We start from the raw sequence: 70,301 nt of genomic DNA, 5'->3' as shown, positions 1-70,301 counted from the left end.
TTCCACCAGGCCTAGAGGATGGATCTGTGAGCTCTGAGTTACAGATACAAAATACGCTCACACCCAACATCCCTTTGTTTGTGAACAAGCCTAGATTCTACATTCGTTGCTCTGGCTCCTCTGGGCCGTTTGCTATTTCCATGATAGCAGACTGTTATGAAATTTCTATTAAAAGATCACTAATGTAGGCAAACCTGAGCCAGGAAGCTATTTGCAGGATTGAGTATATAGCATAAGAAGGATAACATGAACTCTGGGGGGAAATAAATACAGCTTAAGTCTTGTCAATGCTATTACTAACCATGTGAGTTATGACCTTGAATGTGTTACCAATCTCTCTAGGCCTCAGTTTCCTCTTCTGTACAATGGGAATTTTGTTTCATTTTGTTGTTTTTTGTTTTGTTTGTTTGTTTGTTTTGAGATAGGATTTCTCTGTGCAGCCTTAGCTGTCCAGGACTTGCTTTGTGGACGACTGGCCTTGAACTCACAGAGATCCACCTGCCTCTGCCTCTCCCTCCCCAAGTGCTGGGATTACAGGTGTGCGCCTGGCTTCAAAGGGGATTTTTTTTTTTTAAGATTTATTTATTATGTATACAATATGTGTTTGCATGAACACCTGCATGCAGAAGAGGGCACCAGATTTCATTTTAGATGGTTGTGAGCCACCATGCGGTTACTGGGAGTTGAACTCATGACCTCTGGAAGAGCAGCCAGTGCTCTTAACCTCTGAGCCATCTCTCCAGCACCTTCAATGGGGATTTTGATAGTGTTTCTCGTAAGATTGAGATGAGCACAAAATAAATTAGTGCGTATAAAGTGCTATGTTAACTTGTTTTATGTCATTTGAAAAGAATCCCTGGATAAGAGGAAACTCCAACAGAGGAAATGTCTCCATCAGAGTGACCTCTATGCAAGTCTGTGGGGGCATTTTCTTGATTGATGATTGATGTGGGAGGTCTCAGCTCACTGGAGGTAATGTCACCCTTGAAGAGCTGGTCCTGGATGCTATAAGGAAGCAGGCTGAAAAAGCCAGGAGGAGCAAGCCAGTAAGCAGTGTTCCTCCATGGTTTCTGCTTCAGTTCCTGCCTCTAGTTTCCTGCCTCGAATTCTTTGCCCTGCCCTTCCTCGGTGATGGACTGTGATGTGGGGCTGTAAGCGGAAACAAACTCTTTCTTCCCCAAGTTGCCTTTGGTTGTTGTCTTTATCACAGCAATAGAAGGAAACCTTAACTGAAACAAACGCTTAGCCAGGTGTCAGGCACAGAGCAAACACCTGACAAAGACCTGTTAGCATTCTCGCCTGTGTCTGCTCAGCAGTTAGTAATCATTGTGTATGGGTAAGTACAGAGAAATTTGAATTACTGCAACTTAAACACTGTCCTTTCCCCTTGAGGGACACCTGGCTGTGTCTGCCTGTGGGACACCTCAGCACACTGTTCACTGACTCCCTGGCTCTTTTGCAAGCCAGCCTCCATCTGTGGTCAGGCTAATCTTCCTAAAACCCTAAAACCCATTGCTAAAGCAGCACCGCCCCATCCTTCCTCCCACCTTATTCCCACTGCAGAGGTGTGCATGCAGGTGTGAGACCCAGTGCTGGCCTGTCTTCGTGCAATAGCCCAGCTGTGCTCTCTTCACCCCCAAAGCCGCTCCACCCTACCTCCTCCCATTCTCTTGCCCCAAGGGCTTTCTCTACCTCCCCCCGCCCCCATGAGTTAAGAGAAATATTATCTTGCACAAGAGAGAGAGAAATTGGAGATAGAAAACCAGGTAAGGAGGACGCTGCAGCAGCCTTGGGACAGAAGTGGGTGGGTGCAGAGCAAGGTGGGAGGAGCTGCTGTTGCAGACATGGGCCTGCCTGATCTGTGTGATAACCATTAACTGCTGAGCGTGTAGCGTCAGTCGTGGCACCGGATCCCAGCGCAGTGCTGGCTGTGTCCCAGGCCCTTGGCTAAGGGTTTTATAAACACTAATTCATGTTGTGTTCACAGCAGCCTTATGAGAGGGATGCTATCATTATCCCCATTGTATGGAAGAGGAAATGGAGGCTTAGAGAAAGTGGCAACATCATTAGTAATTGTTCAGATTTGTTTGTCTGAAGCTCGTGTTCATTTCCATTACTTTTCCTGCCACTTCTAAGGAGACGCGGCCAACAGACCCTCTTCAGCTCTCTCTGTCTTTAATTCTTGGCTCATCTTGAAGTTATGAAAAGAGTCTACCGCTAGAAAGATGTGGACTCAAATTCTGTGTCTCCCTCATATCACATATCATGTCATTAGACTGAATGTCCTCATCAACAAGCTTGGTTAACACATTTCCTTGGCATGGTATCTGTGGAAACAAAACAAGGCCAAGGAATCCAAGGCCCTTGCCGGATGCCGCGGCTGGCAGGGTGGTTAAACTTTGGTCCACAGTAATGAAAGTCAACCTGGCCCTGGTCTTGTAGCCAGAACTATGCTGCCAACATTGGGTGCTGGTGGGACTGAAGATTACTGGCTATTAATAGTTTATTAAGACTTCTCCCACACCAACTTCTTAACTCTTCCATCTTCCTGAGTCTCACTGGATAAATTGCCTGTAAGGTGAAGAAAATTGGACTCTACAGCTATAACTGGTACAAATGTGTCTCATTTTGCTTTGTTTAGGCATTTTTTGTTTTCTTTTGTTTTATTGGGCTTTTGGTTTATGTTTTGTGTGTGTGTGTGTGTGTGTGTGTGTGTGTGCACGTGTTCCATGTGTTTTGTTTATTTCTTTGTTTTTTAAAGAGAGCAAGGTCATGGAGTTGGGTGGGTAGGGAGGTGGGGAGAAAATTGGAGGAACTGGGGAGGGGAAAGCATGATCAAAATATATTATATGAAAAAAACTTTTCAATAAAAAAAAAACAAGCAAGATGGTGGCAGTGCATGCCTTTAGCTCCAGTACTTGGGAAGCAGAGGCAGGCTGATCTCTTGAGTTCAAGGCCAGCCTGGTGTACAAAGTGAGTTCCAGGACAGCAGGGCTACACAGAGAAACCCTGTTTCAAGCCCCACCCACCCTCAAAGCAAACAAATTTCTTTTCCTTCTTATTTTAGATTATAAAATGTTATTGGTGTGGGTGTTTTGTACTGTGTGTGTACAGTGCCTAGGGAGGCCAGAAGAGGAAGTTAGATTCTCAGAAACTGGAGCTACAGCTGGTTGTGAGTCACTATATGGGTGGTAGGAACCTGGTCCTCTGCCAGAGGAACAAATGTTCTTAACTGCTGAGCCATCTCTCCAGGCTTTAAAAAAAACATCATTTATTGAGATAGAATTTTTATATCACAAAATCACCCGTACAAAGAGTATCTAGTTTAATAACTTTATTGCAGTTACAGAGTTCTGTCACCCTCTCCATTCTAGTGCGTGTCTATGCTCACAGTAGACTGACTTGCTTACCTTTGTCAGATAGGCTGAGCTAGTCATTACCTCTGCCAAAGCTGAGCCCTGGCCCTCCTCCGCTCAGTGATACTGCTGAGCTAGCTGTCTGGATGACAGGCTGGCGGAGTGCTGTGTGGACAGGCATCTTAATTAGACCATTGACATTCATTTGATAAATGGCTGGGCACACGTGAGGGCAACCCCTGGGGAGATTCTCTAAAGGAAACCCAAGCTCTCTGCTGTCTGGGTGTGGCTCCTGCTGCACGATGGGACTGTTACCCCTTCTCCATCAGGACCCTGTCTTCAGAAGAGCCTCTATGGCAACAAAGCCTGCCTCCTGCTCCACCCAGTCCCTGTCCCCTGCATTCTGTCTCTCTAGAAGGGCCCTGAGAGGACATTGCTCATGCCATTTGTCCCCACTTCCCCACCCTTTCCTTCCTTTGGCTCCAGGGCTCTCTCTCAATTGCCAGTTGTATATCACCCATGACTTTAGGGTGTCCACACCTAATGACTTCTGTAGCCTCCTACCTGGTGGCGGAGCCTCTCTCTTCTCTGACTACCACCCTCTCTGGACTGTGTCCTGGAGCCCCCTTCACCATGTCTGACCCTTCTGTCTCTCACTTTGCTTTACTGCCTCTCCCCATGTCTAACCTTTCTGCTGCAGGTCTTCTCCTTGCCTCCTTGGTCTCTGGATGCTTGACGCCCCACCCCCCGAGGGTAAGCCCACTGTGACAGAGCACTATATAGCCTCCCAGGGGCACAGTCTGACAAACAGAAACTGATTTTCAGCGGAGCCACCTTAACACTGACCTTTGCAGTTTTGTTTGCATGAGCCTCCACTTTTGGCCGCCTCTGCTGTTGGCCTTGCAATTTAGGAAGAGCGGGTCTCAGCCAGAGCGTCCTCTGACCTTGAGTCTAGATGATATGATCTGAGGCAGAGCATAGTCCATTGGCTAAAGAATCCCAGCTCTTCTAAGAGGAGACCTTGATGGACGGTCACCTAGCCAGGCCTCTGCCCAATGACCTTAAGAAAGCCAGCATTCTGTGATCCCAGAATGCTTTTCCCATATAAAAACATGAGGTTTTCATTTTGGTTTGGGTTAGAGAGAGAGAGAGAGAGTGTTTGAATTTGGCCTATCATTCCCAGTTGGGGAGATAGCAGAGGCCCAGAACAGAGCTCCCAGAAGGAGAGATTTGGAGGTCAGAAGACTGACAAGGAGCCAAAGATGGGAATGGAGCCGGTCAAGGGCAAAGCCAGTGCTAGCTCAGCCGCAGGGGCCAGATAGCCTCAGACAAGAGGGCTTCAGGAATAAGCACTGAAGTGGAAGGTGAGCCGCCATCAGGGTGTGCATGACAGACAGCAGAGGGGTCTGGCTGAGGCACAGAGCTGCCAGCTCCCCTGGAACTGTCGCACGTACTATACAAATCTTCCAGGGAAAGGGCCCAGTCATGTCACTGAGCGGCCACAGCTCCAGCCGGGTAACATTTCTCACATGGCACTCTAGACTTTGTGCTGGGGATAGTCAAAGGAATGAGCGTGATAGTCATGCTGAGCTGGGAGCCACAAAGAGGGGGCTCTCGTGCACAGACAGGTAGGCTAGGGCCGTCGGCAGCTCCAGGCATGGGAAATGTCATCTAGGCTTAGTTCCGGACTCCGACTTTTACCCAGACACTGGCAGATACAAACGAAAGCGAGGTCCTTCTCAGCCGCTCCACTTCTCCAGTATAAATGAAAGCGGGTGGGGCCTTCTGCAGCGTACAGCCTTCCCAGCTGCATGGCTGGTCTTGCAAGTCCTTCAGCTAGTTGGTTTGGCTTCTTCGCAGTCAGGGAGACGATCCCTGGGATCTCAAAAATGGTAATGGCTTCCTGGGTGGACCCCTGACACACACCCCCTCCCCCCCAGGAATCAATTCCCCTGGGGCTGAGGGCAGGGCCATGCATTGAGAAGTGATATCTGTATGCTACCCTAGTGCATAGGAGGCCAAAGCCGACGAGCAGAATAGTCCCCTCAGTGTCTTCCCAGCGCCGCGCGAGATTGCCACCTGGGAGAGAGACTGTGGATTTGTAGGACACAGCGTGTGAATAATAGTAGACAGCCTGCAAGTTGGCATAATTTCCCGACTGGGTGGAGGAGCTGTCAGAGCCTGGATTCATTAGGAGCAAAAAGCAGATGCCATGCGTGGAAGGAAGTGGAGGCCAGGCCTGGAGCTCCTGACAAGGACACCGTTCTGGCTTGAGGCAGACCATGCTGGTTTACCCAGCCAGATGTGGCCACCAACATGCACAGAATAACATGTCACAGCTGTCTAGAAAGTGAGCACCTGCACAGGGTGGCAAGGGAGGACTCTTCTAGACAACTCTTAGGTGAAACTAATGCTCCTCGGGGCTTAGCTACTCTGACTGTCTGGCATAGGACTCGAAAGAGGTTGACGAGAAGGAATGGTGTTGGGCAGCGAGACCATTTCCCTTTACTGGTGGTCACAAATTATTGCAATGGTTAATTGAGGACTTTTTTTTTTTTTAAGTCTCTGGAGCCCTCAGAGATTTTGGATACTTGAAAAGGGTGCAGCTCTCTTAAGAGAGAGACGCCTGAGCTTATGTCAGGAAGAACAGGCTGGGGCTTGGACAATGAATCCAGAAAACAAACATGTGATTATACGTGTGCACTGCTGTGATTTTGTATGTTCTGTGAGAGTTCATATGTTAGAACCAGGGTCTCCGATGTGGGGGGAAATGAGAACTTCAAGAGATGGGGCCTAAAGAAGATCCTAAGACCATTGAGGTGCTGCCTAAGGAAGGAAGGGATGAAGGTACCTTTCTTGGGACCCCTGAAGTTTTTAAGAGTAAGTTATGGGTTAGGACTGTAGTTCAGTGATAAAATGCTTGCCTGATGTGCGTGATGCCCTAGGCTCAATCCCCAGTACTGGTAAGAAAAAAAAAAAAGAAAGTTGTCCAAGAGTCAGTTATAAGAGACACCCAACCCCTAATTCACTCAAGTGACGTGTCTCCCGCCACACTTCCTTGTCATGAAACCACCGCCAGAGGCTGGACCACTGAAGTGGCCGCCAGTCTTAGCCTTTCTCTCAGTCACTGCTCATTGCTGTGAAGGGACACCAAAGCCACAGCAACTCTTATAAAAAAAAAAGCTTTCAATCGGGGGGGGGGGGCTTTCTTACAGTTTCAGAGGCCTAGTCCATTATCATCATGGCACGGAGCATGGCGCCGGAGCAGTAGCTGAGAACTACATCCTGATCTGAAGGCAGAGAGAGGACAGGGGTGAGAGGAGGAGAGCTGGACCTGGCATGGACGTTTGAAACCTCAAAGCCCATCACCCCTAGGGACACACTTCTTCTAACAAGGCCACACCTCCTAATCCTTCTAATCCTTTCAAAAAGAAAGTTTCACTCCCTAATGACTAAGCATTCAAACATTTGGGCCTATGGGGTGGGTGGCAGCCGGGGGAGGGGAGGCATTCTTATACAAACCACTACAGCTTTTGATGTCAAAATAGTGAGTGCAACAAATCCTTATGCCTTCCAAAGTCAGCTTATCTCCTGTATTTTGTTAGAATAATCTAAAAGACACTAAGACATCTGTTGAATAGGCAGCGTAGGAGAACCTGGCACACATATACAAACACATTACCCATTACAACATATTGCAAAGCCTGTTAAACATCTCCACCTGGAGTCTTCTGGGAACCTTCAACTCTGCAGACTCAAAAGCACTCCCCCCCCCATCAGCGATGATCGATCCCAACTCCACCTTCCATTCCACCATTACTCGGGGTCTGTGCTGAGAACTGAGTACCTGGGACTGGTTCCACCTCACCACTACCACCAAATTCCTGTGTTGAAGCCTGAGGCCCCCAGCAAGATGGATTTGGAGGTGAGGGCCTTAGGTGGCAATTGTGACATATGCACGGTGTTAGCGCTCCTTTAAGAGTGCTCTGTGCCAGCTTTCTCTCTCTGATCCCCTCCTTTCCTCTTCTTCCTCTTCATCCTTATCCCCCATCATCACCCTCTCTCCCATTTGATAAAGAGAAGGCAGCCATCTGCAAGCCAGGAAGCAGGCAGCCCTGCTGGTTTCTTGGTCTTGAACTTCCTAGCCTCCAGGAGGAAATGTATAAGTCACCGCACGGTGATTTTGCTACAGCAGCTTGAACAGCGCCTCATAGGCTGGGATCATGCAAATCACGTTGTTCTGCCTTGCCCACAGGCCCCACATTAAATCTGTACACATTCTGAGGACAGACAGAGGCGAGAGAGCAAGAGAGCAAGAAAGCGAGAGAGAGGTGGGGGAGGGACTATTCAGCTGTCAGTTTGATGAGGGATGAGACACTTGCTCCTTCCTGTTCACTTCCTGCAGACTTCTTTGTGGTCTCCTCCTGCCTGAGAGCATCACCAGCATCTCCGGTGAAGCAGTAACTTCCTGGCAGCAGCCGGGTCCAGGCTTCTGATTCCCCAGGGCTTGTAGAACTGTCCCCAGCCTCAGGGATACCAGCACCAGGTACTTTGCTCCCTTCTCCAGGTCTGGCTGCTATGCCGCGTGGCCTTCTCCAGAGCCTGCTTTTAGCGTCTTCTGCCTCTTCCTGCACCTCACAGACCTCTGGACCAGAGGTTCTTCTCCATTGTTTTCTTTGTGACCTTTCAGCCACTGAGTTAACTGACAACTTCAACTCAGTGTACGTTTCTCTTCCTCTAATTATGTTAACATAGCCTATGATATGCCAATTTAATAATAAAAATAATATCTACTCCAGCTCTGGATTCCTGGAGGGCAGCCACTAGGTCACTGGGGCGAGTCTAATGTGCATTAGTAAGAGCTTAGTGCATTGTAGTGTATGTGTGTGTGTGTGTGTGTGTGAGAGAGAGAGAGAGAGAGAGAGAGAGAGAGACAAAGCAGATGCGTGTGCAGAATGCACAAAGCCATCACAAGCATTACCCTTCATGCTAGGCTTCAAAGGGGCCTTATTATTAAGTATTTGCTGGGTGAGTGGAATACACACCTATAGCTTCTTAGAGGGGACAAGGAATGAAAAGCCCAGGCTGTAGAGCCAACAAAACTTGGTCCTTCCATGTCTAAGACATGTCACTCCGCTTCCTTGGCTGGAAGGAAATCGGTTCCAGCAACAGCTCCATGCTGCTAGCTCTCGGAGTGACTGGGGAAAGGCGGTAGAGCGTAGTTTGGATGGCCGCCAGAGCACAACGTGTTAAAAGGGCATTACGTTGATATTCTCATCAGGCTCCAGAGGGGGAAAACAAGAGGTGTGAGGTGACCTAGGGACATCAAATTATCCGTGGAGATGAGAAAACTGGGAGTCCAGTTTTTTATGAAGTAGATAGAAATAAAGAGGGAGATGAGTCTGAAAGTCCCTCGGAGAATGTCCTTCACTTATGGGCACTCGGGGACCTTTTGAGATGGTCGGTAACCACAGAGAGCCAATCGGTGCATAAGCCCAGGCTCTGTGTGCCAGGCCCCATGCTGGGGGACAGAGCTGAAGAAGGGAAGACTTTTATTTTCAGATACTCAGTAAGAACATCTAGCTTGGATCTGCTGAGGGATGGTGGGGCGCTGTGCCTCAGGCTGGGCGACAAGGATGGATTGGTTACAGCGGGGCTTTCTTTGGGAGGCTGGGGAGATGGGTCAGTGGTCAAGAGCTCTTACAGCTCTTCTAGAAAATTCTGCTTCGATTCTCAGCATCCACCTGATGACGAGTCCAGTTCGGTGGGGTCTGATACTCTCTTTTAGCCTCTAAGGGCATAAACATATGTGCAGGAGAAACATCCATACACATTAAAAAAAAACAATAATAATTAAAGAAAAATAAAGCAGGATTTGATGGTAGCACTTTAGAAGTTAGTAGGGGCGAGTAACACCAATAGTCAGGGTCAGGGCTGGGAGGACAGCAGTTTTTCTCTGGTTTCCCTCCCTGTCCACCCACCCTGAAAACTCACCGCCACCCTGTTCATGACCTTAAATGTCAGCTCTGACCCCAGAATGAACTTAGCTGGTTCTTAGCTACCCCTGTGGCCTTGATTCTGACCTATCCAGACTTGAGCGCAGACTGAATCATCGTCTCCCTCCCCACAGAGTTGTGGTGAGAGGTGATTTGATTACGCTTGCACCATTTATCTCCTTTGATATCCGTTTAGTCACTTCATAAGCAGGAAACTCCGGGAGGGGTCATGCTGTTTTGAAGAGTGGTAGTCTCCATCTTTGGTTTCTGAGGAGTGGAACTCCAGTCTTGCTTCCTAGGGAAGTGGCTTGTTAAACCGGAGGAGTACATTAGAGAAAGCAGTTGGCTCCCCTCTGGTGTTTGGAAAGGGCTGTCTTTGGGTCTGTCTGACTTCAAGATCCCCATCACCACCCAAAATGCTTCTCACTGGCCCAAGCCTTCTCTCATGTCACACAGCTGCCCTCTTGCCCACAAAATAAAGCACCAGCTCACCCTGGCATTGGAGGTCTTCCTAATGTGGGGTCCTCCCTTTCAGGCCTTTGTTCTAATTCTCTCCACAGCACGCCCTTGTGGTGGGCCAGCCAAGGCTGGTATGCTCCATGGGTTCTTGCCTGCTTTGGAGCACACAGCCGTTTCCTCAGATTCTAGTTCTCCCAATGCCGACACAGCCTCCTGCATTTTGTTCCTTTCCACATCAGGGAAGCCCCAAAGCTGGAGCCCAGGGCTCAAGGGCAGTGTCACAGGCAAAAGCTAAGGAGGCCAGATCCTGTCTTCACAGCTACAGGCTGGCATCAGAAGCCTTGACTAGACAACAAGTGACAGCCAGAGGTCCAGGTGGGAGGGTATGGGTGGACAAACCTGCTGTGGGAGGGTAATGGCAGTGACTCCGAGTGGCTCCATTAGGCTCCCCATGACAGCACCAGGCCTGAACCTCAGTGTTAGTCACACTAGCCAGCCAGAGTTCAGCGGCAGCGGAGGTCTCTGGGGGCCTCCCAGTGGCCTTGTGGCTAACCTAGCCCTCTCAGCCTAGTTCTCCAGTCCTGCCAGCATGTAACCAAGTGCCCCCAAACCTCTAGTATTTGCCACCTCTGCTTCGGCACCTGTCAAAGTGAAGTACTTCAAGCAAACAAGCCTTCTTCCTATGTGCGCTGCCGGAGTGCTGAGGACGTAGACGCCTCAATGCTGGGTTCCTACCCTGTGACTCACAGTGCAGCAGGGTACATGTGAATAACATCACCTCCCACATATCCACTCACCTAGCCTTCCAGGGACTCAGCTCTGGGCTAGGTACCCTGCAAATGCAAGTCATGGTATAGCTGGAATCAAAAGGGAGCAAACAGGGAACCAATTTACCTTTTCCCTCCAGCCATGTCATCCAAGAGAAATCCTGTACAGTGAGACCAGCTTCTGCCCCTGTCCAGCTTCCAGCTAAGTCAGCCTCTCCCTCCTTCCTTGGGTCCTGGCCACTCTGTGATGCTGGACCCACATTGTGGTGAGGCCTGGTGAGGTCAGATGTTCTACGCACTTGTGGGACTCTGGGCAGGATGCTCAGTCTTGTCGACGTGACCAGCCCGTGAGCAGCGCCCTCCATTTTCACTGTCCCGCAAGATAAGACTGCCAGCTAATGTCAGAGATGAAGGGTATAGAGCCATGTAGAGGCAAAGGCAGACCGGAACCTAGATCACTCTGACCTTGGAACTCATACTGGAAACCATTTGGGCGAGGTGAGGATCCACCTCGCCTCATTGCTTGTTCTGAGCCTGACGTTCCCAGATGTTTGATGTGCCCCTCGAAGACACGGATCTTAGTTTATTGTCCCAGCCGTGCTCCCCACAGGCTGCGGGGCCGGCTCTCTCGGCCACAGAGTCACAGAAGTATCCACGGAGGGGACTTACAGTGGAAGGAGGAGGAACTCACGCTGTAGAAGAATTTGTTTAACAGCTAAATAGGCATCCACAGAGTGGGAGGGACTCTATGAGCGTTCTAAAGCTCTCAGAGTGCATGTTGTGACACAGTGACCACGGTGGCACTGGAGTGGAAGTGGCGATGAGAATTGTGGTGGCTGGCGTTAGCGGGGGTAACTGAGGTTGCGGTGGACAACTTGTGACAGTCGTGGGGGAAAGGTGGTGGCATTGATGGACGTGCTGCTGAAGGTTGGTGATGTTGACGGAGTGATGGCGAGAGGTGAGCAACACTGGCTGTCGTTACGACGGTGTTGGTGATGGTGGAGGAGGCGGTGGTGGTTACGGTAGTGACGGCTTGGAGTTGTCGGTGATCACGGCGCTGCTGCTTCAGGAAGCAGCAGTGGTGGTGATTATGATGGTGGCAGTGATGGTAGAGGAGGTGGTGATGGCTATGGTAATTACCATTACCACCATCGTGGTAGAGACAGGGGTGCCGGTTGTTAGCGGTTGGCAGTGTAAGTGACAACAGGGGTTACCATGTGAAGGAATTTGGTGAAGGTGGTGATGATAGTGACCATCATAAATGTGGCTATGAGAAAGGCATGAAAGTGGATGGAGCATGGTGTTAGGATAAAGCATCAAGGGGCTGTGGTACCTTGGGCAGGCTTATGCCAAGGTGTGTCACTGAGAAACTATGCCACACAACAGATCTGTGTAAGAGGTTTATTGGGAGAGGGTAGAGCAAAAGGCCATCTTGGAGTGGGGACATGAGGAGAGAGAGGCAGACAGGGAGACAGGAAGACAAGGAGACAGAAAGAGAGTGAGAGAGTAAAAAGAGAGGAGGGGAATGAGAAAAATGAAAGATGAGCGAGATCTAGGGATGTAAGCTGCTGCTAGGTCTCTGAGGGCAGGCCGGTGGGGACGCCTGTTTGTAACACACGGGGCTCTGGGCTCAGGTGGGCCTGAGTTCAAATCCCAACTCAACATCCATCTTAGTTCATTTTTTTGCAGCTGTAACAGAATGCCTGGACTGGGTAATTTACAAAGAAAGAGGGTTGTTTAACTCATTGTTCTGGAGGCAGGGAATTCCCAGCTCTGATGGTTGTCGCTGGTGAGGTCTCGAATGTAGGATAATAATCTGGTGGTGTCACATGAAGGGGAGTACGCGTGAGGGTTGTGAGCGCAGGTGTGGGCGCAGGTGAAAAAAAAAAAAGAACTGGCCCACTTGTTTCTGGAAGCTTACACATTCTTCCAAGAACTGGTCAGCGTGGCAAGAAGGACAGCAATTCCTCTTGAAGGCTGCACATCCTGATACCACTATACCGGCAAGCAAATTTCAGCATAAGTGTTAGTGGCAATAAGCTACACACATCCCTTTGGGGGTCAAATGACCCTTTTCCAGGGGTCGCCTCAGACCATTGGAGAACGCAGATTTCTACATTCCGATTCATAACAGCAGCAAACTTAAGGTGATGAAGAAGCAATGAAAACAATGTTGTGGCTGGGGGTCACCACAACATGAGAAACTGTACTAAAGAATGGAAGCGTTAGGAAGGTTGAGTACCACCGCACTAGGTAGAGGATCAGAAAATCTGTGACACTCCCCCGCTCCTCAGCCGACCGCCCCAGCTGGAGTGGATGGGCTGAGGGAGAGAGGGGACCTGCTTTGACTAATGGACCCCAGCGCTTGGTTCAGTCTCCTGTCACAGTGTTCCTCTCGGCCAGCCGAGCTCCTGCTTTCCTGAGGACACAAACCGTTTGACCTGAAAATAGGGAAAATGCCATCCACTGCCTGATGACACAGATGGCTGGTGATGTTGCTGGCCAGAGGCAAGGGCATGTCCAAGGTTATCAACATTGTTTATCTTCATTGCAAGGGGTGGAGAGAGGAAGGGAAGGGGAGGAAAGAAGAGAGGGGAGAGGGGGAGAGAGAGGAGAGAGTGAGAAGGAGCTGTTAAGCGGACTTGGGATTTAACCAACAGCATTCAATATCAAATTAAATTCTGTGTGGCTTGTCAGCTACTCCCCCTACCTCAGACCTCAGGCTAGGATTTCGACCAATCCAAGCAGACCAAGGAACCTTCTAGAAGGGTAGAGGGAAGTCTACAGATGGATGTCATGGATGTCTTGCAACAACCAGGCAGTCAAAGCCTGCTGGGCAATGTGGATGGCGTGGAGGAGGCTGCTCTGGATTACCACATGGACATTTATTGAAATGCAGTAGAAGACCTGAGCCCAGGCTGCCCTTAGCTGGGCAGGAAATGGAAGGCAGAACTTTCGGGCAGAGAAAGAGACTTTGGGAGAAGTTTAGAGGTGGGAGACCCGCCAGTGACATGGGGTAAAAACAGACCTGCCTGGCTGAGCAGAGAGCCATGTGGGGGGTCATGGGATAAAATATTCAGGATAGAATAAATGAGCTGGCTGAAAGGATGGCCAGTTAAACACTTAAGTTTTAAAGTTTTTATTTTTATTTTTCGAGACTATCCTTGACTGTCCTGGACTCACTTTGTAAACCAGGCTGGCCTCGAACTCACAGAGATCTGCCTGCCTCTGCCTCCCCGAGTGTTGAAAATACAGGCATGAGCCACTGCACCCAGCTGCCTTTAAATATTAATAAGCCTCTGTGTCATTATTTAAACCGCTGGCAGGCCTGAGAAGTCCCATCGTACTGCTGGATTTTCATACTCAGTAATTGATCGTATCTTCAGCGTAGACAAGAGGAGATAGCACAGGCAATGACCCATCAGTTAAAAGCACTGGCTGCTCTTCCAGAAGACTTTTCCAGAAGAGTCCCACTATCTACACAGCATCTCTGCTCCAGGGATCCGATTCCCTCTTCTGGGCGTCGTGCGCACCTGTGTGCACAGACTTACATGCAGTAAAAACACGCACATATATAATGTAAAATGGAGACGGGGGGGGGGTGTGTAAAAAAAGGCCAAAAACTGGCTTCCCAGTTCTCACCCCTGGGGGCACAAGGAAAACTAGGCTAAGAAAATCTACACCTACACTGTCTGTGTCAGGTGAGGGAAGGGTGAGGAAAGCGCTCTCTTTGCTCATGAAGGCGAGGGAGGCAGCTGTCATCTGGCCTCCTAGAAGCATCTCCTGGGAAACCCAGGGCTTGCAGCATCCATGTGAGGCCATCTGTTCACGGATGAGTGAAGGAAGGAACAGATAGGGCTCTTAGCTGTGGTTAGAAATAATACCCAGTCTTTTTCTTCACTAGACTTGGGCTTCGGGGCCATGTATTCTAGAGGCTCCACCTAGGCAGGAACACAGACAGCTACACTCCACAGCTACCCAAGAGACAAGTGTCCCTTACATTGCTAGGCACTCACGGCACCCGTCAGTGACTGATGAGGTCAGCATTGAGGAATGGCTAAGGATCCTGCCCGAAAGGGGCACTCAGCTCAAGGCAGGACAGACATTCTACATTAGTGGTTCTCAGCCTTCGTAATGCTGTGGCGCCTTAATACAGTTGCCCACGTTGTGGTAACGCCCAGCCGTAAAATTACTTTGTTGCTGCTTCACTATTGTAATTTCGCTACTGTCACAAATTGTATTATAAATATCTGATACGCCTGCCATAAGTTAGCTTGTAGAGAGAAAAGCCTGAGTCGTGGTTTTGGAGTTTTCACTCCCTGATAGATTAGCCCCATTGCTGTGGGTCTTTGGTGACACTCCTGGCAGGACCGTGTAGCAGAGGGGCCTGTTCAGTTGACGGCTGAGAACAAAAGGGAAAGAGACCCCGGGTACCTCGTAATTGGAGGACTTACCTCTCCTCCCTGCCCTGAACTGAGCCGGCCTGCCTCTTTACCCTACTATCACCTTCCAATAGCGCCAAGCCGGAGACGGAGCCTTCAGCCTCTGAGGGGTATTCAGTTCCACCTTTAGACCACCCTATTGGAGGTAAAGGCCTCAGTGTATACTGAGTGGGAGTCATGGCAGAGTCCGAGGGACCCTTTAACCCCTTCTTTGGCTCCCTGCTACTCCCCTCCTTTCCCTGGCATCCTTAAAAAAAATCTTTGTCTCAGATCTTTCCTGTTGGGGACCTGGGCTAAGGTAGGCCTAGGATCCAGTTAGTGACATGGGCACAAAGCCCAGGACCAACACCAGCCAGAAAATGATTCTCGGGGAAAGCCAGGGATGAGTGGGAGGGTCTGGAAGGAAAAACCATCCTTTTGCTGATTCCTACCCAGCACCTCGCTTGGGAGCAAGGCTCTCGGTGTGGGTGGGTGGACTGTTTGGACAACAGTACCCAAACCTCCCCTTATCGAAACTTACACTCACGTAGGTGGGGTCAAACCACAGAAAGACAGGGTGCGGGTGGGGCCGAGGAGATGGCTCAGTGGTCACAAGCACTCGCTGCTTTTGCAGAGGACCAGCGTTCAGTTCTCACGCCCACACCAAGCAGCCCACAGCTGTCTGTCTCTCTAGCTCCAGGGAATCCAACAGCTTCGTCTGGCCTCCACGCGCACTTTCACGGACGTGGCTCACGTAAGCTCCTGCAGGCATACACATAGATAAAAGGACCTCTTTGCTTTGTAAGGACAAAAGGATAGATGGGCGCCTAAATAGGTGCACATCGTGACGGGTAGGGATTGGGGCCCACAGAGGAGACTTACACTGGGTGGGAAGATGAGGAGGATTGGATGGGAAGGCAGAAAGAGTTGTGATGGGAAGGCTAGTGAGCAGATGTGGAAGGGAGGAAGGCGAGTGAGGGGCCTCCAGCACAGGTGCCTGAAAAGTCACCTGTGCTCTGGGCACTCCCTGGCAGCCAGTAGGGCTAGAGGGTGACGAGAAGGGCTAGAGAGAAAAGACTTGGTCTCAAAGAGCCTCCTAAGCCACGTCAGGGCTGGAAATTTCTCCCCCTCTTCAGTTTCTATCTCTTTCCACCCTCTCTCCCTGCTTCCTTTTCCTCTCATTTCCCCCTCGGAATACCCCCTGTGAGTGAGGAAGGCACTGTACGAGGTAGGCCCTTGGTGTGTAAACCGGGAGTAATGCTTTGTCCCCGCTTTGTCCCCACCCTCAAGAGCAGCTTAGAATGCACGATTATTCTAATGAGTGGGGGGAACAACACCATGACCATCCATCTGGGGCATCTGCTGAGATCCCAGGAAGAGGCTACGTTTTGAGACTCAGCTGGTGAGGCCGAGGACGCACTAGGGAGAACGTCTAGCAGGGTCAGGAGAAATGCCACAGCCGAGGAATGCCCGTGGGGCGGAGTTGGGAGGGCTGGGTGGGTAGGACTGTCGACAGAATGACACCAGGGAGGTCATGGTGAAGCCACAAACTGTTCCTGCCACTGTCAAGGACTGTGGCCAGCTGCAGAGAGCTGAACGCAAGGGTGGGACTGCAGCCAAGCCTGTGATTATTTATTAGTGACTGATTATAGCCGAGGCAAGAGGGCAGCTCTATTCCATTCCATCCCCATGGACCGGCTCCGGCCAAGAGTCCGACGGATCAATACGGATGTGGGGATGAGAGGGAAGCCCCTGCTTCCCCGAGGGCAGAGGGAAAGACCACAAGTGAAGTGCTGAGTTGCTGAAGCGGGGAATGAGGTCTTCTGTCTCCTTCCCCTGACAAGATCACTGAGGTGCGGAGGCCCCAGAGAGAGAACTGGCATGAGGGCGCCAGGCTAGGAGGGCAGTAACAGGCGGCCAGTTTGTGGAGTAAGACTGCTCTTGCGGTCTAGATGTTTATGTCATTATGCTTTGGCTAAGCTGTCCCCTCCGTCTCTGAGGCTAGTGTCCCAGCTGAGGGTGAAGGACAAAGGGTGTGACATTGGAAGAGGCTGGCAAAGTGCCTCATCTCTCTCAGGTCACCCATTAGAAAATCTATAACAATTACAACCACAACAACATTAAGAACAACAGCACCTATTGGCTGCCGAGGGGGCGCAGCACACTGAGTGATGCCCGGGTTCCCTACAAGATGAAGTACGTGCTTTCCTTGTTCAGTGCCTTCATCCTTTGCTCTTCTGCCTGCCATTGTCGTGCTGATTTGTGACATCATTAGTGCCTCTGTGGATAAACACCATGACCTACGGAACAACGTGCAGAAAGGAGAACAAGGAAAGGCTAGGTATTAGGGAGAGAGAAAGGACTGAATGCAGGCAGTAGACACGAGAATTATGGACGTGAAACAGTCAGTGGACACGAGTTATGCAAGACGATACGGAACAACTGTTTTTCGAGTTCTAATTCTGCCATGGATTTCTTTCTTGTAATTTTGGATACTGGATAAGTACATAAGGATATATTCTATAGTGTAAAATCAAATTTAAAACCATACAGATTCTAAATGGCTACAGTAAAAGACTGTAAAAGACTTTGGGTCTGATTAATTTTGGTGTGTGTGGTGCTTTGAATAGGAATGGCCCCGTAGACAGGCGTGCGCGAATGCTTAGCCTATAAGCAGTGGCGCTTTTAAGAGGTGTGGCCTTGGTGGAGGAGGCGTGGCCTTGTTGAAGGGGGTGTGTCACTGGGGGGTGGGCTTTGACGTCTCAAAAGCCCAGGCTCAGTAGCACAGCGTTTTTCTGCTGCCTGTGGGTCCAGAGGTAGAGCTCTCAGCTCCTACTCTGGCACCATGTCTGCCTGTGTACCACCAGGCTTCCTCCCATGACCCGAATGGTCTAAACCTCTGAACAGAAAACCAGTCCGAATGAAATGTTTTTCCTTGTATGAGTTGCTGAAGTCATGGTCGCTCTTCACAAGCAGCAAATCTAACTAAGACAGTGTGTCATGTTTTTTTTTGTTTTGTTTTGTTTTGTTTTTTGTTTTTTTTTTTTTACTTGCAAGTTTTCCTTTATAATAAAGTTCATTCAAAACAATGTTGAAATACCATAACCAAGACCACCAGTAGAATAAGGCGTTTATTTGGGCTTACAGTTCCAGCAGTATGAGAGTCCATCAAGGCAGGGAAGCATGGCAGCAAGTGGCAGGCAGGAGCAGGGAGATCATCTCAACCCAGCAAGCCTGCAGCTTTCAACCCCCGCCCCCAACAGCACCACCCACAAGGAGCCAAATACCTGAACTCATTCAAATCCCCAAATACAGCAAAATCAGCATGGATTCTGAGCCGAGACAGAGGTGGTTCAAATCCCAGATGATGGTGTGAACTCTGGTGCCTCAGTTTCCTCATCTGCAAACCGAGGTTGAAGATGGCTGTCTGTAGGAGTTGTGAGAATTTATGAGATGAGCTGTTTAGTCAGGGAGTGTTGAGTGTTGACGCAGGAAAGGGGAGGGGAAGAGGCGTGGGAGACTTGGTTTCAGGCCCGGGTGAAGCTGGCTCTGCCGCTTTGACTTATCATTGTCCCCAATATCCACTTCTCTGCTCAACCTCCCACCAGTCAGGGCTCTGTAAAGGAGAGTGCCCAGAAAGATTCAGCACCTCCCACTCACTCTTGTGACTGCTTTTAAGTGATTAAAACTTTAGTGATTATGGAGAGGTTGGAACGTTACAGACCCAGAGCTTAGTAACAATTATCTTTTAGCTTCACAAACAGCCATTCCTCGTCCACCCCTGCCTGAGTCCTACCCATGACCAATATCCTGTGACTAACAGATAAAACCTTGCAGAATGTATTAAAAAAACAAAACAACAACAACGACAAAACAAAAAACAAAAAACAAAAAAAAACCAAAAACCAAAAACAAAAACAGAGCACCCTGTTTTCCAGCTAACACAAGACTAAGACAGAAAAGCACCAGACAGTATCCAGGCCTACAGCAGAGGTTTCTCAGATTTGCTGTAGCCACCTGATGTGCTTAAAAAGTGTCTTGATTGATGATTTTCTTTGTTGTCACCGTAGAAACTTCATCAGACCATTAGCATGGTGGAACACAGAATTTGCGGTGACTATCACTCATATTCGGCTCCAGAACAAGCTCTGATCACCTTTGGGGTGAAAGCTGTGTTTTTTGCCTTGTATTTTCTTTTCTTTTTTATTAATTATGATTTATTCACTTTGTATCCCAGCTGTAGCCCCCTCCCTTGTCCCCTTCCAATTCCACCCTCTCTTCCTCTTCTCCACCCATGCCCCTCCCCTAGTTTACTGATAGGAGGGGTCCTCCTCCCCTTCCCTCTGACCCTAGCCTATCAGGTATCATCAGGACTGGCTGCATTGTCTTCCTCTGTGGCCTGGTAAGACTGTTCCCCCATCAGGCGGAGGTGATCAGAAAGCCAGCCACTGAGTTCATGTCAGAGACAGCTCTTGTTCCCCTGTCCCCCTTACTAGGGAACCCACTTAGCTGCCATGGGCTACATCTGTTCAGGGGTTCTAGGTTATCTCCATGCACGGTCCTTGGTTGGAGTATCAGTCTCAGAAAAGACTCCTGTGCCCAGATTTTTTGGTTCTGTGGCTCTTCCTGTGGAGCTCCTGTCCCCTCCAGGTCTTTCACCTCCCCCTTTTTTCATAAGATTCTCTGCACTCTGCCCAAAGTTTGGCTATGAGTCTCAGCATCTGCTTTGATATCCTGCTGGGTAGTCTTGCAGAGGCCCTCTGTGGTAGGCTCCTGTCCTGTTCCCTGTTTTCTCCTTCTTCCGATGTCCATCCTGTTTGTCTTTCTGAATGAGGATTGATCCCTCAGATTTCACCTTACATCCATCAGAATGGCTAAGATCAAAAACTCAAGTGACAATACATGCCGGAGAGGTGTGGAGAAAGGGGAACCCTCCTACATTGCTGGTGGGAATGTAAACTTGTATAGCCACTTTGGAAATCAATTTGGCACTTTCTCAGACAATTAGGAATAGTGCTACTTCAAGATCCAGCTATACCACTCCTAGGCATATATGCAAAATATGCTCAAGGACATTTGCTCAACCATGTTAGTAGCAGCTCGATTTGTAATAGCCAGAATCTGGAAACAACCCAGATGTCCCTCAACGAAGGAATGGATACAGAAATTGTGGCACATTTGCACAATGGAATACTACTCTGCAATTAAGAACAAGGAAATCATGAAATTTGTAGGTAAATGGTGGGGACTAGAAAAGATCATCCTGAGTGAGGTATCCCAGAAGCAGAAAGACACACATGGTATATACTCACTCATAAGTGGATATTAGACATATAATACAGGATAAACATTCTAAAATCTGTACACCTAAAGAAGCTAAGCAAGAAAGAAGACCCTGGGTAAGATGATCAATCCTCACTCAGAATTGCCTTGTATTTTCACGCTGACCATCATGGTGCTATCATGGGGGTGCTCTAGGAGGAGTCATGTAGATGGAAACGAAGTAGCAAGAACTGTAGAGTCCAGAGCCTTCTGGCCTTATCCTTTCAGGTGAATTTTTTTTTTAATCTATCTTGCTTGCTTTCAACACATTTTAGTTTCTGACATTCGATTTGTTTTTTGTTTGCTCTTAGACCCCTGAAGGCATTTTGGGCTATTAGGCATGTTAGCGGTCCCTTTTAATTTTCTTTTTTTCCCTCTAGACAGTCCTCCAAGTTTAATATAAAAAATGGGAATTTTTTTTTAATAAATGTATGGTACTCCACCTGGTTCTGTGTTTGATTGGTTGTGTTAATTCAATCTGCAAGTGGTAAAAAAAAAAAAGTGTAAGAGCTAAAGGTAAGTTGACTTGTGCCTCTCTCGATGGGGAGCATTTATTACCTCCAAATTGTTTTATTTTGCACGATTAACTAAAAGTCCTAGGCAATCCTTTTTAAAATATCACAATTGAGCAGGCCTGCTTTAACTGGCATGCAAAATAATCTAAAAACAATAGAATTGGTAATTTATAAAATTAAGAGCTCTAAAATCTACATGTGTATTACAAGGAGAGACTCAAAATAACTATGAAGAGCCAGAGAGCTGGCTCAGCGGTTCGGAGCACTTTCTGCTCTTGCAGAGGACCCTGTTCTGTTCCCAGCACCCACACCAGGAGGCGAACAACCACCTCTACCTCCAGCTCCAGAGGATCTCATGCCCTCTTCTGGCCTCCACGACACCGAATGCCACATGGTGTGTAAACATAAGTAGGCAGGCACATAACTTTAAATAAATAAAAGTGAATCAAATAAAAATAAATACAAAGTTTGTTTGAGAAAAATTTTAGAGGCTGTGTCAGAACTAGAGGTAAAGCCTGAACATCGCTCCTCATTCCCATGTCTGGTGTGTGTGTGTGTGTGTGTGTGTATGTGTGTGTATGTGTGTGTGTGTGTGTATGTGTGTGTGTGTGTGTATGTGTGTGTGTGTGTGTGTATGTGTGTGTGTGTGTGTGTGTGTGTGTATGTGTGTGTGTGTATGTGTGTGTGTGTGTGTGTGTGTGTGTGTATGTGTGTGTGTGTGTGTGTGTGTGTATGTGTGTGTGTGTGTACATATATGCATATTCATATTCTCTTTAAACTTCATACTGGACAGAAGCATTTCTGATCCAAGGGCCTGTAGGGATGCCTAAAGGGGTAAGTTAGCAGCCAGTATTCTTTTTAACCACTGAGCCATCTCTGTAGGCCCTCAAAATATTTTTTTCAAAGATTTATTTATTCTGTATACAGTGTTCTGCCTTTCTACCAGAAGCGGGCACCAGATCTCATTACAGGTGGTTGTGAGCCACCACGTGGTTGCTGGAAATTGAACCCAGGACACTCGGAAGAACAGCCAGTGCTCTTGACCTCTGAGCCATCTCTCCACCCCTCTCAAAAACATTCTTAATATGAAACTGTTAAATGTGGGTTTCTCTTAAGGCTGGCCTACGTGTAAGACAGTGGATGTCCACGCTTGCTGAGATCTTTATGTGAAGTTCTCGTGGGGAGCATTGCAGCAGCTATCACAGCATACCAACAAACGCTGACACTTAAAATCATGGCTTTTCAGGATCTGTGTGCAGGGGCGTGTGGGTCTCACCATCTACCTGTGCTTGTATGTCATTTACTAGGTACCAAGTGAACCTCCAAGAACACATGCGGAAGGAAGTCATTAACTCGGCCCAGCTTCCTTTCGGCTTACAGTAAAACTAAAATATTTAAAGGGAAAAGTCCCAGTTCAACTGTCCCAACTTGCCGAGGAAGCTTGGCCCCATGGTCAACATTCTGACTAAAGGGACAAAATACTGGCAAAGGACAAAATGAAGGTATTTAATCAATGTGACCATTTTGGTAAAACAAGTAAAGGTGGTTTAATGGTCCTATATCTTTCTTTGGAGGAATTGACATGAGCTTTAAATTTTAAATTAAACTTTTAAAAGGACATGACACATATATAATTACACATTTCTAGCCACAACATCTTCTTAATCCTTGTTTCAGTCCTGGTTCAACAACATGATCTCTATTATTTGAGAATATAAATTAGGTGTATTTTTCCAACCAGATAATTGTCCTCCTTTGAGATGCTAAACTTTTCACTCCAAAGAATAAGAGGATGACTTACCTCTGTACATTTAGATATGTATGTATGTATATGAAAACAAGGATTTTAAGGATTTTTTTTAAAAATCACTATTGCCACTCAAAAAAAAATAAAAGGTCATTTAAGAATCCTGTTTCAAGACTTACAAAGAGCTGGGTGTAGGGGTACATGGTTTTAATTCCAGTACTTGGGAAGCAAAGGCAGGTGGATCTCCCTGAGTTTGGGCCAGCCTGGTCTACATAGTGAATTCCAGGACAGCCCAGGCTATGTAGAGAGATGCTCTCTGAAAAAATAAAGAAACAAATAAAACCAAAAAAAAAAAAAATCTTAAGGTTTACAGACAACCTTGTGTTACGTCACATCAAAGCAATATATTGGGGACAATTATTCATATCTGTGCATTTAGTTAAAAAAAATGAAAGGGGCTGGAGAGTACTGACTGCTCTTCCAGAGGACCCAGATTAGATTCCCACCATCCAAAGGGCATATTAGAACCATCTCTAACTCTAGACTCTAGTTCTAGCCCTTCTCTGTGTTGGAAATAGCATCCCATGACTAATAGATCAAACCTTTTTGCCATCTCTTAGCAGAATTTATTAATTAGCTTCTGACAACCCAAAAGCTAAGGATATCACTGACAGCACCTTGGGCCTGTAGGAAATCTTCCCCTATCTCATCGTAACCAACTCTCTGGTGTACCCACCGATGCATTTTATCTATTTATATGCATGTATGTTTGGTTTTTGAAGACAAAGTTTCTCAGTGTACCCCTGGCTGTCCTGGAACTCACCCTGTGGACCAGCCTGGCCTTGAACTCAGGCATCCTCCTGCCTCTGCCTCCTAGATGAACCAAAGTATTTTAAACTTGCCCTGATTTATGGCTTCCTTGATACTTTGAAATTATAAAAACTTTACGAAACTACTTCCATGTTGGAACATGGAATGTGAAGTAACCTAAATCATGGTCACTCAAAATAGCTCCAGAATAAAGTGTCTCATTCATCTCAAGATGGCAGCTGTGGTGGATTTTGAGTTGATGACAACATGCTGAATGAAAGTTATTTAAAACGTTGTGTTGTTTTGGGGTTTTTCCCTGAAGTAGTTTTGGGCCAATCAGGAAACCAAAGCCCTGGGAAAATGTCTGTTGTAACGAATTAATTGGCTTCACTAGTTCGAGTGGAATTCAACCCCGAGGCTTTGCTGCTTGCTGCTGCAGACCTGGGCCTCTGTACTCTTTCTCAGGTGGCCTTTGTCCCAGTGTGAAACGTCCCTGCCCACAGGCATGTCTTCTGCCACAGAAAACAGCCTGATCCCATGACACATAGCTCAGTAAGCTCCCTCTGTGTTACCTTCCACAACTGTGGGGCTGGGAACCGGGTGCCAAGCCTGCCCAGAACAGTCTGCTAGGCTCTCTTTCTGACAGCTTCTCACATGGAGGTTCACAGAGGTTCTGGCTGGACCCCCACTCCCATCAAACACGAGAGGTCCAACCAAAACCAGTCCTTCCCCGTGTTTCCACTGAGGAGCTGACAAGCATGGAGGCTATGTCACCATCAAGTCCTCTTGACCTCCCTCCGTGCATCGCCTCCTGACTGTACTTGACTTCTTTCTAGCCACCTTCCTGGCAAAGCCTCCATCACCTTGCTGGGTCCCACAGTAACCTCCTTGCAGTCATAGGTACCTGCTCTAACCCATTCTTCAGGTAGCACTAGGCGTTCTTTTAAAGCAAACGCCCTGGTGTCAAGCTGGTGCCTATTGCGCCTTTCTGGTTTCTCATTGCTGTCAGATGTGGCTGGCCCAGGAGCCCCTAGACGGTGCCCTACCCGCTCACCAATTTGGCTGGACTTGGCTTGCTCTCTCCCGCCCCTCCTCCCATGCTCCAGCCACTGGGATTTTCCAATATTTCTGATGGATTCTTTCCCAACCTGGGGCCTTTGTATATGCTGTCCCAGTGACTTTCACTCACCCCTCAGAACTTAGTTCAAAAGTCACTCTCACAGGAGGCTTTTCCTAAAATCCTGTCCCACCGGAATCCATTCCTTTCTGCCAATTGCTTCGTATTTAACTCCATTTTAAGTGGTACAATTACAGGATTTCAAAAGTTTGTTTTTTCTGCCAATTGCTTCGTATTTAACTCCATTTTAAGTGGTACAATTACAGGATTTCAAAAGTTTGTTTTCGAGATTTTAGCCAGGCCAGTCTTGAACTCCTGATCTTCCTGTTCCCACCTCTCAAGTGTGGGAGTTACAGGTGGTGTGTACTGGCACATTCAGAATTTGAGGATTATTTGAGTAAGGTCTGTGTCTTTTTCACAGAGTGTCTCTCTGCATAGTCCTTGATGTCCTAGAACTCACTATGTAGACCAGGCTGACCCAAACTCAGGGAGATCCATCTTCCTTTGCCTCCCATGTACTGGAATTAAAACTGTGTACCACTATACCCAGTTCTTTGTAAGTCTTGAAACGGGATTCTTAAATGACCTTTTATTTTATTTTATTTTTTGGAGACACACAGGAAAAAAACTTATTTTTATGTACATACACACACATACATACAGCACATATCTAAATGCACAGAGGTAAGTTAATCTTTGGAATCCTCTTAATCTTTGGAATGAAAAGTTTAGCATCTCAAAGGAGGACAATTATCTGGTTGGAAAAAAATGCAACTTGAGCACATAGCAGGGACAGTTCGAGCTGTACTTAATCAGCTGCCCCATATGGGCAAGAGTGGGGCTGGGTTCTCAGGCAGCAGTTCAAATAGAGAGCATACATCACACACCTGCCCACTGGACGCAGCAGGAATTGAGGCTCCGATTGTGGATTGTGACTGTAGCTCGGTGGATGTATGCCGGTGGTCTTTGCTGTTTACCGCTCGACTATGTTGTGGGGTGGAATGGGAAGGTAACTTTACCAGGATTCAGTCCACTCGGGTTTTTTGTTTGTTTGTTTGTTTTTTTCCCCAAATCTTTCAAATCCTTGAGCCCTTGGATGAAAAGTAAAAGCTGTCACCTCGAGGCCACCAGGTGGCAGCACAGGCAACAAATGGTCCGGAGCATCTGGGTTGTTCTTCCTACCCACCAGAGGGCCGAAACTGGCCAGAGATTCCCAGTTAGACTCCCGGTTGGTTCCCCTTAGAACCTACCACATGCCTGGGTAAGGTGCCACCTAGGATGCCCAGAGACACGATTCTTTAGCTGCTGTCAGCTCTGGCTGCCCAAGTTGGCATCTGGCTCCTATCCCTGCGACCTTCCATCGCACCCTCACCTACCTGCTTGCTCATCTCTGAGCAAACTTAGTGGGACCCAGGTGGACAAAGATCACTCTCCGAGTTTGAAAAGTGCTAGCTGGCAACTGGGCCAGGGGCCAGGGTTATACAGTAGGACGTATGGAGGGACCCTGGGTGTGGGCAGCGGTCAGAAAGATGCCACCAAGCGGTGGTGAGCTGAGCCTGGAGTCGCTGGGTAAGCAGCTGCAGGGGAGGGAAGCTGCAGGCCGGGGTGTGGGAATGCAGAGGTCAGAGACGCAGGTTGAGTTGGGGTGGTGGGGGTGATGAGTGTATGGGTAAGAAGCACCGTTCTGAGATCCGGGGACTTGGTTGTTTCCTGGGGTAAGGGGCGGGGCAGCTGAAACATTCTGACATCCAGACTGGGGCCCCAGGAAGGTAGAGGTCCAACGGCAAGAAGGTGGGGTCCAAAGGCAGACATATTCTCAAGAATCCCGGAACCTTCTGGGATGGGGTTCCTGTAGACTGGGGACGCCTGAGCACGACCAAATAGTAATGTTTGACTGGGGGCATAAATGGTGCAGTTAGCTGGTCCAGTGGTCCTTGCCTTTCCCTGAGATGCTCAAAGAGGAGCAGAGCAGGGCAGAGAGGAGCACTCCCAGCATACTCTGCCGCAATGCATGCTGGGAGTGAATCCTGTCGTAGCCGCTCAGGCCTGAGTGATGGGAGAGAGGTCACAGACTAGAGTCCAGGGGCAGACAAAGGTTCTTTGGCGGTGGCAGAGAAGAGCCAGTCCCACATACCTGAGCTCCAGTTTCACCTTCTGTGTGTCAAACACGGGAGGGCTGTCAATGTAAGAGCCAAAGTGAACCTGTAAGCCCCACATGCCGAAGGACAAGAGGACTTCCTGGAATGCTGGGAGCTGTAGTTCTTGGGAAACAGCAAACAATCCCCTAAGCAAGTTTGTTTGAACCAATTACACCAGATGTCCTCGATCACATATAGGCAGGAAATACGGCAGTGTGCATTCTTGCCCCTGATTGGACCTGATAGGAAATGCAGTGAGTTATGGCTTTTACCTTTGTAAGCTTCTGCAAAGGGTGACTGCTGGGAATCCAGGGGTGGACCTGGCCAGAATCCATCTTCCTGGCCACTGTTTAATTAAAGCTTGTTTTAAATCTGGCTCAAAATTGTGCAACTGTTTTCTCTTTCGAAATTTCAGCACCAACATCCGCTCTGTGCCGACCTGACTGGGCATGATGTTCTGGGCCCTGAGAGGCAGGCAGTGGCAGGGGCCACCAAGTGGGCCACTGGACCTGTTGTGCCTGTACAGCCCAGATGCCCTTGCCCTGGGCCGCTCATGACCATCCCGAGGGCACTGGGCTGCAGGATGGAGGGCTGAGAGTGGCCTGGCAGTCTGAGCCCTGAACCTGGGACAGGGCTCATGGTGTGATCACTGAAGCTCTACATCTTCCCTGATGGCAGAGCTCACCACAGGGTGATGCTCACTTATTTTCTGTTTGTGGTTAGCCGTTCATGGTTTGTTTTTGGATGCAGAGATGAGGCCCAGATGAGACCGATTCGTGAGCACTGGATTGGTTAAGCGCATTGCTGCTGTGCGACAGCCCCCACCCTTCCGAATCCTTACTTCCCATCGCGTCCGCGTGCATGCGGGATCCTTGTCATGGTGCTGAGCACACAGAAGGGTGACAGTCCTCACAAGTCACCGCCTTGCAGGTACCCTGCCTCCTCCTGCCTGAGGACGGCAGCCTGCGGTTCCAAGACCCATTCAGGAACCCTGCCGGCAGCCAGCCACCAGCGGCAGATAGCGCAGCCCAGCCTCCCATAGCTGCAGAGCAAGCAGAAATGGCGCTTGAATTTCGTCGTTGTGGGAGCTTCACAAACTCAGTGTGGCCTCCTGCCCTCAAATGCTCATAGTCCCTCCTTATCACCCTGTGCGGAAGGCAAGGGTATCTATGAGGCACGGGCCACCCTCAGGGGTCCACAGTCTGGGAGTCTCCTGACAATGTGCCCTCCTTGGGCTTGGCATGTGAATGGCTTTCCTTGGGTCTCTTGGCCAATGTGTGGTCCACCTAGGGCTGGATCCTGAGTGTCAGGCATTCAGAACAGTGATTTTAGCTCTCTTTAGCAGAACAAGGCTCTTTCTCATCCCTCCTGGGATCCGTCAGCACCTTGGCATTAGGCTGGCTGCTCCTGGTGAGGGAAGGCCTGGCTCCTCTGCCAGGTCAGGTGGCCTCCCAAGGTGACTCTTGAAGATCTAGTTCAGAAATTCTGCAGCAAGAAACACAGTCCACTTGGTCAGTATGGCCTCCAGGGCAGGAGCACATGACATGCCTCTTCTTGAAGTTCCCAGGAAGGGTTGGCTCGTACACTGTTTAGTTTGCTTCCTCCTCAGGAAAAAGACACCGCATGAGCCTGGTCTCAACTTCATGCTCGCCCTAACTCTAAGCCTGGCCTCTCCTCCAGGTCTGTTCGGACAGACAAGGCCTGATGCTGGCAGCTGTCTCCATCTCTTGTTGACTTTGCTCACTCCCGAGTGTAGCCCTGTGGTCTGAATCACTGTCTTGGGAGCCAGAGCACCTGGGTTCAAACCCTGACTCTACTCCTGGCTGGTTGTTCCAGGAGTTAATGAAAGGCTTTGACTTGACTGTGGCTGGACTTCCCCTCCTGTGACATGGGAAGGGAAGGGGCCCGTTTGAAACCCCGCTCACGACAGAGCCTGCTGTGTGATGCCTGACTGGATCACAGGCCTGCCAGCAGGGCTCTGCTTGTGGTTTGCAGAGGAGAGCAGGGGATACACACCTTTATAAAAGATGTTTTAGCTGAAACGCTTGATATGGGGAATTTGTGGAGATCCTAGACAAGGCAGGGACTGATGAGGAAACAGACCTCATTGTGGGAAGGGTCCAAAGCAAGGTCGCTGCTGCTGTGGAGAAATGACCCAGCCCTTAGGCCCAGAGCTCTCCCTTTGGTTTCTGCATCTTCTGGCCCTGGCTTGTAGGCTTCACGGTCCCACAATCCAGTCCCCAAACTCTGGCCTGCCTAGTCTGGAGTCTGGAGGTTGGAAATGTTGACCATTCTAGCAGATAACCCTAACTTGTAAATCCTACCACACTTGAGAATCGTCACTCACACTACGGCATCGGTAAGGTCAGGTTGGGGTGGGTCAATGCTGTCACTCAAGGACACAGGGGTGACCTTGCCACCATAAGGGTGGAGGTTTAGGATGCAAGGCTTAGATGGGCCGTAAGGCAGGCGAGACTGGCTGCTGCATCTCAGTCCTGCCCCTGCCTAGGGCATGTGATTGTGCGCTCGCCAGACTGAGCGTGCCACCGTTTGGGAGCTTGGCCCCTAACTTCACCTGGGAAAGGAAATGAGGTAAGTGTTCACCAAAAAAAGGCTACCCTGTGTGACATCTGGAGAAGCAAATAAGATTCTCTGGATAAGGAGGAGGGGAAGGGCATTTGGGGAAGACAGAACAGCACATTCAAAGACTCATCAGGAGAGTACCTGGTGTGGACAGCAATTAGGAACCCTGTGGCAGGGTTGTGGAGCTTGAGGCAGGTGAGGTGGAGAAGAGGCTGACGAGGGGAACAGATCTGGAGCTACAGTGGCCCTGCTATGATCTGAGTAACTGGCTCATGAACTGCGGACTTGGTTGCCAGCTGATGGACTTTGGGGAAGTGGCTGGATCGTACAGGCCCCGATTTCATGACTGGAGTCATCCATGGATAAATTCATAATCTGAGGGCATTGTTGAGAGCGATGGGGAGGATACAGGCAAGGCGTGGCTATGGAAACAGGTTGCAGGAGGCCTACTCTGAAGGTTGGGCCTTTGTCCCTGCCCTCCCGCCATCATGATGTGGACTGCACTGGGACCGTCACCGTACGCTCCCTGCCATGGTTTTCTGCCTCACTCCATCCCAGGAGCAACAGAGAAGACTAACCATGGGTGCAAGCCTCCGAAGCCAAACAAACCCTTCTTCTTTTTATATAAGCTCAGGTATTTGTCACAAGTCTTGCTAAGAATTTCTGTTCCTTTGTCTCTGCCTCAGGCCATCTCCCCAGAACCCCTCCTTCTGTCCTTGTAGGCACTGATGTTCAGGATGGATTAGCCCAGAATCATCCAACCTGGTATTCATAACCACCCACAGAGGTGGGAAGGGTCACAGGTGATTAATTCCCATTATCTGAACTGTCTAAGTTATTGCTGAGTTATTTTAAAAATTCAACTCTTCTTTATTTAACTTGTATATAATGAACTTGCTAAAGTCATCTGTAGATTCTTTCATATTTGCTTTGTATACAAATTACATAAGCAATAATAAATGATCTTATTTTTATATCTTGTTTTTTATTTCCTTTCCACACCATATTGCATTGGCTAGGATCTCTAATAAAACATCAGTAATAGCAAATATCACTTTTCTCATTTATAGAGACATTTTTAGTATTTTACCTTTAATTTTAACATTTATTATGATTTCATTATTTTTTTGTGAATATCCAATTTTTTTCTTTTCTTTTTTTGTTTTGTTTTTTGAGACAAGGTTTCTCTGTGTAGCCTTGGCTGCTCTGGACTTGCTTTATAGACCAGGATGGCCTCGAACTCACAGAGATCCACCTGCCTCTGCCTCCCAGAGTGCTGAGATCACAGGTATGTGCCACCATGGCTGGCTCAATTTGTTTTCTTTTAAATGTATTGTTTGTCTGTTTTTGAGACAGGGTCTCACTATATAGTCTTGGCTGTCCTGGAACTTGCAATGTAGACCAGGCTGGCCTAGAACTCACAGAGATTCATCTGCCTCTGTCTCCCAAGTTTTGGGATTAAAGGAATGTGCCACCATGTCTGGCTTAAGTACATACTTTCAAATCAAATTAAGGTTTTTATTAAAAAAAGATTTATTTTTATGTATATGAGTGCTCTATCTGCATGTACACCTGCAAGCCAGAAGAGGGCATCAGATCAAATGGTTGCGAGCCACCATGAGGTTGCTGGGAACTGAGCTCAAGGCCCCTGGAAGAGGAGACACTTAACCACTGAGCCATCTCTCCAGCCCCGGTATGGTATTTTCATACATGCGTTTGAAGGTCTTTGATCATATTTATCCCCCAAGGCATCCATTGCTCCCTCTCCTACTTTATGCTGGTCTCCTTCCTCTTCCCACATGTCTCTCTTCTGTTTTTATGTTCTTTTACATACATGTGCCTATATGGAGATTCATGCATGGATATAGATATTTTGCATATGAGAAAAAACTTATACTTTTCCTTCTGAGTCTATTATATTTAATATTGTGATCTCTAGCTGCAAATACTCTTGCAAATTTCATAGTTTTGTTCTTCTGAATGGCAGAACAAAAGCTTCGTTGTGTGTGTATGTATGACTTTAATCTATTCATCTGCTGATGGCGACATCTGGACTGGTTCTGTGACTTGGAAGTTGTTGCTTGTGCTGCAGTAAACATGCTGTGCAGGTGTGTACCAGGAGCGGTTTGGCTGGGTCATACAGCCATGGTAGGTTTAAAAGAAAACAACTTGGATAGCCACAAAAAAAAGCATGAACTCATAATAAATGTTTTTTAGTTTAGTTTTTTTTTTTTAAAGAACTTCCACACTGATTTCCACGGTGATTACATTAATTTATATCTCCACTAGCAGTGTACACGGCTTCTCTTTTTCCTAGATCTCCTCAGTAGCATTTACCTTTGGTTGTCTTCTGATTGTGCCATTCTGATTGGCACAAGATGGAACCTCACATTTCCTTAATGGCTGAGGATGTTAAGCATTTCCCCAAATATTTGTATTTTGAGAACTATCTGTCAATTTACAGTTGGTAATTACTTCCCCTCATTCTGAATCTCTCTCTCTTTCTCCCCTCTTCTGTCTTTCCTTTGTTCCCTTCCTTCCTCCTCCTCTCTTTCTCCCCCCCTCCTTCTTTCTCCTCCTCTAGTTCAGATAGACCTTGGATTCACTACACCGCTGGGTTGACCTTGAACTTCTGATCCTCCTCCCTCTGCCGTTCACGTGCTGGGATTAGAGACCACAACCTGCTTATAGGCTGCTTCCTCACGCCTCCCTTTGCTGTACAAAGGCTCTCATTTCAGGAAGTCCCCTGTCTTAATTCTTCCTAGTATTTCCTTCACCATTAGAGTCCTTTACTCAAAGTCCGTGTCCATAGCTATGCCTTGAAGTGCTTTCCTGTAGCATTTCACAATTTATGGTCTGACAAATGGAGGTCTTTGGCCCATTTTTAATTGATTTTTGTTTGGAGTGGAGTCACACCATTTGTTGAAGAGGGAGGGCATCTTCTCCCAGTGTACGTTTTTAGGGCTTTTGTGGAGAACCGGCTGGCTATAACTGTGTGGCTTTATTTCTGGGTCCTTTGTTCTATTTCAACGTGTCTTTTGTAGAAGTAGAACGCTGGTTTTATTACCATGGCCTCGTCATAGAATTTGAAGTTAGGTGTGCTATCTCCAACACTGTTCTTTGTGAGGAAGGTTTTCAAGGCCTTTGTGCTTCCATGTTCATTTGGGATTTTTTTTTCTAGTTTTATGAAGACCGTCATTAGAATTTTGATGATGACTGTTAAAATATAAGTCATTTTTTGGTTCATATTAATTCTGCTAACCCATTAGAATGGTGAAGGTCTTTTTTATTTTCTAGTGTCTTCAATTTCTTTATTCATTATAAAAATATTTCTATTCCTTAGGTTTATTTTTAGGTAAGTTTTTTTTGTTTGTTTTTGTTTTTGTTTCCTTTTTGAGGTTATTGTGAATGGGACGGTTTTCCTGATACATAGAAAAGGTATTGTTTTTTTGTCTGATTCATTTTGGGGTGTTAATTTCTAGCATTTTAGAAACAAGACCAACTTGGTTGTGACATAACGTTACTTTTGTATGTTAATGTATTTTATTTTCTAGTCTCTATTTGTATCTCTATGTTTATACACAAGACCAATCTAGAATTTTCTTTTTGTGTGTGCATTTTCTGGGGCATGTGTACACAGACATGTATGTGCTTGGAGGCCAAAGGTCAACCTCAGATGCTGTTCTGAGCTGCCCACCTTGGTTTTGAGACATGTAAGTGTCTACCTACCTTCCATCTCCCCAGCCCTGGGATTAGGGGATACATTACCACACCCAACTCTTTACATGGATTGTAAGGACAGAACTCTGGTCCTCATGTTTGCATGACAAGCACTTTACCCACGGAACCACCTCTCCAGTCCTCATCTATATCTTCCATTGGGTACAATGTTCCATCTGGCGAGGGCATCACAAAATGAATAGGAAGGTGCTCTCCCCTTGCAGATCTCGGGGAGGCTTTGTGAAACGTGGGAGCACTCCCTGTCTCTGCTAGCCTTGCAGCCACATCAGTCTTTTATTTCCCACATCCAAATCCGAGGCTTCTGCTGCACCAGGTCAGGCCAAGGATGATTGCTGCTTCTGGAAGGTCACAGCTCGCCTGAGGAGTCAGTTCACAGTGAAAGAGTGCACTGTGCCCCAAGCCTGGGACTTATGACCTAGATTAGACAGACGTTCTCCAGTTTGGCAGCTATTGGGTACTATTCCAATCCTGATACAGGGCGATAATGGTTCGCACTCACCAGCAGTTCCAGTCTACAGGACCGTAGGGCAGGAGCCTGTGGGAAGAACCAGGCTCCGTTAAGCCATTCTTGGGATATGGCTGCCATTCCATCCTAGCCTCTCTGAATCTCGTCTCTACCATTGCCGTCCACCGCTTCTGCTGCTGTCAGCGAACCCTAGCTACATGCAGGTGAAGTTGGTTATGTAGCTCCTTTGCTTAACATTTCTTCTGCCACACCCCTTAGCCCATAGACCTTAAATTCTGCCTTTCGTTAAGTCCCGGGGCAGGAATAGAGTTCAGCCAGGGTTCTTTGCCAGTTATAGGAAAGAAGTCCTGGGTTCCAGCTTCCAGTACTAGCTTGTTCATTTCTAACACTTAATGTCTGCCTTGCTACATCCTAGTCACACTTTTGTGAGGCATCTCTAAGTCTCTGGCTGTCGGACAGGTGTTCTTTTATTCTGAGCACTCACCCCTTCATTATGGCAACACAGGCTTTTCTTCATCATCTCCTCAAAGCTGCTCCAGCCTCAGGTCTTCATCCTACCTCCACGTGCCCTGGCATCGATTTCAAACATGGGTGCTTCCTTCTACAAGCTAACTTTACCTTCATTGTTTGGGATTAAAGGCATGTATCACCATGCCTGGACCTAAGCTTTTCTTTACCTGAAACTTGCTCTATGCCAGGCTGGCCTTGAACTCAGATCTGCTTGCCTCTGTCTCCTAGATTAAAGGTGTGTTTATATTGTAGCTGGGTCACACAGACCTCAAAGGTCTTTGGATGTGATCTCTTGCCAGAGCAGCCATGTTCTGAATTAACATTCCTCTACATGCCTTAGCCCTTTTTGTGCAACCATAGATGATATCCAGGACTAGGAAATAGATAGAACGTTGAGATTTGCATCCTATAGTTCAAGATCAAGAGGCCCACCTACGGTGAAGGATATTTTGCTGCATCATTCAAAGCAGAGGTGGACAGGCAAGAGAGAGGGCGAGGGCAAGCTTGTTATTCTGCAAGGGTGTCACTCACCAGCACTGAGCTTCCATCACCAAGCTATCCTGCTTCTCAGCACTTGTGCACTGGGTCATTTTCTAGCACCTGAACTTGAGGTCAAACCACAGACCAGTGACAGCCTTGAGCCCCAGCTGGGCTCTGCTCGTCTGAGTGTTGCCAAGCATGGGAGCATAGCACGGAGCTGGTCTAAAGAGACAGTGGCCAAGGGGACAGCCATGTGGCTTTTACCAATTACTTGCTCTTCACAGTCCCTGTAAGCATCCGTTCAGTACTTGTTGACTTTCAGAGTTCATCGAGGACATACCTGGTGGTAAGTTACCAAACCACATGCTGTGTTAGAGAGGTGAAGAGTTCCTTCCTACCTCTGAGGGTCTGGTCATAGAGAAGCAGGACCTCCAAAAGGGAGGTGTTCATCTGCTCTGGGAGAGCTTCGTCAGGAAAGCAATGTCTGGCCTGAGAAGAGAAGGAGCAGGAAGTAGCAGGGTGCTCCCACTGGCAAAGGCTTTAGTCTGATCAGGGCCTAAGCACAGACTTTAAATGGGCCTGGGTCTGAATGAGCTCAGAACAATCAGCTGGCATGAAACTCAGGCTGTGGTAACTCACAGAGCTGTGACTCCCCTGAGGAACCCTCAAGCTCCTGCTTCTGGTGTGTCTGAGGGGTGTTGTTCTATCTCTCCAAGCCTGTTCCCTCTCAGAAAGGAGATAATAGTTTTTCTCTCTTGGGGAAAATGTCATTGGAGCAATGAAAAACTAGAAAATATTGACTGGGAAAATGAGTTTGAAAAAACACACACAGCCAATTTCTTTCTTTCTTTCTTTCTTTCTTTCTTTCTTTCTTTCTTTCTTTCTTTCTTTCCTTCCTTCCTTCCTTCCTTCCTTCCTTCCTTCCTTCCTTCCTTCTTTCTTTCTTTCTTTCTTTCTTTCTTTCTTTCTTTCTTTCTTTCTTTCTTTCTTTCTTTTCCTTCCTTCCTTCCTTCCTTCCTTCCTTCCTTCCTTCCCTCCGTCCCTCCCTCCCTCCCTCCCTCCTTCCTTCCTCTCTTTCTTTCTTTCTTTCTTTCTTTCTTTCTTTCTTTCTTTCTTCCATTCTTTTCCTCAAGACAGTGTTTCTCTGTGTGTCCTGGACACCAGGCTGGCCTCGAACTCACAGGCATCACCTGCCTGTGCCTCCTCAATTGCTGGGATCACAGGTGTGTGCCACCATGCCAGCCTATTTAATTACTTTCAAAGACACATTTTCCCCTAAGCTGACCATCTCTGAGATTGACTGTAGAGGTTCTAGCTAGCAAGATCATTTCCTTTTGTGTGCTATGCAACGTAGTGTGTTACACAATCCATGACATCTTGTCTTGAATGGAATATGGCAGGAGCAGAAAGAGCAGAGGAAGCTGAATTTACTTTTATAGGTAAGATGCCCCATCAAAACAAAGCCATTTTCATGCTAAACGGCCCCCCATTCATCATAAAGGTGATGCCTCATGACAATCTTCTCTCAAGGCTCCATCTCTCACTGTGTGGCAATTACGTTTCAACAAGAGTTTTGGAAGAAGCCAAAACCCAGCATTTCTGTTACACAGCAGTCACTTACTTGCTCAAGTGACTGGTGCAGGGGTGGGCACTTCATTCCAGAGACTGTCCTTTCAGGACCGAGGGTGGCAGCTGCTACTCAGGGGAGATCATTAGACAAAGACAAAGGGAAATAATACAGCTTGGGCATGCTCAGTGGACAAGGTGGCTGCCTTAGTGAGGCGACCTTTGCTGAAAAACACCAGGATCAAAAGCAACTTCAGAAGGAAAGGGTATTTAAATGTCCAGTTTCTAGTCTGTCATGAAGTGCAGTCAGGACAGGAACCTGAAGGCAGGAACCGAAGCAGAGGCTGTGGAGGAGCTCTGTTTACTAGCTTGCTATCTCCTGGATCACTCAGCCTGCTTTATTACACATCCCAGTAGCACCTTTCCAGGAATGGCACTGCACACAGTGGGCGGGGTTCTTCCGAATTAATCCCCAGTCAAGGAAATGCCCACGGGCTTGCCTGTAGGTCAATCAGATGGAGGCATTTTCTCAGTTGAACTTTTCTCTTTCAATGGTGACTCTAGCTTGTGTCAAGTTGACAAAGCAAAGCAAAGCAAAGCAAAAACCTAACCAGCACAGTTGCCCATCCACCAGTAGGAAACTGGTGGGAATTAGAAGATAATGAGCTCAGTACATCATAAATACATCATAAATAGAAACAAAATCTCTATTGTAGGCTGGAGGTGTAGCTCAGTGGTGGACTGCTTGCTGTGATTTGAATATAAATTGCCTCCCTCAGACATGTGTGGAAGGCTTGGTCCCTGGTTGGTGATATTATTCTATGAAGTGGTAGATGCTGTAATTACTGGAGCCTACCTGAGAAAACAGTTACTGGGGTCGTGCTCTGGGGAGCTGCCCCATTCCCTTCCTATCTCTCTCTGCTTCCTGTCTGCAGTAAGGTGAGCAGCTTCCTCCACCGTGTTCTGCAAGTGCCATGTTTCTGCCTTGTTATGGGGCTGAAAACAATGCAGGCCCTTAACAGTCAACAGTCTGTGGACTGATTTCTTTTTAACTCGCAAGGGACAGTAAATCCCTCCTCCCTTTAAATTGTTTCTCTTGGATATTTGTCACAGAAGTCTGATGTCACACCGGGCATGTGGAGGGTTCTGGGTGCTGATTTCAGCACTGATTAAAACAAAAAAGTGAATATTCCGATGGTGTTTGAGTTAAGGTACCCAGTCCTTAATCTTTCTCCTTTTTATACTTTTTTATTTTCTTGAGGTAGTACATTGTCCTAACATTAAGCTTGCTTTTTCATAACTATTTTATTTATGTTGTTTTTTTTTTAATCTATCTATTTATTTATTCATTCACTTTACATCCCGGTTGTAATTGTTTTGTTTTTTTCAAGACAGGGTTACTCCATGTAGCCCTAGCTGTCCCGGAACTCACTCTGTAGACCAGGCCAGCCTTGAAACCACAGAGCTGCCTGCCTCTGCCTCCAAGTGCTGTTATTAAAGGGATGCACCACCACCGTACGCTGAAAAGACATAGAGCCAAGTGGGGTGGGGATGGAGAGGAGGGAGGTAGATATAAAACAAGGTTCCAAACCCAAATCGGTAGACATGGTTACTGGTTAGGTGAGAAGGTGAAGGAATGGAGGCGTGATGTGAGTTCACAGATGCTCAGGGTATGGCTGGATCGTGGCGGAAATCCAGGACAGTGGCTTTACTTTCCAGAGAAGATTCCAGGGAGCCTTCTATTGCGGTTCTCCTCTTCCCCATGTGACTGTTGGCCACTGGCTCATGAGGGCAGGAGGAACAGAAGGTGAGACGCAGAGCTCAGAAGGCCAAGAGCATGATGGGAATGACCTCCGGAACCACTTCAGGGAGCTAGCTCAACTTTAACCCTGGGGAACAAAGGCTCTTAGGGAGTGAGTTGGGGGGGGGGCTCCCAGGATACGTGTTCATAATTGGTTAGAACTAGGCGCTTCAAGGATGACTGATTTGCATTAAACAGCACACTGCTATCATAGGAACTGAAACACAGCACCTAATTATTCTATAGGCACGGGGAGGGGAGAGCTAGCAGGGAGCTGTGTCAAAGGCCATCTATCAGACATGGTTAGAGGCATGGATGCCTAAAGACACTCTCCAGATGAGGTCAGGCAGAGAGCAGGAGGCCCTGCTGGGGAGAGGAAGTCTTCCATCTAGTGCCAAGCTCAGAATGGCTATCGAGATTGTGAAGACTGCAACCTCAAACAGCAGGGTCCTTCCAACATGCTAGAAAATGGTCGGCCTAGAATTAGTAACTGAAGGCATGTACACGAATGAGGTTTTACCTCAGACATGGAAAGAGGACCAAAGCGTAGCTAATGGACATCTAGTCACCATGGCATAAGATCACTAGCTTCCCATAGGGTGTGGCGGGGACTGGAGTCAGGCTCTGTATTTCTTGGAGGGAGGGGAGTACCGCCCTCTGTTGAACACAGGGAGGAAGCAGCCAGGCTTTGCTGCTTTTCTCTCCACCTTTTCTCTTTAGAAGAGCAACCAGATCAGTGCTAATGTCCTCTGCTTGACAGAAAAGGAGAGGCCCCCAGGGGGTGTCAGGTTCCCAGAGGTGGCAGAGGAGAGACAAAGGAATTAGTGAGGTGACAGAAAAGCCACCTGGCACAGAGGAGCTATCAGGACTAGCATGGGAGAAGGACGGGAGATCAACACAAGGCAGAAAGCAGAGCACGTGGCACGTTATAGCTTCATCCTGGCTGATTTAGCAGAAAGAACAACCACTGTAGGAATTAAAAGTAACAAATAAGGACCCCGAAGATAGTTCACTTGGCAAAGTGCTTGCCGTACAAGTACAAGTACGTAAAGCAGAGTTTGATTCCCAGAACCCGTGTAAGAAAAAGTGGGGTATAGTGGCATGTGATTGAAACCCCAGAACTGGAGAGATGGAGACAGGAGGAGTCCTGAAGCTTGCTGGCCAGTCCAGCCTATGACAAGGAGTCCAGACCAATGAGAGGCGGATGTCTCCTGAGGAATGACACCCAAGGTAGACTGCCGGGTGCCATGTGTGGGCACACCTATGCATGCTTGCTTGCGCACACGTGTGCCCACACAGAGACACAAATACAGCTCAGATGTCCCATGATCTCTAGGTTGTCATTGAATAGTTATGATTTGAAGGAATAGTTACCTAAGGCTCACTGCTGTGCTATGATGGCTTGTGTTACTTGCCAACTTGGCCGAATCTAGAAGCCCTTGGGAGAGGAGCCTCTGGGCACGATCGTGAAGACTGTCTTGATCAGCCTTTTAGATTAGGTGGCCCTCATGGACTTTGTATTTTGCTGAAATTCACAGTAGTGCATTAAGTACGTGCTTACGGCTGTGTGGTGGTTTGGATAGGTATGGCCCCCACAGGCTCATGTCTTTGAATGCTTGATCCGTAGAGAGTGGCAGCGCTATTAGGAGGTGTGGCCTTGTTGGAGGAAGTGTGTCACTGTGGAGGCGGGCTTTGAGGTCTCATATACTCAAGCTAGGCCTAGTGTGGCACACAGTCTCCTTCTGCTGCCTGGGGATAAAGATGCACAACTCTCAGCTCCTACTCCAGCACCACGTCTGCCTGCATGCCGCCATGCTTTCCACTGTGATGATAATGGACTAAACCTCTGAAACTATGAGCCAGCCCCAATTCAATGTTTTCCTTTGTAAGGGTTGCCATGGTTGTGGTGTCTCTTCACAACCATAAAAGTGGCTCATGCTTTTTAGATGGTTTGGGGTAAAATACTAATTTTTTTTAAAATTTAGAATATACGTTCCGGCTAGCCAAGTTTTCTTCAGCTTCCCAGGCAGCTACAATAATTAATCAGTCTTCAGTTCCTCCAATGAAAGATCTAGAAGCTTCCAGAGTGTGGAAAAGAAGCAAAAACAGTGGTAGGTCCTGAGCCAAGTGACCTGAGGGACCAGGGGTGGGGTAAACTGGTGGAGCTGTGGTCCCACCCTTACCCAGGATGAGGGGTGACCAGCAAGCAGATGACACCCCTCGGATCTCCCGTTTCCCTATTAGGGCTCCCTTACGCCGCTTCTGTAACTAGCTCTCCCAAATATTTCAGCCATCGATGGGGAAACTGGAGCAGCAAGGGGAAGGATTTGGTCAGGGTCATTCCGCAGCCTAATGGTGGCACTGGGAGGAAAATCAGAGGACTCGGTCTGGTCACAGCTTTAATCTCCATCAACCCAGCCCTCACTTCACTGGTGAAGGTTTTCCGGGAAGCCCGGCAGGGGATCCTGAGTGGCAGTCAGTCCCTGGGCGGGGTGAGAGGAGGTGTGGAGCAGAAGCCCAGACAGACAGAGCAGTTCAGTGGAATGGAGGAGCACCAAGGTTTCGTACACAGTTGCTGGGAAGTAGGCTGGGGGATGGAAGGTGGGAGGTGGGCACAGGGACAGATTATCAGGGCTCTTCAGAAGTCATAGGTCAGAAAGCGGGTGGCAGTTCCAGGCAGCCTCTGCTCCCCGCCAAGAAAGCCCTGACTCTGGAAAAAAAAAAATTGTATTTCTATTGGGTGTCTGTGGGAACTTGTGGGTGAATAAGTGTAACTCACAAGAGAGAAAGATGAAAGAGGATAAGCCCTAGGCTAGGGTCTCAGAAGTGCAAGGATCTTCAATCTTTACAGACAGAAGACAAGCTGAGAGGGGCAGGGAATTGGCCAAGGCCGAATGTCATAGTTATAGCCCAAACTCAGCCCAAACTCAGCCCTGCCGTCCCTGCTCTTTCCAACAACTCCATTTAGTATGTTGAGGACACTGGCTGCTATCTTTCTCAGTCCACCTAGATCCTCTATAAACAGAGGGGCACTGTGCAGCTTTCTCAGCAGCCCGGGTATCCTTTAGAGCCAAGGCTTCCACCAGCCCTTCCCGGGACACCAACAAGCCTGCTTTTCTCCTCCTGGCCCCAGGTCTGCTGGGAACCTAGCCTTGGGATTTCTCAGAACAGAGGCCTAGAATAAGCAATAGACTGGCTTGGCCATATGATGTGTTCCAAGAGAGCTGCAGCCTTGAAATTTCTAATTCCTTTCTTACCCATGGGCTGTGCCTTCCTTTTTAGACCATGAACTCAGGGCACCAGTTCCTTGCTTCTCTGTGACTAGACAGAATTCCAGGAATTGGCAGGGCCACCAGAGGCCACCAGTCATGGGAATTATGGGGAAGGGCTTGTCCCTTTTTGGCTCCAAAAGTTTAAGAAGTGCATCCTGGCTCCAAGTCTGATTGAGCTAGCACAACAGGAATCTGGAGGTTTCCTGAAAACTCACTTCAAATCACCCCCACGGGCTCACTCTCCCCTCATGTAAGTGATAATGAGCAGCCGCTACGCAATCCAGGAGCTTCTTGTATGGTACAGGAGAACTTACCGAACACAGCCAAAATCCTTGCTTGCAGGATACTCAGCGTCAAGAAGAGGGTGGCGTCCCAGGAGTTCCTTTATGTCTACCCAAAGGCAGGAGGACACAGAGCTTCTACGGGGGTGGATTTGGGCTTAAACCTGCTCTGTTCTGGGTGATCCTGGAGAGCTGTTTTGACTTCTCTGAGCCTCAGGCTTCAACTAGTTGAATACAGAGTTAACTGTGTAATTCTGCAAGGCCACCCCTACCCAGATGGTAAACTCAAGAGAAATGAAAACTGGGCCATGCAAGTCTCAGACATGAATGTTGTCAGCAGCAATGTTTACGCCACCCACAAGGCAGAGGCGATCCACTGTTGCTTAGCTAATGAGGTGAACTGTTGTTTTCAAATGGCCCTAAGACGGTAGTTAGCAATAAGAGCGAGAGATGTCCCTGTACATGAATGGACCTGGAGAACATAATATATGAAGAAAGCTAGGCATAAAGGCCCTGTCTTATATATGTCATGGTTTCTAGAAGATGTCTGGAACAGGCAAATCTCCAGAGGCAGAAAAGTGCTTAGTTTCTGCATTCCTGAGAGTGGAGCAACGCAGCCATGGTGCTGAATGGCATAGGCTTTCTTGAGGTGGTTTGTTTGCTTGGTTTTGGTTTTTTGAGACAGGGTTTCTTTGTGTGGCCTTGACTGTCCTGGACTCACTTTGTGGACCAAGCTGGCCTTAAACTCACAGAGATCTGCCTGCTTTGGCCTTTCAGAGTGCTGGGATTACAGGCGTGCACCACCGTGCCTGGCTTTAGGTGGGTGAGTTTTATTTTATGCTATGTGAATTATACGTCAATAAAGCTGTAAAAAGGACTCCTTCCATGCAGGACAGATTCTACGATCTAAGAATATAGTGCAGGTAGCAAAATGTCTAGCATCTGGCAGACAGTCTGTGAATATTGACTTTTATTCTGCTGGTAATCTTTAACAAGCTGGTTTATGCAAAACCTTAAAACCGTGTTCATTGTCTATATAGGAAAGGCACACCCTCTGGTCACTGAGGTCTCTTTTTTCCTCCAGGTCCTGCTGAAGTCCTGTGTGTGCTGGGATCTACCTCTGGGATGCCTCCTTGGTGTCTTATAAGCATCTGAGGTACTTTCAGAGGCTCTTGTCACCACCTGGCTTGTTTCCAGGCTCCCTGTGATACCTGAAGTCCTCAGCCAGACATCTGGTACTGCACAAGGCACAGTCCTGTTATGTCCTGTGTGTCTCGACACACATTCTCAGTGTTCCTTGGCACAGGACCTGTGGTGGGAAGAATTCTGAGATGGCTCTTCTAACCCCTGCTGAGTGATGCTGATCCCATGAGGGTATAATGCTCCTGACTGAGAGGAAGTTGGTAGTTGTCATTATCGTCCCTAAGCAGGGGATGTTAGGCTAGAAGGAGGGTGGTCTAGGCCGTCACAGATGCTTCTCTGTATCCAGAGGCAGCAGCGGCAGGCAGGATTTCTCATGTATCAGCTGGACTGGCTTTGAGGGACTTGAAGCGTCCATAATTGTGATGCATGGCTGAGATGTCAGGTAGGGCCCGAGAGCATCCATCCATCATGAACACAGAGTCGCCTGGACAGAAACAAAAGCAAGCCTGTAGTTCAGCCATTACAAGGACCTCGGCTCAGCCAGCACCTTACAAGGGCTTGCAAGTGGATTCCTTTTCAGCCCCCAGATAAAGCAAGACCTTGGTTTTGTCCTTGGGAGCCCTTGAGCCAAGAACCTTGTTGAACCCACCTGGCCATCTGACCTAGTTCCTAGGAGATTATAAAAATAAATGTTATTTAAAGCAGATACCTTTGTGATGATTTACTTCATATGGTGGAAGACTCATTCAGCAGAGAGATGGCTTATTCTTGGTTTATAAGGCATTTTCCCAAAATCACAGGGTACTTGCTTTCTGAAACAACAACACTGGGAACTGGGGTGTAGCTTGGTACCACAGTCGTTGCCTAGCGTGCAAGAAGCCCTGTGCTTGATCCCCAGCACAGCAGTAAAACAGTAAGGGAGGGAGGGAAAGAGAGAGGGGGAGGAGGCAGGTCAGTCTTTAGTCAGATATGATCTGTAGCTACAGTTTCTCCACCCTTCTAGGTGCCTCACCGCTGACCCTAGATATGAGTGACTGTATAGAATGACTCAGAGGCTGGCAGGAAGAGCTCTGGACTCCAAGCCCTGAATCTGGGTCCAGGATGAGCTGAAGGGCCTCAGCGATTTTGATTTTGGGCAACTCCCCGTCCTTCCCTGAGTCTCCAGTCAAAGCAGGACAATGGCTTTCGGCATGTTCCTCTGCCCTCCTGCTACCCCATTCTTTTCTCTGAGGAAAAGCTAACGTAAAAACCCCAGGATCAAAAACTAACTCGCGTGGTAAAGGTTTGTGCTGGCTATGCCTAGAGTCTGAGGAAAAGCAAAAAAAATTATGGTGACGTGAGACAGAAAAAAGGACCTTCATCCTAGGATCTGCTGATAGAGTCAGGGGGCTTCGGATGCCACTGAGAAAACTCATGTTGCCTATGGAAACGATGCAGTCCTTTCCCAAAGATAACTCAGCCCTAGGTGTCAGATGAAGCAAACAAACTCTGCTTGCTTGTGGCCATACCATCCACAGCCTTGAGAGGTCTTCATCACTCCAATCTCATTTCTGAATCTGGACACTGACTGCTCGCTCCTAAGTTCCCTTTACAACTCCATTCATAAAGGAAATTTTATTAACCCTTAAACTGTGTTATAACGATACCCTCTGAGCAGGGTAACTTAGGAAGCCACGGGGAAGTTTATGCAGTCCTCATAGAGACAGTCAGTGTGTTGCTACCTGGAGAGGCCTCTGCTCACACTTAGGAATGTCTTGCTCTTTCTCTGAGCATCTCCCATTCTATGAACTCCTGTGCTTAAGATCTGCGTTAAAGACATCTGAAAAATTCTAACCCTGTTTTACATTAGCTGGTCCTGAAATTCTTTTCTGTGTCAAAGCTGAGAATCCTAGATTGTCTTACACGGAGGTCCCTAGGAAGGGAACGTTCTAGGCTGCTGCTTAGAGCGGTAACTCCATCCCTCACAGTGCTGACAGGCCTACTCCTTCTCTCCTCAGGAGAAGTATCAGAACCTCTCTGCGGGATGTGGGCTGGAACCTCTGGACCTCCAGAACCTCACGGAGAGCTGAACTCTCCTCCACCAGACAGTGGGAACTTCTGCATAGTGTCCTGGGCCCCGTAGGTTGCTACTACATGCAACCCCATTATCACCAGAGCTAGACTAACTAGCGATGTTTCTACACGCTGTCAAATGTCCCCTGGGAGGGCAGGAGTGGGCCAGCGAGCCTCCTCAGGCTGACAACTGCTTTGAGTCATTTCCTAGCTGAAGCCAGATCTCAGAATCCCATATTTTGAAGACACCCCTGAACTTGAATGGCTTTCCCTGTACTGCTGGGTGTTGGTAAGAGACAGAGCGCACTCACCATCACCCAGCTCATAGTAGATCTCACAGCACTAATGTGGGACGCTCTGAAATGTCATAGGACAAGGCACAAGATAGCCATGCCTGCCTTTGAGATGCTGTCAGTGGGGAAAGGGCAAACATGTGAGCAAAGAATTAGAACACACACACACACACACAGTTTAGAATAGTGTTATTCTAAACACCATGGAGAGATGGTTCAGTGGTTAAGAACACTGACTACTCTTCCAGAGGACCTGGGTTCAATTCCCAGCACCCACATGGCAGCTCACAACTGTCAATAACGCCAGTTCCAGAGGACCCAACACCCTCATACAAGGAAGCAAAACTCCAGTTCACATGGCAAAACTCCCTGTGGCTCAATGGCCAGCTGGTATAGCTGAATCTTTGTGGCCATGCTGTGGCACTGTGCCTCGTGGCATGAAGAGCTTGGGAGTGACATGGGAGCGAGGAGGTGAGGCTGGGAGGTGGCCGGGGTCTTGGTCACGAGAACATGGATGCTTAGCAGCTGGGGTGGCTCCTGGGATGGCAAGTCTACACAAGCGAGGGGCTGACTGGAGGCTGGCATAAAGTGGAAGCTGGTGCAGTGTGAGGGGCAGGCAAGGAAGAGCCAGACAGGCAGAGGGAGCAGAGAAGGCAATGTAGGAAAGATGGATGATGGAAAAGTCTGGAAGACCCCAAGGATGTGTGCTTTAGCCCCTCCTCTCTCTAATCCCCACTAAACCTTGGGCCAAGCTCTTCTCATGGTGCCTCCATGATTCACAGAGGAAAAGCACTTGCCCGGGAACAGATAACAAGTAGGCACAGGTGCAGCCCTTCCCTGTGCCCTTGATGCAGACCATTGCTCTCCTCCCAGTCAGTCTCCTCGTTCCAGGAAAGCCTGAGGCTACTTTGTCCAAAGAGGATGTGCAGGTACAGTCAGCACCATGCCTGGGTATCACGGCTGGCCCAGGCTTTCCCAGCTTCTGGAAGGGGTAGGAAGGAAGAAGACGAAGACAGAGCTGGCCCAGAACCTTGTATTCCAAATATACTCAGTTCCATTCCCCACCGAGTCCCTGGGGCAGGGTGTCTGGCTGAATGCCGAGCCTCATGGTACTTGGTCCCTGTCCTTGGGGAGGGCTCCATAGGTTAGCCTGCAAATGGCTAGGGACAGGAACCGTGACTTTCCAGCTCTGGTCTTGATTTTCTAAGCAGACTCAAGTCCAAATAGGGACCAGGCTGGACCTCAACCTTCCCACGCAGTGACTCACCTGGGGATAACAGGCAGGGAGGAGACACACCCTGTATGGACGCCTGCACAGCTCAAGTGAAAGGAGCCCAAAGTGCCATGGCCTCCTACCTCCCACCCACATTTCCCCCAGGCTCAGCAGCAAACGGCAGCTGGCAGCCTCTAGTCACGGGCAGGCTGTCTTGATGGGATAAAGTCAGAGGCCTCTGTCTCCCTTTGGCCTCTCAGCTTCTCAGCCTTCTTACAGGCATGTCCTCTGCTGTTAAATGGCTACCACACACCTTGAGGAAGAGAACAGACACTGCGCAGAGGGCCTCACCAGAGGGAGGAATTGGTGCTCAAAGGACTCTGCATGGAATCTTTCCACAGACACAAGTTCCCTACGCCTCTGTCCAGCTTTGCACACGCTGCTCCTTTCATGGCATGCTATAGCCCACTGCCACCCTTCAAAGACGTGACCTCCCTCAGCCGTGGGAAACAGCCTGAGCTAACCCTTCCTCTGGGCTCCCAGGTGCCTGCCCTCAGTGACTTAACATTCCAAGCATGTGATGCAGGAAGAGGAAAGTCAGTGCTGCAGCCCCTGGCCTACCTCTCTCAGAAGGCAGAGGCACCCCCTCTCCCCTGATAGGAGCACCCCAAGCTGGTGCTCTGACTGACAATGCTGTTCTGGAACGTGGAGAGAGTAGGTGAGAGAGTTGGGGAGGCTGTTCTCCGGCCCCTGTGACAAAGCCGATCCTGTCAAAGTAGGATGCAGAGGGAACAATTGGATACGTGGCTTTCCCTCCTGAGCTCCAGTTCTCCTTCCCTGCGAAACAGGTGTGAGGGGGTCCTAGCTCAGGCCTTCCACAGCCCCTCCCCTGAACGTCTCTGGGAAATGAGTTTCCAGGTCCAACTTTCATCTGTGCAGTCTCCACCTCTCTGGGAAATTGCACCCCCTCCACCCCCACCCTGTCCATAGACTATCCCTTTAAGGTTGGGCGGGGCCTGTTGGAAACTGGCCTGGCACCTGAAACCTACAAGGAAGCGCTGGCTGAAGCAGGCCCCAAGAGTCCTTGAGGTAGTGAGTGAGGATCCAAGGACCAAGAGACAGTGGGTAGGTAGCTTCCCAGTAGGCTTCCCAGCTGCTGGGCGGGGTTATAGGGAGAAAAGGACCTACCTTTTGAGCAGGCTGGCCTCGACCTTACTGGGGACCAGAACAGGGACCGTCGAGGAGCTGGTGAAGTGCAAAGGGCGCAGCTGAGGACAGCTACCAGAGCTTCCTCAGATGCCGGCTGTCTGCAGAGCTCGGCCTCCACACCTTCTAATGCGCAGGGCTCTCCCCTGGACCCGTCCTGTTGCACCTGGCCTAGCCTGATGGCTGCAAGTGAGGTGGGTGCTAACATCCTGTCTCCCTCCCTCCCTATCGAGCACCTCAACTCCTGCTAAGGGTGTGGCCCATCCTTTAACCTGGACCTCGCAGAACTGACCCTGTGCCCTAATGCCAGGAGCCAGTCTCTCCACAGTTTGTGGGCGTAGGCAGGCTCCTCTTGCTTGGATGGTTACTTCTTTACAGAAACAAGTGCCTACGGTGATCTTGTGATGTCATGGGGGGCAGGAGCAGGGAGCAGCCATAGGCCTCTCCCCATCGCTGTGCACAGCTCCCTCCTGATGGCAACAGTGCTTTCTTCTCCCTGATTTGAGCGGACCCCCTTATAGTAGACAGCTGGGGCAAGACAGTAGACGCTTTCCGGTTCACTTCCCTCCTTATGTGGTGGAGTGTTCATTATGGGGGTGGGGGGCATTTAGGCAAAGGACACACTAGGCGACTTGGTGGTGTCTGAGTAGGGCCACCCCTCTGACCAGCTCTGTGAACTCAGGAGGTGTGGGGCATACTTTGCTGAATTCAACTCCGAGACCTCTTATCCCTGAGAGCCAGGATGTGAACTCAAAAACGTGGGTGTCAGGAGCCTGCTCAATCAAGGTCCCGGAGTTAACAGACTGGCCACAGGGAGGGTGCTATGAACAAAGCCTCCTGGTGGTAGAGGCCTCCCCTGGCTGTAGGGAGGTGGGCACAACCACTGTGAGGGGTGATGTTGGTTTCCTTTTTGAACAGGGTGAAGTGGGGACCCAGTCAGGTCTAAGAGAAAGTCCCAGGTGGCTCAAATTGAAGTGAGGGTAGGGACATGGGGAGGCTGGCAGAGCACCGGAGGTGGAGCCAGCTCGGCAGGCCCTGACTGAGTGCCAGGATGGGGTGGAATTTCTCTGGGGCTGGAGAGCTTCCTGTCTGACTCCCACCCTACCCCAGCCCCGGGTTGGAAGTCACACCCTCCATGGCAGGGAGCCCTTCCTTCCTCCCCCATCAAGGTACAGGGGCTGCACACACACCCATGTGAAAGGTAATGAAGTGTCTGATGGCTTCTCTGACATGTGAGTGAGGGGTTCAGGGTCAGGCTCCAGAATCACCCGCCAGGGTCAGGTGTGGGCTCCTTGTGTGGATCCCTGACGTACTTGGCTTTGGATGAGGACCTTCCCCAGCTTGAATTGTGTTTCCTCAGTTGTAGGATGCTCATTCCCCTGCCCTGCCCACTTGCCTTGGCTGTAGGAGTCATTCTATCACCGAGTCTGCAGGCCTTGGATTCCCTCTGCTGTCTCCTTTGGTGTTTCCTTCAAGCCGAGGACTCCAGCCGTATTTGGAATGGGTCTGTCACCTTTCATGGCCTTGCCTTGATTGGAGACAGGACGAACTTTCCCAAATGCTAATTTCCAACAAAGAGCTGCAGTTCACGGCATCTCTACATTGTAGCTCGTGACTCAGTGGTCCAGGGAACTCGGGCTTAGTTAGAGGATAAGCCAAGGAGTGGAAAGGCTAATGGTGTGCTCCTAAAAGGCCCTGAGGTCTTCAGAGGGTTCCCAAGCAAGGGCCAAGCTTATCTCTGCAGGGAGGTAATGGCAAGTCAGCAGTAGGGAGCAGTAGGGGCAGGAGCTTAGAGGCGAGCTTTGGGGACCAGTACACGCCCCTTCTGGTCTGTAGGAGTTGAGGCCAGGCTTGCTTCCTGAAGTTTCCCCGTGCAACAATTTTGCTAAGTCCTCCCTCTTCCCGTGATTCATATGAGTTCAAAAGAGCAAAACACGGTGAGTGTTCCCCTTCTGACAAACATTCATGCTGAGCTCAACTTAAAATACACTTTCTTTAAAAAAAAAAAAAAATGTGTGGGTAGGCCGGGTGGAGGTGGCACCGGCCTTTAATCCCAGCACTGGGAAGACGACAGAGGAAGGAGGATTTCTGTGAGTTCAAGGCCAGCCTGGCTTACAGAGTGAGTTCCAGGACAGCCAAGGCTACACAGAGAAACCTTGTCTCAAAGAAAAAAAAAAAAAAAAAGGTGTGGGTATTCTGCTCTTAACCCTTGAGCCATCCCTCTAGCCCTGAACTCAACTTTTTTTTTAATGAATTTCTATTCTTTCATCTAGTGGTCATGACGCAGCTCATGCACTGTTTGGTTAGGGTTGGGACTGGAGGCTCTTTCAGTGCCACAGGTGTGCTGAACACGGCTGTGCAGATGTCCTGAAAAACCCTGCTTTATGGTGTCACATTCAACCTCACAGTTCCAGGGCCGTCATTCACCCTTGTCCTGACTCCTATGCCCCTTCATCTTCAGCTAAATAAGAAACAAGTGCTGGATCTCAAGAGATGGAGGCTAGGGGAAGAGAAACGTAAGACAGCCATAAGACAGAAGACAAACCCTGGCCTCTCCAGCTGCTCATAAACTGGCCACCATAGGCACTGTTTACCCATCAGGCCAAGGCCTCTGGGGCCTCCACAAAGGCCCAGAATGAATGTGGCATATATATTATTGCATTATTAAGCTCCTACTGTAATCCCAGCTGTGGTGCTAGGAACCCAAAGGAGCCTTTTTTCTGTGACCATCCGAGTAACCCTGAGCTGGCTTCCTCTTCATTTCACAGGTAAGAGTTCTCTGAGCTCTTGGTACATTCGGCCAGCCCAGTCCTTCAGATTCTCTCTCCTTCTGTGTGCAGACATGCGTCAGCGGACGAGGGGCCTCCGCCGCGCGTTACTGCGTGACAGTCAGCGGCACAGTGGTTCTGGTGGTGGGGACAGTCTGCTTTGCATGGTGGAGCGAAGAGGATGCAGCTGTCCGGCCTGGCTCCCTGGGCCCCACGGTGGAGCAGCCGATGCCCAAGGGGCCCGAGACTTGGCTCAAGTCTGTCAGCTTCCTGTGCTGTGGCTTGGGCGGCCTGCTTCTGCTCTTTGGCCTGCTTTGGTCCATCCAGGAAAGCACAAAAAGGTCGAGCCAGGGGGACCTGTACCGACTCTCCAGAGACCTGTACCACCTCGCCATAGAGTCCTCTGAGAAGGAGGGCTGCAGGTCAGTGGGGGCAGGGTGGGGACGTTGGGCGAGCCACCACAGTCACCCTATCCACTCTCTGCTCAGCAAATTCTCACGAGGTTCCTCCGCTGGACGAGGCCTTGCCCTGTATCCCGAGGCTATGGAAGCCCCATGGCGGAGGCAAATGAAAAATCAGAGTAGTGAGAGCTATGTGAAGGGCAGACAGAGTCCTGTGGAGATGTGGAGAAATCTGGGAAGCCTTACAGGAGGAGGCAGCACCCAAGCTCAGTCAGCAGAGAAGCAGAGGAGTCAACATCCCAACATAGGAAGGGTCCCTGAGGCACAAGAGGGCATTGGGCAGGGCCAGGTACTGCGCTGAGTGCCTTTGCATGCCCCTGGGGAGGTAGCCAGAACGTCTCCATTTGTGGAGGAGGACACCAGGCACAGAGACCTTAAATAACTTGCTTAAGGATATCCAGAACTGGGAACCAGTGCTCCCCATAACCCCCTGCCTCAGGAGATACCAGGGACGATAAGGGAGCTGACGTGAGGGCACAGCTCAGTCCAGTGCCCAGCACACAGTAGGTGTGTTGGAAGTGGCAACTTTCCCTGGCCTACAAAGGTGGTTGTAGGTGAGTGTGGGGTGAGGGTTGGGTGAAGGCAGAAGCCAATGGTTGCATCAAAACAGTTTTCAATCTGTTTTTTTTAATTTTCATTGCCGATATTCCCTAGCTTTTTGACCATTTTTTCTCCCTCACTTCCTTCCCCTTTGTAGACAGAGTCTTTGTAAGCCAATCTGGCCTGAAATGTGTCATCCTCCTGTCCCAAGGGCTGGGATTCCAGCCATACATCCATCACCACCTCACCCAGCCTTTCAGCACATCTTCTTGGAATCTGATCCCCAGAGACATGCTGTGGTCTGGGCACCCTGCGCGTGTACATTTGTGTTTTACGTGGGGGGACCAGTTCTGCCCTGTAAGGAAGCTAGGTCATGTGTGTTCTTACTGGGTACGTGTTTATTCAACAAAGCATCCGGCGGGTCTGGAGCCTGCATGCCTTTTCCGCCCTGTGTCTGCTTGTACCTTTATGCCACCGGGAACCACTGTTGCTCCTTGTTCAAGAGGAAAGCCTCTTCTGTTCCATGCAGCCCATAGTGGTGTGAGCCTGCAGTCTGCAAAGACTGTGGCCCTCGCCGACACTGCTCCATAATTACTGGCAGCATCTCCGTAGGGGCTAACCTATGCTCCCCTGATTGGGCACCTACCTGCCTGGATGCCTTTCTTCCCTTTGTCTGGAGTGTCTTGCTATCAGCCCACGGCTCCTTGAGGCCAGCTATAACATTTAACAGAGATAGTACGTAGGCCAATAGCCAGACCTTGAGTGGGACGAGGTGGCGCACATCTGTAAACCAGCACTTGGAAGGCTGAGGCAGAACGATTGAGTTCCAGGCTAGCCTAGACTACGGAGCCGGACCTTGGTTTTAAGGACCATCAGAGGGAAGGGCACGTTATCCAGCTGAACTTTGCTCTTCTCAGATGAGAAACTTGTCTCAGAGAGAGTGACCTACCTGCTCGTGAGATGAGGTGGACTTTGACAGCCAGGCCAGCCTGCTGTCCTGCCCTGCCCAGCCTGGCCTGAGCGCGGAGGTGTTGCTGTTGTCTGTACACAGAGTGGTGTTGCCTCAACAGGGCCCAGGCCTCCCTCAGCTGTGGGTTAGGTGGGCTCCTCCATCCTCAGCCGATTAGGCAGGATACCTCCCCTTGCCAGGAAGCAGGAAGGGGCCCCTTCCAGGTCAGAGACCCAAGTTTCAGCTTCAGAAACTGGTGTGACTGGGTATGAAGGGAGCTGCCTGCTTGACTCATCTTTCCACGGGTGTGTGTGTGTGTGTGTGTGTGCGTGTGTGCGTGTGCGCCTCACGGCCTAGGGTTGCCTGGTTGCAGCTGGAACTGGCTTCTCATCTGTTGGCTTAAGCATTCGTCTTTCCCTGTCAGGCCTCAGTTCCCCCCTTTTAGCCACCGGCTCTCTATTGCATCTCTCTAACTCTGACTATGCACCTACCATGTGGCGGGTCCAGTTCCGAATACTGATAATGCAGCAGGGACAAGATAGACAAAAGCCCACTGTAGGAGCTCGCCTGGCAATCGTCAGCCCTGACAATTGGAGGTGGCAGGAGCAGAGGGCCCTGTTGTCCTTCACAGCAGACATTGCCAGGCCTCCTCCGAAGGCCAGCTTTCTGTTGATGCCCTCTCTATTAGAAGCTGAGTGTCCCAAGTCACACCTGATGCCTCATCTGTCAGTTGAGGCGAGAGGAAGGGCAGGCCTTCCATATCAGTTGCTCACTGCTGTCACAAAATACCACCCCTCCCCCCGGAAAAATCCCAAGGAAGGGCTTATTTGGGCTCACAGTTGGAGGGTCTATGGGGGGAGGCACGGTGGCAGGAATGTGAGGTCATATGTCCATATTCAGGAAGTAGAGAGAGATGGATGACACTGTGCCTCTCACTCAGTTCATGCCATTCAGGACCTCAGCCCCGGGGGATGATGGCCTCACACCGGGTTCTCCCAGCCTTCATGAACTTAGTTTAGAGACTTTTCTGCAGATGTGCCCAGAGGTTTGTCTCCTAGTTATTCTAGACCTTGCCAGGTTGACATAGAAAGCCCACCATCATGTCCCGCTTTTGCTCAGCGCCGCTGGGCTCCTGTGAGATGGCTATGGTGAATGTGCAAGCCACGACGCCTGTGCCCTTAGCTTCCCCTGCAGTTCCTCGTCACAGTCTTGGTCTTTAAGACTGTGGCTTGGCTGCTCACAGGGCTGGTGTAGGCATCAGGCTTGTTTTACAAAAGTGGGCTGTGAGGGCGTAGCGTGCAGTGTGGGGTGACATGAGCTCCGCTATTAGAGGAGAGGGTTGTCCACTTAGCCCTTCACTCATTCTTCTGTGAGATGGGTGGGGCTTACTCCTACCCTACTGGGTTTGCTCTCTCAACAGAAAGCCAATAGGGTCAGCATGGAACCTGTCTCTTGCCCCTACAAGGCTGTCTTGGTCTCTGTGCATGAACCCCCACCCCCCCACACACACATACACACACATAGAGAGAGCTCTGTGTCCAAAATGTACTCGGAACCTCCTACACATTAGGACAGGACCTTGCAAAGGTCCACGTTCCCTGCATTCTTGTATTCTGGACTATGACCTCGGACAGTGCAGTTTGACGAGCCAGCAGGCAGGCTACTGAGGTGGCAGGAGCTGGCTTGAGGGCTATTGCACAGCTGCCCTCTGAGCAAGCTTCCTGCTGTGGGCTGAGCTCCTGCGGGTACCTGAGCCCTGGCATGTGGATGCCACCTGCTGGGATGGCCCCAAGCAGACCCAGAACCAGCTCAGATGATCTGGGGAGGGCAGGGCATGGCTGGGAGGTAGACATGAAGGGAGAGGAGGGTCTTGGGAGCCCTGACACCCACATTCCCCTCGTGGCTGCTAACGCTTTTTCTGCTTTTCTTCTTCTGCATCTGTGGCATGGCAAGCATTATCCCCATTTAACAGATGAGGAAGAAGAGGCTCAGAGAATGTGAGAATAGAAACCAGGCTGCAAAGCAATAAAATCCAGTGGCTTCCCCCCCTCCCCCAGAAACTTCGCTTCTCAGTACCTGGCTCCTCTTTTTCTTTCTTCTTTTCTGATTTGTTGAGACAAGGTCTTACTAGGTAACCCTAGCTCCTAGCTGGCATTGAACTTACTATGTAGCCTAAGCTGCCTCTGCCTCTAGAATACTGAAATGATACGCATGTATCACCAGGCTTGGCAGGAGCGTTACCCTTCCTTGCAAAGCCTGCTGGGAGCTCAGAGGAAGCTGAGCACTGGTTAGTTCTCAGCTGCAGGTCTCTGGGTAGGTCTGCAGCCCTCTCCTCCCACCCATGCTTAGTTCAAAATCCAGGGCCTACAGAGCTGCTCTGTGACAGGGCGGCTGAGCCTGCCTCCTGGTGGCTTGCTGTGGAGTGGCAGCAAGCTCAGGGACCTGGGATGGGGACAGGGCCCCCATGGGCTCAGATGCAGGACATCTGTCCTTTAATGTAGCCTGCAAAGCCTGATCAGGGGGGTCTACTGAGGATTCGGTCTTTGCCTCACACCCCTTTAGGTGTTCCGTTGCTTAGGTGTGAAGGGTGGGGGGCAGGAAGAGTCAGGGCTGAGCACCAGCGTAGAGTGAAGGATTGACTGGTAAGTAGAGAGCCCTCTCTCCCTGGGGGCGGGCAAGGAGAAGCAATTACCCTGTGATCTCGCCACGTAAAGTCTCAGGCATCCCAATGTGCAGGTAAATTGAGGCCACCCTCACATTCTGCCCTGAGGGTCACAACTGTAGCTTTACAAACCATTTTCCAGTCAGGTGGGAGTCTTTCTGTCCGTGAGCCACCACTCAGTCTCTCAGCAAACATCCCCCGGAGCACCTCTTTTTAGTGTGTAGACACTCAAGTCAATCTCTGCCGTAAGAGACAACCAAAGAGTGTCAGGCGTGGAAGCTCAGTGGGGAAAAGGAAGTGGGGACAGGTCAAAAAACGTTCCAGGGATGTGTCAAAGTGGCGAGTGGTGGCAGCAAAGAGTGTGGGAAGCGAGCAAAGGCAGTGTGAGGAGGATGGAGAGCTGACGTTAGCGTCCTGCTCCTGCGAGCAAGCAAGCATCCTAAGAAGCCACATGGGCATGGCCACGTGGCCTCCTCTGTCTCTCTGGCATGCAGGAGAGTTTTGAGCTGCTCCTGCTAACAGCCTCTTTCCTGTTCCCGTAGACCTCCCAAAGAGGCTGCTGCCATTCCTACTTATGAGGAGGCTCTGTACTGTCCACTGGCTGAGGGTCCCCTGCAAACCCCTGTGCAGCCGGAAGAAGACCTTCAGTGCCACGCCCCAGAGGGTGCCCTGCTGGGGTCGCCATCCTTCTCACCCCCACCCACCTACGAGAGCGTCGTCCTCGCTCAAGGGGCTGTTTCTGGTCTAGCCCAGGCTGAGCTCAGGCTGCAGGGGAGTTACAGGGCTCCAGCGGGCTGTGAAACTGGACCCTAACCCGCGAGCCTCCTCCAGTGCTGGACTCACAGCAGGCAATTCAACAAGAACTCTGCCGCTGGATGCTCTTCTGTATCGAGAGCCGTGCAAGAGGCCGCCTCCACGTTAGCTGGCTTTAAATAAACCCCGCTTTATTACATCTCACCATTCTACACATGGCTGGTTCCTGTTGTTCTTCTCCACGTGAGGCACTGGGGAGGCCATAACCGGATCCTCCAAGCCGGTGTGCTGGGATCAGCAGCTGAGAGCTGGGAGCTTATGTGTGGCGAACACAGGGCCAGAGACAGAAGCAGGTGTGGTCCAAGCTTACACACCTGGTTTGTGGCCAAGAGAACACGGACCCTAATCTCAGCCCCCCTGAGCCACCCATGGCAATCCCTTCTTTTCTTTGACTCACTTTCCTCACTTGTAAGATGGACTGAGCACTTTTTTTTTTTAGCAGCGCCAGCCCCTGCCTCAGAGTGGGAGGACCCACGGGGTTATAACAGTGGGCGCTATGGAGCCTACTGAAAAAAAAAGGGACCCAGCCCTGAGCTGGAGGCCCGCAAGCTTCACAAGCCTCAGAGTTGTTGGAGGTACGTCTCCTCCCCCAGGTGCCTGCTCAGCGTCCCATGATGGGGCCACGCTGCTGTCCCCGGCTCTCCAGATGCGGCATTGAGAGCCACTTCCTCTCCAGCTGCATTCTGCCCATGGGGTCTCTGTCCACTCCACTAGGCCTCCAGTTGGTCCAGTGTTGTATTTCCCAGCTTCTAATTCCTAGCCCACCCTTGCCCCACCTCCCACCCCCATCAACTTGAGCTACACATCCCAAACTGGAAAATAATAAAAAAAAATATTTTAAACCAGGCTGCGTTGCTCATGCTGAAAAGGAAGAGACACCGCACCAGACTGAGGAAGGCATATGCAGATATGTAGTTTTGCGTCACTGCTCCCCAACCCCCCGAGAGGGACAGCCAGGGAAGGCATTCTCCAGTGTGTAGGCCAAGGGCCTAGAAGAAGCAGGTGGACTGGGTCAGGTTAAACCAGAGTCTCATTAGGCTATCAGGTCAGTCTCATTCTCACTCAGTGGCTCTCCCTGAGGCCCCACAGCAGCAGGGGCTCAAAGGCTGGCCAACTGGTGCCAGGCCAGGTCTCTGCCCCTGTCACCCCCTCACCCGTGAAGCCCTATATTTTTACAGGAGGGATGTCCCCATGTGGGGAAACAGCCTGTGCAAGCTGAGAGCTCAGAGCAGTCGGGGCACAGGCTCCCCATCTCTGCTGGCCCACTGTGGGCGGCTGTCTTGTCACTCTGCCTGTTTCCTGCCATTGCCTCAAGCCACTGAGAGCCTCTCGATGCCAAGTCCAGGTAGGGCCTGGCCCTCAGATCCCTGTGAATGGTAAAAGCTCCTGCACAGTCTGAGCTGAGGAAGGCCTGCTCTTGGTGGCCCTAAACTTCAGGCTCCTATCACTTTTTCCCTGCCCCTTGCTCTTCATTCCCAACCAGACCCTGGGCCCCTGCCCTTCCGAGCATGTCTTTCCTTTAGAGGTTTTGACTCCTTTCCCTCTACCCTGCTGTCACATTCCCTCTTCCCAGAGGTTACCCTAGGCCACAGAGGAGTTTGGAGAGGCCTTGTCTTTCCATTCTGGTGGTGACTTAGGCTGAGCCTATAGCAGACGCTCTGTAGTTCCTAAGGGGTTTCCCACGTGAGGTGTTTACCACAGGACACAGCGTCAGCGAATGGCTGGTGTGAGCAGGTTCTATCTTGGCAGCAGCTGAAAGGCAGGTGGGGAGGGCTAGCTGGCCACAAAGGACTTTTCTGCGTCTCTCCATATCTTTTCATCTGCCTCAGGAAGGGACAGTGACTTGTTCAAGGTCACCAGCCTGAGCATGAGCCAAGGCTATGGTAATCTCGCCAAGGTGGGGCGCTGTCTCCTTCTGAGCTGTAGTGGTGTGGCTGAGGGACCTGTGGAGGAGCCAGACACTCAAGGCAACCCTGCCATGGGGCCACTGCCCTCCCTGAGCTACATTGCAGGCAATGTACCCATACTTGGAGTCTTCTTCATTGGTCACCCAGCACTGAGAAGTCAGGGACTTTAGTGACTCAGGCCTCTCCATACCTTTTCCAGGATCCCTGCAAGTGTATGTTACCTGGCGGCCCCTGTATCACACCTTCTGGAGAAGATGCAGCTCATCTCTCCGTCCCTGATGCCGCGTTTGTCAGCAAGCCTCGGCCCTTAGAGAACCTGTATGGTAGGAGCCTAAGCAGATACGGGCTTCCAGAACCTGGCTAGAATCCGACCTGTGAACTGGTGGGCTCTGGCTCCTCAGGTCGAGCCTTGCCTATACAGGCTTAGATTTTGCCTCTGCCCAGTGCGTCCTTTCTAGCCTTGACTATCTTGGTGGGCAGCTTACTCCTAGGACCCTCAATTCCTTCCAGCATGTTCAACTTTTTGAGCTGCAAGACAGTGCTGTCATTCACAAAGTTCACAGTGGGGATGAGATAACAGAGGGTTTTGTTTGGTTTTGTTTTTTTAAAGAAAGCTTGGGTAAATCTCCTGTTTTAAGTAAATTTACAATTCTGTGTGAGGCTGCACAGGTTGGCCACAGGTTGGGCATGCCTTCCAGAAGACAGCATTTAACACCCTCTTTGCTGGAAGAGCACTGACTCCCAGACAGGTCACCTCTGCGGCTCCTCCCTCGCGGTGGGACTCAGGCTTGAGAAAGCAGGAACTGCCGTCAGCAGAATCTTATTCCCACCTAATTCTTTTTTTGTCCTTTTTGTTAACGCTTTTGTAAATTCATTGAGACTTTCACTTGATGCACCCTGATCTCAACACACACAATCAACCGTTCTCATACCTCACATCCATCACTCTCCTGCCTCTTCCCCATCCGCCCAACACCAAGCCCTACTCTTCCTTCTTCCCTTCTCCTTTAACTGTAGAGTCCAGTCCCCAGCCCAACCACTGGGAGTTGGGGGGGGCCGTCCCAAGGGTGGCTCATCCACCAGGGATCACCTCAGTTCCCTAGCCAGTGGCCACACCCACGCACACCCTCCCTGCTCCCTGCAGGGACCACTACCTGGCCAGAGCCAGTGCAGACCCCTTGTCCCGAAAACCTTGTTCTGCCTCCCCCCTGCCCCGTGTCATCTATAAACTCTGGACCCCACAATCCCCTTGTGACCCTCGAGCCCTGGGGGGAGGGATGGGACAAACAGTCCTTCCAGGGCCGAGCACTCCACCCACTCACCCTCAGCACACTGACTGGCCCAGGGTCCACTACAAAGAGAAACCTAACCTTGCAATGGGGCAGAGAGACACACACACCTACCCACACAGCAACAAGCCACTGGGAATTGCCTTGGCAGTTACCTTTTTTGAAACATGTTTTTATTAATCCTTCGGGAATTTCATACAACGCATTTTGAATCTATTCAACCTCCCTTCCCCAACTCCTCCCATAATTACCATCTCTACCCTTCCATCCCTTCCCATCTAACTTTGAGATTTTTTTTCTGTTTTCTCTTTTCCCTTCCTCCCCCTCTTTCCTAGTTTATGTTACCCCAGCTAGTGCTGGGGTAGAGGGGCCTGCCTGCGGGGGTAGAGGGGACTCCAGCAGCGATCCGACACATTTAGTGAGCACTGATTTAACTCGGACTTTTTTTACTCACTGTTGCTACCATCGCTTTAGCAAAAGGAACTTTGAGAAGAGGGTCAAAGAGAGACTGGGTTATAGCAAAGAAATAAAGACCCATAAAGAAGAGAATTCCCAGACCGCTCCAGAATGACCAAAGGCTAGATGGTTCACTTGGGCTCTGTAGCGTTTGGGAAGATCTTGACTGAATCTGTCATCTCTCTATGACAAATCCTCCATGCATTCTTCCGTGGACCTGGGTGAACAGACACAGCGCCCACAGGATGTGACAGCACCATGCACCATGCCAAACACACTACACAGCCACCAGGGGGCACAAGAAGCTTCTGTGGATGAGGCAGAGATTCACCCCTTTGTATGCTAAGCCCTGGCTCCCAGGAACACATTCAGGTGGGCCTCACTCCTTGATTTAGGATGAGTACTAGCTAGGTTGCTCTGCACTCATGGCCTCTCTTGTCTCCAAGTCTCTTTAGGATGATTCTGATATCTCCCTAGAGGTCCCTGGCCAGTCACAATTTCAAATGGCTTTCCCTCCATTATGTCATTTCCTGTACCAGACCGGGAGGTGGACTAATAGCCACTTGCAATCCACAGGCGACAAAACTTAAGTCCACTGCTTAAGTTTACCCTGGGAATCAGACTGGAGGTGACCAGAGACTTGGCACCTGGGCAGTTTTCTCAGCGTGTTCGTTCCCAGTTCCTGGGGGCACTCTACAAACTGTGAAGTGCAGCCGAACAGAGCTGAGGGACAGTGATGGTGACAGAAAGGGCAGAACCCTCTCTGGGAAGGGACCCCATAGGCAGGCGTGCTAGGAGAGGCACATGGGGGAACAGAATGGGGCATGGGGACCTGCATGGGAAAGTCCCTGAATGCAGGGATTTGGGGAGTTCATCGAGACCCCTTGCTATTGCACAGTCTCCCGAAAACTCCAGCTGCCATTCTCTGGACACCTGTGGTGGCTCTGGGTCTCTGCAGTGGCAGCAATGGAAGCGAATCTGACTTTCCCCATCAGCCGTCTCAGAACTAGAAGCCCTCCCCTAGACTATCATGATTAAGATAAAGATGGCTTTCCAGGTTGGGGACCAGGATCAAGTGAAGTAGATCAGTGAGCCAGCCACATCTGCAGGGACACTGGTTCATTCCCAGCCCCCATGACAAGCAGGGCTGGGCTGGATGTGGAATATGAAAGGGGTGTGGGAGGTAAGGCCTGGAGCCAGATCTGGTTGTGGCTCCAATTCCCTCCTGTTACAGAGGAGGAAAGTGTGACCCAGCCAGCTGGTGAACAGGGCCATGCATCTGGAGACCAAGACCATCAATGGATTTGCTGCTAGAGCCTGCCCCTGTTTTCATGCTGTGTCTGGCTAGGGGGACCCACAGCCTCTGGGCTCTAGTCCCAGCTGCTCTGTTGTTATCTGTGACTTGGGGCAGATTGCTTGTCTGTACCTGCGTCCTCCATTGGAAAATGGGAATCTGGCACCTGTCTCCTTAAACGAACTGAACGGAGACATATCTAGGATGGTGAGCGTTTAGTAGGTACAGGTATTTCTGTCGAGCCTAGGCGATCAGGTGTCCTTGAGAAGGTGTCTAAACTGTCAGGCTGTGGGTTCTGGTCGCTGCCATGGCCCCACCCCTGCTTCCCAGAGCTGGGAGGTGCAAAGCCTGTCTGGGCTCAGTTCCACAGTAGGCAAATGAGGTGATGTCAAAGCCATGGCTGGCCCAGCCCCTGTAACCTCCCCCAGCCCTCCCCTGCCTCTGTCCCATGTTCAGATTCACAAGCTCCAAACAGCTGGGCCCAGAGGGACGGAGAGCGACCAGAGGAAAGGTAGATGGCTGGGTACTCGGGCCCGCTGAAGCGTGTCACCTGCCCTGCAGAACCGCTGGGCCCGGGGCTGGGAGCTGGACCTGTGCGGACCGTTTCTTGCTTTATGCATTACGCCTTGGTTCTCAGCCACCCAGCGAACCCTCCCTCCCTGAGAGCCTGCTCAGTGTTTGAGTAGGATTGTGGGCAGGTCTCTGCCGGGGTGCTGGTCAGCTACCAGGGACTGGCTAGCCAATATGGCTGACGAGAAGACCTTCCGTATCGGCTTCATCGTACTGGGCCTTTTCCTGCTATCCCTCGGCACGTTCCTCATGAGCCACGACCGACCCCAGGTCTACGGCACCTTCTACGCCATGGGCAGCATCATGGTGATCGGGGGCGTCATCTGGAGCATGTGCCAATGCTATCCTAAGGTAGGAGCCGAGGTGGGGGAGGGCAGGAGGACAGGCGGCTCTTGCTGTCTTAGGCTCTAATACCTGACCTCCAACTGCTGTGTTCTTTCCATCTGGACTCCCTGTGTTCTCTCTGCTCTGGCGACTATCCTTTTGCTTATCCGACCATCTCTCGTTGTGGCTGATCAGAAAGCCCCTGCATGTGGTCCTTGGGTCAGGCCATCACGGAGACACAATGGGATCTATGCACTCTCCCTGTGTTTGAGCGGAAGTCGGCCAGTATATACTACCTGCCAAGCCTGAATCCCACAGCTCACCCCGACCCTATCACAGGTGCTCTGCATTTCCTGCAGTTCCCTTTCCTCCTGCGGACCCAGAAACAAAAGCACAGATCTCAGGTTGGAGTGTGCCCTAAAGAGCAGCAGGGAGCCCTGGGTGCTCCATCCTGGCCACACATGCCATCCTGGGTGCTCTGTCCCACGTCTCCTGCTTCTGAGAGCTCTGCTGTGCTGGTTCTTTCTGAGGCACAGTACTTTCATCTATAAAAATGGCTCCCCGGTCTCAGCTCTGCAGAGCCCTGTGCTAACCCAGATACGATGTGTAGAAGATGGCGAAGGGCGTATTTGTAACTGTAGTGTTGTGTTTAGTTAAACAGCTGCTGCTGCTGTTGCTCTTCCTGATTCTTACACAGCCCTGAAGAGCGAACATGTCAGGTGGGGTAAACCTTCAATGCCCGGAGAGGTAGAGTGACTGTCACAATGTCAGAGTTAGAGAGAGACTCGGGAATATAGGGAGAGGGGCAGGGGGTCTAACTTGCTCTGTCTCTACATGCCTGGGAGACTGAGCCGCTTTGTTCTCCAAGCCTCAGTTTTCTCACCTGTACAGTGTGGGTCAGGAGGATGGCCTGGGAAAGGGGAATGGGTATCCGAGGTCTCACTGAGCCTTGATACTAACAACCCTGTTCCTCTAGCCTCCTCCACCCCTCCCCACTTTGGGGTGGTGGTACCCAGAAAGAGTTCTAAGGATTGGGGCCAGGTCCCAGGCTCTCCCAGCCCTGCCCCCTCTGTGGCCAGCCCAGGACTGTGACTTATATGTCAGCCCTGGGCAGTCCCAACTGGTTTGGAGCCATTTACAAAGCAGTTTACAGTCAACTCCCCTCTATGTGCTCAATGTCCTGAGCAGAGGTCACTGGGAGAAGAGGGCCTTGAGGCCAGAGCCACCACGTCACCACCGAGGGAGGGAGGGGGATGTTGAGAAGACAGCATCCTTCCTAGGGGGCATCTGGTGGAGGGACTGAGTAGCAGCGGGATGGCTGGTGTCGGGGAACAGGGCTGAGTATTAATGAGTAACTGTTGAAGGCTCACGTGTTCCTATGTGGGGAGGTTGCATGGCTAGCGGAAACCCACACCTCCCACTGTCCCTCAGACCCCAATTCAAGACTATGTGCCCCGTGCCAAGTCTGTGACCTTGGTAGATCTCCCCCTGCTGTGCCTTACATGGCCAAGTGAAAGTAAGCAGAGGGCGCTGTGGGGATGGGAGGGGTCCTGGCACCACGCCTCTATGAAGCAGGTGCAGAGGCCTTGTTCTTGAGATGATGTTGCTGGCACTGAGAGGTCGGGGTGGTGGGGAGACTCAGGCTGTCGGAGCTGTCACAGCTGGAACAGGAAGGCGAAAGGGCTCCCACTCTTCACCATGGCTATTCTGTTAGGTCTTGAATACAAACCTGGTTCGATCTGGTTACTCACCTGGGCCTCAGGCCTGGGTTAAGATTGAGAATTGAGCCAGGGCAAGTCTAATGTGTGTGTGTGCATGTGTGTGTGTGTGTGTGTGTGTGTGTGTGTCTTGGGAGGGGGGTTATTGAAGACTCTGAGCCTGAAAGTTGACACGGAACAGGGGAGCAAGGGAGAGGGGAGAGAGAGCACAGCCTCACCTCCATATCCTCTTCTCCTTACTTTTGTCTGCTCTGCCAGGACCTGGTGACTGAAGGACCTGTCCTCTTTGTGGGCTTCCTTGTCTTCGCTTCCTCCCTTTAGGGGCTGGTCAGTGTTCAGTCTGAACCCAAATTCAACGGACACTTGCTCGCTGCTGAAATTTTTCTCTGGAATGGCCATGGATGTGGATAAATGTTAGAATCTTCAGCCTGATGTTCTCAGGGGTTTCCAGGTTTGATTTCCCAACCCCCATCATCATTTCTGTGTCTCCTTCCTCTTTCTTTAGAAAAACAAGTCCGTGTTCTGAAATGCTGCTTCCTCTCTATCTCCTCCATGCTTCTCGTGCCAGTGATGGTGGTCATGATTGAAGTGGCGGTGATGGCAATGGCGATGGTGATCACGATGATATTAATGGCAGTTACTGATGATGGTGGCAGTTGTGACAGTGATAATGATGGTGGTGGTGAGGATGATGACAGTGACAGCAATGGTGACGATGACAGTGATGATGATGCTAGCAATGGGGATGATGGGAATGGTGGAAATGGTGATGATGGTGATGGTATCTGGGCCATGGTATAGTGAAGGAAAAGAGGGAAATCCTAAAAAGTATTGAACCAGCTGGCCATGGACCATCCTTAGTACAGACGCAAGATGCTTAGGCACCTGGGCAGGTGTCTCCTCAGGAGTGTGAAAGGTCCTCTCCCATCACCCCCTTCTTTCCATCATCATGAAGCTTTGCTGGTGCCGACAGTACCTCCCACACTCTACTCTGTGTGAAGATCATAGGTTGCTGTTTATGAATCTTGAGCAATTCATCAGGGGCTCATCAGATGTTGTATGACAGATGTTCATACTCATGAGTCCAGAGGCCAGGTTGTGATTTACGGAGAAGCTGTGTGTCCAGACAGCATGTTGGGAGAGTCCTCTGTGTGAGTCCTCTGTGTTAGGGAGTCCCTACCACTCCGCTGAGACACATGCCATTAAAAACCCTGCAAGCCATATTAGCATAGGATACAGTGTTTTAACCACGGGTAGCATGCGGTCTGAGGCTCTAAGTAAATTCGCATTTCCAGAACTCTCTCCAAACCGGGCAGGTTTACACCCACCATGCGATAGCTCCCCATTATGACTCTATTTAGCCTTGGGGAGCCACCAGCCTCCTTCCTACCCCTCTGACTTTCACATCTTGGTACACCAGGGAAGTGGAGTCTCACAGTGTTTGTCTCTGCCCACCCCATCTGGAACATTTCAGTCAGCACTGTGCCTTCAGTGTTTATCTTTGCTGGGCCGTGCATCGGAACTTTCCTTCCAAAGGCTGATTGGCACGCGGTTGGGTATGTTCCTTGTATTTTATTGTCTGTCACCCATCTCCTGGTTGTGGTTCACAGTGCTTCTCTGAGCATGGAGGAGCGGGTGTCTCCTGGAATCTTCTCTCATTTACCACAAGAGTTCAAAGAGGCTCTGGAAGGAGAGATGTGACTTCCAGGACCCACAGCAAGGACCTGGTGATGAAAAGCTACTCACCTGTCTCCAGGACCCCAAAGGCAGGGCTCTTTCTGCCTCACCGGGCTCCCTCCTTCATGGCTTGCCTTCCCACCCCAAGTGACCATCCCTGAAACTAGGCTGCTTGATCTAGAAAGTTCAGGGATGGAACCTTGTGGGCACACCCACAGACATCCGTGACTCTGCCTCCCCACCACAGCTGTGTCCTGTGTCAGTGACTGGCTTTCCACTCACTCACCAGGTGCAGATAAGAGCACCCTTTATAGAGACCACTGGGAAATGATGGGCCTGGGCATCAGGCAGGCAGGGCATCTCTGTTATTCACAGTGCCCAGTGTCTGCCCCTAGTGTCCAGAATGGTGTCTGCTCACCATAAGTTCTCGGGGGATTGTCCACGGAAGGAAGACCAGGAGCCTAGATACCTGTCTACCCACTGGGGCTGAGCCACAGAGGTCCTTCCAGGTTTTCCTTCTCTCTTACAATGAGCAGAGAAGTTTTCAGAAGCTCTGGGACCAGCAGCCAGGGTGGGTGGCAACAGCTAAGCTCCAGCCCTGCTCAGCTGCAGAGACTGTATCTTTTCTCCTTGCAGATCACCTTTGTGCCGGCGGACTCTGACTTCCAAGGCATCTTGTCCCCAAAGGCCCTGAGCCTGATGGAGAACGGGCTTTCAGAGGTGAAGAGGTAAGGACAAGGAGAAATGGGCCCTCAGTCCAGCCTCCTGTCAAAAGCGGGGAGGAGGGGAGCAAGGGAAGAGGTAAGGGAAGAGGGAGAGGACAAGGGTGGCTGGGTCAGGTGTCTGTGTCTCTGTCTTGTCCCATCTAGCTTCCTCTTTGCTCCCCATTTTCTGAGGACACAGTCTTAGAAATCACAGGTAGTTTCAAACTCTCGGTTGTATGCATTAGCATTGCTGTTGCCATTTTACAGATGTAGAAACTGAGAAGCACAAATCCCAGGTCTCATGGGGAGTCAGTGAAGGACACAGGTGTGGATTCTGGCCTGACTTGGCTATAGCCTGTTTCCCTCCTGGAGATGTCCAACCCTGGTTCTGGCTTGGGGCACAGCTGAGAATGCTTTGGATTTGGCTAATCCCCTGAGCTGTGACTCTCAAGCTCCAAAGGCCAGGCTACAGGCCCTGGAGCTATGGGGACTCAGAGCCATGCTGCTTTGCTTGGGGTAGTTCATAATGCTGGCATTTTCCACTCCTGATACACAGAACGAAGTGTCTGGGTGGGAAACAACAGACACACCCTGGTGGGCGGAGCCACCCCAAACTCTATCTCAGGGCCCACCTAGCTCAGGCTATATGGGGCTCCTTCCTTTATCTTGTTACCTCCCAATCATGTGACCTTGGACAAGGGCCTAGTCACTGAAGCACAGTGGCAGGGAACAGATCACTATGGCCCCGATCCACCAAGCAGGGCCTGTGCACAAGCCAGTTTCAGTTGCTTTGCCTCAGTTTCTTCACTGAACCTCCTGAAGTTGCAGGGAGTGTAGAGGCCATCATTTCCCCAGCCTTGCAGGCAAGGAACCTGCAGCAGCTGTGCTTGTTCTGCTCAGCATCAGAGCTGTGGACCCAGAACAGTGATTGCTGTCTTGAGGGGTCTTCAGCAATCCTGCATGCTGAGTCATCTCTGCTGTCACTCACTGTGCATACCTTTGGGGACATTATGTTATGTTGACTTGGGGTCAGGCCAGCGCTCTGCCACTTAATTTACTCATTTAGGTAGGCCTTGGCCTCATCATCTGTGGCGTGGGTACAGAGGTGCCCCTGAAATTCCTCTTGTGAAATCCATGGGCCCATGCCCCTATGACAGACAGGGTGCCTTGGTGAGGGAACTCATGTCTGCCTGCCTGATTCCTCTCCCACTGTCTGTTGGACCCAGCCCCCAACCCCCCTATGTCAGGCTATGGGAAGAAGCTGCCTATGACCAGAGCCTTCCAGACTTCACTCACATCCAAATGAAGGTCATGGGCTACAGTGAGGACCCCAGGCCCCTGCTGGCCCCTGAGCTGAAGACGGGAACCAGCAGTGGTGGGGAGGGGGAGCCTCGTTCTGCTCAGGCCTGGATGGATGCTGCAGTGGTCGTCCACAGGAGCTCGGATGAGAATGAGGGAGGAAGATCCCGTACTCAGAGCAGGTGAGTAGGTGGCATGGGAGTGCTGCTCAGTTCGAGAGCAGAGGGAGGGCTGTGTGCTGAGAGGGTGCTGGGGACACTTGGAAGTGAGGAGCAGGCAGCAGAGGGTCACAGGCAGATGGCACTGGGCTGGGGCTCTAATGGACCACAGTGAAAAGCTTGGCTCCTTGGCTATATAAGCATGGCACATTTTGAACTTTTTAAATTTTTCTTTTTAAATTTTTTTTTGAGACAAGTTTTCTCTGTGTGGCCTTGGCTGTCCTGGACTCACTTTGTAAACCAGGCTGGCCTCGAACTCACAGAGATCTGCCTGGCTCTGCCTCCCAGAGCGCTGGGATTACAGTTGTGTGCCACTGCACCCAGCTGGCTTCGAACTCCCCTGAGCAGTTTCTCTCATGGGAACAGCCATCTCCATCACACTGGGACAATGCTTTAAGTGGCCAGCACATAGTTCTCCCAAATGCTTGTGAGCAGCTGGAGACTGGCCGGCCGGGAGCCATAGGGCTTGGGTTTCAATCCTGGCTGGGCTGCTGACCTGATCGGTAGCTCAGCCAAGTTTGTCCCTGCCACAGGCCAGTTCCTGCTTAGTTTCAAGTCCAGTCTGATCACTCCACTCATCCACTTGTTCCATCATTACTAGACAACAGCTCCTTCCCAGGCCTTGACTGACCTCCAGTCTCCTGGAGTCCCCAGCCCAATAGGGGAAGAAAAAAAAAAAAAAAAAAAGGACGCAGAGGAACCTTACCGCATGAAATGGGATTGTGAGGGGCCAGAGAATCCTAGATGCCTGCAGTTGTGGATGAGCTACCCGGCTTTGTTCTCTCTTTCTTTAATAGCAGCCCTGTTGCTTGAGCACGTGCTCCATGCCGGGCGCTGTGTGTGAAGTGCTTTGAACAGTTTGCCTGCTGTAAATCTCAGAAACAACCTCGCGCAAGAGAGGATTCGCTTTGCCCCCAGTTTCCAAATGGGGGAGAAAAGAGGAGGCCCAGAGATAGGAACTTCCTGCAGCTAGCGGCAGAGATCTGGACCCAGACAGCGTGACCCAGAGCCCACCCTTCACTCACGGTCTTTGCCTCCGCAGCCCAGCAGCGTGTTCCCCAGGCCCTGCACCCTTGGCCTCGTTCCAAGACGACCTGGACGTGGGCTCCAGCGACGGCAGCAGCCCTCATCCGTCCCCACCCGACAGGGATGAGCCGAAGCCGCAGCCGCAGCCGCCCTGGGCCAGCGGAGGGCCCCTGGATCGCTTCAGTGACTTTGCTCTGATTGATGACGCCCCCACATCCGAGGACATGGTCCCGGAGGGGCCGGTCCGGGGGGCGGCTCTGCCCAGCAAGCAGCGGCCGTCCCTGACGATGAAGAAGAAGGAGACTGCAGAGGAACCGGAGCAGGAGGAGGAAGACCTGTACTACGGGCTTCCGGACAGCCCTGGGGACCCCCTCCCTGACAAAGAGTTGGGCTTTGAGCCCGATGTCCACAGCTGAGATGAAACGGCTTCCTGGGTCGAGCCTGACAGCGCTGCTCTCTTCACACGATCCCATAAGGGCTCAGTTTTCCACCTCCCAAACCGGATTGTATGGAGGATCAAGTGAGGCAGCAAGCTGAAGCATTCTGGGAAATGAAAAGAACCACACAAGGGTGGAGGGAATTCAGCAGTCACACACACACACACACACACACACACACACACACACCTGTGAGCCACATGCTTCTCTGTAGCTTGCTCTGCTGACCTGCAGGTAGAGTGGGGTTTTCTGAGGCCCCGTGTTACAGCGAGACCCTCGGAAGCCCTTTCCATCTCTCGATGCTGGCCTCTGTTTGGGCCGTTCTGTGGTGCTACCCAGGGCCCCCATTCCTTCATGGAGGCCTCTCAGGGCCCCATGGCCACTGAGTTTCGGTCCCCTGATAGGTACTTTGACTCACCCCACTCCGCACTGATGAGGTTTCTTGGCTTAGTCTCCTCAGTGGTTCCTCTGCTCTGTGACCCTCTGTGGCTGACCTCTGCTGACCTGACATAACCTCTGGATAGCTCTGTGGTCTCTCCTGTTACTGCAGTTGCCCCTAGCCCATGCCCACGGCCTTGCTTGAGCTGTCTTCCTCCAGGGCCCCTTGTGCTGGGTGAATTCACACTCATTGCTATACCTCTACCAAGTGACCTTTTTCTGCCAGCTTTCCTGGCATCCCAGCTCCTAGTTGAGGATGTTTTCTCTGTTCTTGTGCATCCATTTCTGTGGCTGGTTGCTTGCCACTGCCCTGGGACAGCCTTCATTCACCATAATTTCCAGGGGACTCTGGGTATGTGCAGATCTCAGAAGATCTTGGAACCTTGGCAGATAATGTCACCCTCCCCAATTTTGACAAGCATGGACTCCGTCTCCAGCACCCACTTTTCTAAGTGGCTTCTAGACAGTCACAAAACCAGGCAGAAAGCTACCGGAAGAACCCAGCAGCAGTTCACAGAACACACTTGTACTGGCTTAGAGCGGACAAAACCCCGCTGCTAGATTGATTCCTCTTGATGCCCTTGGCATTTACTGGACATCTGCTATGTGCCAGGCACTCAGCTTAGAAAAGAGACATTGGTCCTTGAGCTCCCAAAGGCCTCCCAATCTCGTGAGCTTGCTGTAAGCTTGGGGACAGAACAGAGAGTCACTCCGGGCTGCAGATCTTCCAGCCTTCTGCTCTCAGCCCAGGATGGAGGGAGCCATAGAAAGGAGGGTCCTGCAACCTCCTCCAGCCAGGCCCACACACTTAGAGCTGTCCTGAGATCTCTAAGAGGAGGGCTCTGGGAGAAGGTCGGGGGTCCCCGCCAGGGGAAGGAGATACCACTGGTGCGGAGTGAGAAGGATACACCGCAACTCTCTCCCCTTCTGGGGCATTTCTACCTCTTCAGGAAAGATGCCTCCACCAGGCACCTCCTCTCTGCTGGGGCATCACAGACCAGGCATCCCCATCACGCCCCAGCCATGGGGGAGGTGGGATGTGGCAGGCTGCTGCATTCTGCTGGCCCAGGAAGGGACGTCTGTGACCCACAGCGGACATCGAGCAGAGCCAGCACCAAGGGCTGAAATAAATAAAAACGTTTTTACCATTGAAAGGTCACCTTTACTTGCCTGTGAATTCTTTCCTGTGAAACTGCCCAGGCCCCTCCGGGCAGAATAAAATGAGGCTTCATGCCTGGCTGGCATCGAGGGGCCTCTCTGGGAAGGGAACAGCAGACACAGCGGTGTGGCCGCATGGGATAGCCGTTGGGGGTGTGTGTGTTGCCCCCAGGCCCAGAATCATGGTTGCACAGGCCTCAGACACGGAGAGTCTCTAGTTAGCTCCCTCGGATCCTAGGGACAGGGGGTCTACAAGTGACTCCCTCACCTGTGTGGCACTCCAGGGAGAGGACCCTGTTCCTGAGCTGCCTGAGATGGGACCACCTCCACTAGCGTTT

General features: G+C 50.3%; 2 protein-coding genes across 2 annotated transcripts; both read left to right on the top strand.

Moving 5' to 3' along the window:
• The first annotated feature begins 47,316 nt into the window (after positions 1–47,316).
• Tmem61 (transmembrane protein 61) lies at positions 47,317–56,275 on the top strand. The gene is made up of 3 exons (XM_021635293.2): positions 47,317–47,449; positions 50,096–50,445; positions 55,178–56,275. Exons 1-3 carry the CDS (start codon positions 47,435–47,437, stop codon positions 55,446–55,448), a joined length of 636 nt encoding a protein of 211 aa, XP_021490968.1. The 5' UTR covers positions 47,317–47,434; the 3' UTR covers positions 55,449–56,275.
• A 4,568-nt stretch (positions 56,276–60,843) lies between these two features.
• On the top strand, positions 60,844–69,964 carry Bsnd (barttin CLCNK type accessory subunit beta). Its single transcript, XM_021635294.2, has 4 exons — positions 60,844–61,315; positions 65,320–65,411; positions 66,614–66,868; positions 67,947–69,964. Exons 1-4 carry the CDS (start codon positions 61,139–61,141, stop codon positions 68,344–68,346), a joined length of 924 nt encoding a protein of 307 aa, XP_021490969.1. The 5' UTR covers positions 60,844–61,138; the 3' UTR covers positions 68,347–69,964.
• The last annotated feature ends 337 nt before the right edge of the window (positions 69,965–70,301 follow it).

The sequence above is a fragment of the Meriones unguiculatus genome, chromosome 12 (assembly GCF_030254825.1).
Source record: "Meriones unguiculatus strain TT.TT164.6M chromosome 12, Bangor_MerUng_6.1, whole genome shotgun sequence".
Classification (NCBI taxonomy): domain Eukaryota; kingdom Metazoa; phylum Chordata; class Mammalia; order Rodentia; family Muridae; genus Meriones; species Meriones unguiculatus.
Note: the sequence above shows the minus strand (reverse complement) of the source record. Positions and strands in the feature narration are given on the sequence as shown.

Coding starts and splice junctions, on each gene's coding strand:
- Tmem61 (XM_021635293.2), top strand. Junction 50,446..55,177: donor TCTGAGAAGGAGGGCTGCAG/GTCAGTGGGGGC, acceptor CTGTTCCCGTAG/ACCTCCCAAAGAGGCTGCTG.
- Bsnd (XM_021635294.2), top strand. CDS start 61,139: ATGGCTGACGAGAAGACCTTCCGTATCGGCTTCATCGTACTGGGCCTT. Junction 65,412..66,613: donor GGGCTTTCAGAGGTGAAGAG/GTAAGGACAAGG, acceptor TGTTGGACCCAG/CCCCCAACCCCCCTATGTCA. Junction 66,869..67,946: donor AGATCCCGTACTCAGAGCAG/GTGAGTAGGTGG, acceptor TTGCCTCCGCAG/CCCAGCAGCGTGTTCCCCAG.